The 70537-nt window shown below is 46.4% G+C and overlaps 3 protein-coding genes across 18 annotated transcripts in view; all 3 read right to left on the bottom strand.

Moving 5' to 3' along the window:
- Nucleotides 1–6336: 6336 nt before the first annotated feature.
- Nucleotides 6337–13827, bottom strand: RAB29 (RAB29, member RAS oncogene family). Of its 12 annotated transcripts, none has more exons than XM_024237303.3 (6): nucleotides 13713–13827; nucleotides 13173–13425; nucleotides 10839–10910; nucleotides 9797–9978; nucleotides 9064–9185; nucleotides 6337–8784 (listed from the first exon to the last, which is right to left on the bottom strand). In XM_024237303.3, the coding sequence occupies exons 2-6, from the start codon at nucleotides 13294–13296 to the stop codon at nucleotides 8673–8675; spliced, it is 612 nt and encodes a 203-aa protein (XP_024093071.1). In that variant the 5' UTR covers nucleotides 13297–13425; nucleotides 13713–13827; the 3' UTR covers nucleotides 6337–8672.
- Nucleotides 13828–27391: 13564 nt separating this feature from the next.
- On the bottom strand, nucleotides 27392–52142 carry SLC41A1 (solute carrier family 41 member 1). Of its 5 annotated transcripts, none has more exons than XM_024234249.3 (11): nucleotides 51867–52142; nucleotides 48225–49242; nucleotides 39163–39270; nucleotides 37970–38041; nucleotides 37168–37312; nucleotides 36880–37026; nucleotides 36111–36258; nucleotides 35130–35209; nucleotides 33555–33689; nucleotides 33082–33230; nucleotides 27392–29996 (listed from the first exon to the last, which is right to left on the bottom strand). In XM_024234249.3, exons 2-11 carry the CDS (start codon nucleotides 48594–48596, stop codon nucleotides 29811–29813), a joined length of 1542 nt encoding a protein of 513 aa, XP_024090017.1. In that variant the 5' UTR covers nucleotides 48597–49242; nucleotides 51867–52142; the 3' UTR covers nucleotides 27392–29810.
- Nucleotides 52143–66238: 14096 nt separating this feature from the next.
- The window catches only part of PM20D1 (peptidase M20 domain containing 1), a 21956-nt gene continuing 17657 nt past the window's right edge, over nucleotides 66239–70537 (bottom strand). The window contains exons 12-13 of the mRNA XM_002809555.6: nucleotides 68493–68592; nucleotides 66239–66956 (exon numbers count right to left, since the gene is read on the bottom strand). Coding sequence (XP_002809601.2) covers nucleotides 66863–66956; nucleotides 68493–68592 — 194 coding nt within the window. The 3' untranslated portion in view covers nucleotides 66239–66862. The remainder of the gene's footprint in view (nucleotides 66957–68492; nucleotides 68593–70537) is intronic.

Genomic DNA, 70537 nt, shown 5'->3' with positions numbered 1-70537 from the left:
GTCTCAAACTCCTAGCTTCAGGCAATCCTCCCACCTCGGCCACCCAGGGTGCTGGGATTAGAAGTGTGAGTCATTATGCCCAGCCTAAAAATTCATATGTTAAAATCTATTTCCCAGCCAAGCATGGTGGCTCACGCACGTAATCCCTACACTTTGGGAGGCCGAGGCGGGTGGATCACTTGAGGTCAAGCGTTCGAGACCAGCCTAGCCAACATAGTGAAACCCTGTCTCTCCTAAAAATACAAAAATTAGCCAGGCATGGTGGCGGGTGCCTGTAATCCCAGCTACTCAGGAGGCTGAGGCAGGAGAATCGCTTGAACCCGGGAGATGGAGGTTGCAGTGAGCCAAGATTGCACCACTACACTCCAGCCTGGGCAATATGAGTGAAACTCCGTCTCAAAAAAAAAAAAAAAAAAAAAATCTATTTCCCAATGTGTTGGTAGTAGGAGATGGGGCTTTTGGGAGGTGACTAGGTCATGAAGGTGGCAGTCTCCTGACTGGGATTACTGCCCTTATGAAAGACGGCATGGGGAACTTGTTTTGCCCCTTCTGCCATGTGAGGAAGCAGCAAGAAGGTGCCACTTACGAAGAGGAGGGCCCTCACCAGACACCAAATTTGCTGGCACCTTGATCTTGGATATTCAGCCTCCAGAATTGTGAGCAATACATTTCCGTTGTTTATAGATTACCCAAATCTAAGGCATTTTGTTATAGCAGCCTAAACAAAGAGAACGCTACAGTCCTCCTGCCAGCTCCAGCTATAATGAATATCCACTATTCTCCGCATTTCCTGTAATCTTCCATTTGGCAAGCTCTTACCCAGCTTGAGCACCCTCTCCTTTACAAGGCTTTCCTTGACCTCATCCTCGCCCTCCATCACTGCAAGAAGTAAAGACTTGGCGCTCTCTGCACTGAGACACAATTCTTTTTACATGTCCACCTGCTTTCTGGACTGCCCTTCCTAGACAGGAACGTTCTTTTCCCCAGCCCTGCATCCTACATACCTAATGAAGTACCTGGCACATGGTAGGTACATCGCTATTGCTTAAATTAATGACCTAAACAATCTGCCAATAATCTAAGCTTATTTCCCACTGCTCTAAACATAAACCCTGGGTTCTACTGGCTACTTCCCAAACCTGCATAAGAATTCTAAACTTCTTTTGCCCCAACCTGAAATTCTATCTCACCTCTTGATTTTTATCCATCTTAAATGCTACTTCAAAAACTCTTTCTTGACCTCCTTCTTCTTTGGACTTCAGTGGCATAGGCCTTTATATCCCCTACAACTCCTCCTGTAATCATGGATGCATAAAAGGTGTGTAATAAAAAATACTCTGTTTAGGCTAGGTGCAGTGGCTCATGTCTGTAATCCCAACATTTTGGGATGCTGAAGTGAGAGGATTGTTTGAGGCTAGGGGTTTGAGACCAGCATGGGCAACAAAGCAAGCCCCTGTCACTACTAAAAAAAAAATAAAAAAGTTTTGTTTAAATATGAATACAATTATATGAAAAAATATTTGCATAAAAGTTGATTGAAGGCAAATTTATTGAAATGTAAATAGAGGTTTTGTTTGGGTTGCTGGGCCCTAGGAGGTTTGGATTTTCCTTCCCCCCACCGGGAGTTTCACTCTTGTTGCCCAGGCTGGAGTGCAATGGTGCAATCTGGCTCATTGCAACCTCCGCCTCCCAGGTTCAAGCAATTCTCCTGCCTCAGTCCCCAGTAGCTGGGATTACAGGCCTGCGCCACCACGCCTGGCTAATTTTGTATTTTTAGTAGAGATGGGTTTCTCCATGTTGGTTGGGCTGGTCTCGAACTCCTGACCTCAGGTAATCTGCCCGCCTCGGCCTCCCAACGTGCTGGGATTACAGGCGTGAGCCACCGTGCCCGGCCCATTTTATTTAACGAGTAGGTTTTTCATCTTTCGTTATAAAAGTATTGGAAAATTTGTATACCCTTTAATACATTACTGTTTCCACCACATTGAAAACTTGTTAAATGGAAAAACTTCAAGGAGGCAGTGGAGTATAGTAAAGGGCCCAGTTTCTGGAGCAACACCACTTAAGGTTTAAAAAAAAAAATCACAGTTTGCCACTTGCTGGCTGTTTCGTCTTTGAGCAAAGCCTTAATTTTTTGTTCCTCAGTTTCCTCACATATTTAACTCATAGGGTCATTGTGAAAATAAAAATAATCCATGTGAAGTACTTAGGTGAGTACTTGGTTTATACCAAACACTCCGATTAACATTAGCTATTGGCCACAACAGTTGAAGCTGGAATGGCTGTCAAAAATCTCTGCACTTGCAAACAAAAAGCTGATATTCAAAATCAAATGACAGTCACTGAGGTGACATATCTTAGTAAGTGGAACTTGTCAATTAAACAGCTTGGGATATGTCTGCACTGCATGCTATTCTAACTGCACCTAATTTGGCCCCACATTTAATTACATGCATGTCTCTATTTCACACATGAACATGTTCTCAAAAGATATCTAACACAAACCAAGAGTTTCAAACCCCAAAGGGCTCAGTTCTGTTTCTCTAAATGTCTGGGCTTATTTTCTAAAATAGGTTTTTCAGGCCAAATGTTTCCCAGAAACCTAAATGACAGAATGGAGACAGAGAATGAGAAGACTTGCAGTTATGCCTTGGCTGTATTACAAATTCAACCAGCTGCCTTTCAGTCAAATTTCAAGACATTTGTTCCCTGAAACACAGAATGGGAAGAATTGCTTACTTTCTTATTTCAAAGACAGTGTAAGAGGCATATACAACTCACAGATCTGAGGGAAGAATTCCATATAAAATAAATCATAAAATATCTCTTTCCTCTTCCTATCTGCTTTATTCCCACTAACATATAGTTCTTAATCAGATGAACTTTAACTTGATTGCAAATTAAATTAGACTACAAAAAAAAAGGAATCAAAACAGTACCCATCATGATGTGATGGTTAATTTTATGTGTCAACTTGACTGGACCACAGGGCGCCCAGATACTTGGCCAGACATTATTTTGGGTGTTTCTGTGAGGGTGTTTTGGATGAGATTAACATTTAAATTGGCAGACTGAGTAAAGCAGATTGCTCTTCCCAATGTAGGTGGGCCTCATCCAATCAGTTGAAGGCCTCAGTAGAACAAAATACTACCTTCCCCCAAGTAAAAGAGAATTCTCCTTCCTGACAGGCTTTGAACTGGAACATTGACTCTTCCAGCCCACTAGACATCAGCTCTGCAGATTTTTTTTTTTTTTTTTAAGACAGTGTCTCACTCTGTCACCCAGGCTGGAGTGCAGTGGCATGATTTTGGCTCACTGCAACCTCCGCCTCCCACATTCAAGTGATTCTCCTGCCTCAGCCTGCCAAGTAGCTGGGACTACAGGTGCCCACCACCATGCCTGGCTAATTTTTGTATTTTCTAGTAGAGATGGGGTTTCGTCATGTTGGCCAGGCTTATCTTGAACTCCCAACCTCAAAGGATCCGCTCGCCTCAGCCTCCCAAAGTGTTGGGACTACAGGCGTGAGCCACTGCATCCAGCCAAGCTCTGCAGATTTTGGATTTGCCAGCCTCCATAATTGTGTAAGCCAATTCCTTATAATAAACACACATATATTTATATATCTATATCTCCCTATATGTTTATTTCTATATATCTTTTACTTATAATATTTACCGATCTCTCTTATTGGTTCTGTTTCCCTGGAGAACTCTAATATAGAACAATAAATACCATTATACCAAAACTGCAGCTAAAACTTCAGAGAATTCAGGTCATGCTGGAAAACTAAAGGCAGGCAGGGTTTTTCTAACAACAAAGGTCATATATTCTGACTATATCCTGAAGTCTCTGGTATTTATGGCAGAATAAAATAAATATGTAGAAATATGGTGAAACCCTGTCTCTACAAAAAATACAAAAATCAGCTGGGCACGGGGGCATGAGCCTGTAGTCCCAGCTACTCATGAGGCCGAGGTGGGAAGGTTGGAGGATTGCTTGAGTCTAGGAGGTTGAGGCTGTAGCAAGCAGAGATCGCACCACTACACTCCAGCCTGGGCAACAGAGTGAGACTCTATCTCCAAAAAAAAAAAAAACCAAAAAACAAAACAAAAAAAACTCAGACATAATGCAAGGCTGGGTGTGCGGTAGCTCATGCCTCCTATAATCCCAGCACTGTGGGAGGTAGAGGCGGGCTGATCACCTGAGCTCAGGAGTTCAAGACCAGCCTGGGCAACATGGTGAAACCCTGTCTTTATAAAAATACAAAAATTGGCCAGGTGTGGTGGCATGCGTGTATAGTCCCAGCTACTCGAGGCTGAGGTGGGAGGATGGCTTGCATCTAGGAGGTCAAGGCTGCAGTAAGCTGAGATTGTGCCACTGCAGTCCAGCTTCAGTGATAGAGTGAGACCCTGTCTCAAAACAAACAAAAACCAACTCTCTCTCTCTATATATATATCATATATATAATTATATGTGGAATTCTTTCCAGAACACCTCATTTTCTAGTGACTTCCTGCCTATTCTAACCTGCAGCTTTGGGGGTTATTTGGCCTTAACAGATGAGTCACTCACACAGCTGAGGAAATCTTCCTATACACAGTGAACCAAGAAGGGTGGAGGGGAGGGCTGGGTGCAGTGGCTCATGCCTGTAATCCCAGCACTTCAGGAGGCTGAGGCAGGTGGATCACGAGGTCAAAGATCAAGACCATCCTGGCCCACATGGTGAAACCACGTCTCTACTAAAAATACAAAAATTAGCTGGGCGTGGTGGCGGGCGCCTGTAGTCCCAGCTACTCAGCAGGCTGAGGCAGGAGAATCGCTTGAACATGGGAGGCGGAGGTTGCAGTGAGCTGAGATCATGCCACTGTACTCCAGCCTGGTGACAGAGTGAGACTCCGTCTCAAACAAACAAACAAACAAAAAGAAGGGTGGAGGGGAAAAGTGCATTGAGTTTTGTTTCCTTGGGCAATCTGGTTACTGGATCTTACAGAATTCCATGGAAATTTTTACATCCTCTAACCATGGCCTTAGCCACTGCCTACGAAAGTATCAGCCAAGAAAGGCCTCACGTTAGATGAGATAGTATCCTGAGGACCGAAGAGAGACCACCTACAGAAAAAGTTAAATCTGGAGATAACAGGAAACAGTGAGGGACCCTAGCTGGAGAAAGTGAATTAGGGAAACATCTTGGGGTAATTCTGGCGCAATAGTAGTGATAAGGCAGCAAACCATTCTTTACTGCTAAAGGGCCTTCCCTGACCTACAATCTCCTCTGCCCCACTTATTTGGTCACTCAGCTAAGTGACCAAATTTCTTCTGTTCAAAGAAGAAAGCCAGGGCAGACACTACCCTACAGCTGTGTTTTCAGCCCTCCCTTAGGGTTTCTGAGAACACTCTTGGGGAACTATGTTTTCTTTTTGGCCAAAAGCCACCTGAGTGGTTGGAGAGGCATCTTGTCTCAAATATAGGACCTCCTCTAGGGAGGGGCTACGATATCTACATTCCAAACAATTTGGACACTACGTCTTTTGAACGCACCAAAGAGGTAGCATCCGAATGATAAGACCTAATTATTTTTAGTAGCATCACATTTCCATTCATGTAAATATTTTATTTTTCCTAATCATAATTGCTTTTCTTTTATGGATAGGGGCACGAAGAGGAATTAGTTATATTTCAGTTCCTTCTTTAATTAGTTTCAGGCCTATAATGTTCACCAGTTGGGAGAGAATATCCAGAAGGGCTGGCTGGCTGGCCAGCCTCTAGCAATGCTTGAAAAGGCAGGTGAATCCTGAGTCAGCAAATGGGAAAAGAAAGCACATTCAGTTTTTCAAAAAGTTCACATTTCCAAGTAGTATTTGGCCTGTTACATCAAGTACTGAATTGGTACTAGGCAGATGGATCTAAGCAATTGGTATTAGCAAGTTAACAGGTAAACAATAATATTTATCTTCATTTTAAAATAAGGTATTTAACCACATTTCTCACTTGTAAGTGGGAGGTAAACATTGGACACATACATAAAGATGGGAACAACAGACACTGGGGACTCCCAAAAGTGGGGAGAGAGGGAGTAAGGGTTGAAAAACTGCCTACTGGGTGCTATGTTCACTACTTGGGAGACACGCTAAGCAGAAACCCAAGTTTTAGCATCACAAAATATATCCATGTAACAAACTTGCACACGTACCCCTTGAATCGAAAATTTAGAAAAAGGTATTTAAAAAATAAAAAGCTATTTAAAAAATAAAGTCTCCATTTCCGCAATTCTCTTGAGCTATCAGTATAAAACAGCACTTTGACAAACTCACATTAAAGGCCAATAACTAACATGAATACAAGACTTAGTTCTCATTTATTTGTGATTTTGCAGGTGTTCAAACCAATGAATGAAAATCAATTATCTCTTCATATCAATGAAATTTGCTATTCCACTATTATCTTCAGAATCACAGTGATCAAACCCTACCTGAAAGTGGTAATACAAAAGAGAACTATTAATACAAGGTTTCAGAAGACTGTGCAAGTTAAAATAATTGGCATTAAAAAAACACACAACAAACCACCGAAGGTTTGGCCCCTTTTCTCTCTCTGATATGTGGCCTCTGATCTCTTAGGGCAGTGGTTTTCAACGTCTGTGCAGCAGAATCACCTGAAAAGCTAACAGAGCATATAGAAACCGAGGATTTGTATTTGTATTTAAATGTAAATACAAAAGGTCTGGGTCTCTGTATCTTTACAAAGTTCTCCAGCAATGGTTTCCAAACCAGGCTGATCACAATCACCAGGGAAGCTTTGAAAACAACAACACATTCCTAGGCTTCATCCCTAGAAATTCTGATTCAGTAGGTTTGAGGTCGGGACCCAAAAATCTTTTTCTTTTTGAGATGGAGTTTCACTCTTGTTGCCCAGGCTGGAGTACAATGGTGCCATCTCAGCTCACTGCAACCTCTAACTCCCGGGTTCAAGTGATTCTCCTGCCTCAGCCTCCCAAGTAGCTGGGATTACAGGTACCCACTACCACGCCCAGCTTATTTTTCGTATTTTTAGTACAGATGGGGTTTCAGTATGTTGGCCAGGTTGATCTTGAACTCCTGACCTCAGGCGATCCACCTGCCTCAGCCTCCCAAAGTGCTGGGATTACAGGTGTGAGCCACCGCGCCTGGCTCAGGACCCAAAAATCTTAAAACATTTTTAAAAATTTTAGCAAACTTCCCAGGTATTCCTGACCAGCCAGATTTGGGAACCACTGACTTAGGACACTTATTTAAGGTCTATCAAAGAACTTCAGGCCTCTGAGTTTAGTAAGAATATCGCTAACTTTGGGTAGGTTATAAATCACCATCCTAGAGATAATTTAACAAATGGTCTAGTAGTGATTTGATACTAAAAAGCCCTGCCCAATTTAGTACTTAAATTACCTAATGATTTTCTGTCTATCTACTTTCCTCCCCCAGGCTAGGGCCTGCACGTAATATGTTTCCTATGACTAAGTGCCTACATGCTCACAAAGTTGCCCCAGTGGAGGTTGTTAACTTCTCTCTTTTCTTCTTCCATTCAGATTCCCAAAGCTGTGAGGAGCAGACCTATTTTGAAGCATCACAGCCAACTGATGTCACTTGCAGTATTATGCATTAAGACATCAACCCAGAAACCTGCAAATGGGAGACACTAGGCAATCCTATCATGAGGATTAAGCTCTTTGTGGAAGAAAATGCTTTCATTGCATGAGATAGGTAGTTTAAAAATGACTATTCTTTTTTCTTTTTTTTTGAGATGGAGTCTTGCTCTGTCACCCAGGCTGAAGTTCAGTGGCAACCTCTGAACTTCACTGCAACCTCTGCCTCCCAGTCTCAAGCGATTCTCCCACCTCAGTCTCCAGAGTAGCTGGGATTACAGACATGTGCCATCACGCCCGGCTAATTTTTGTGCTTTTAGTAGAGACGGGGTTTTGCCATGCTGGCCAGGTTGGTCTTGAATTCCTGGCCTCATGTGATCCGCCCGGCTTGGCCTCCCCAAGTGCTGGGATTACAGGCATGAGCCACCATGCCCGGCCAAAAAACTTGACTACTCTTGATGCCAAGACAAGAGAAACTTAATTATGACTTTAGAAGTTTCAAAAATACAGTGACTTCTGGGTCACTTCTAGTAGCCAAAAATCCATAGATGCCCAGACCTCCTCCTTCTGCATTCCAGAATCAGATGTTTACATTCCAAGACAGAAAGAATCTGAAACAATGGCCTACAAGAAATTTGGGAAATGACATTTGATCTCATTTTCCTCTCAATTGGAAGTCATGATATCAATGACTATCAAATGGAAAAATAAGCTCAGAAGTAGGTGAGAATTATGATCTCTAAAATGCAGGTGCTGATTTCTAATCCTTCTCACAAAATTCCGGATCACAAATTGAGGGTTGATGAGATGATCTTACACCGAAGGCACTACTAACTGGCACTAACTTGAGCCGGCAACATGTCAAAGGCTAATCCAGGAGATGCAGAAATGCACATGGGTTCCAGGTGTCTTTTCTAAGTGACAATGGGCCTCCTTACTGGACAGTAGTCAGGAGATAATTCAAATGTACTTAATAAAATTGTCAGGTGGGCAACCAAAGGAAAGAGACTTAAAAGACCTCCCAGAACTGGGATGGAAAATAAGCTAAACACTATTAGCAGCAGGACCAGCTGGAGGACTTGGTTTGTAGATTGATGTAGTCCCCTTGGGTGGACAAAGACATGATATCTTCTGTGGAATTTCTCATCATCTTTTCAATGAGGACTCTAAAAGACAAAAAATAAGCCTGAGAAGCTTATTTTGGAGGAAAAGCAGAAATGGCAGATGTAGTCTGACTTATCATCGGAGAGTATCTGGTAAAGCCAGAAGGTTTAAATGTCCCTTTGTCCCCAGTTATCTCAGGAAAGATAGTATCCCTGACCTTTAGGGGCTGGCATTCCAATGGCTCAGTCTGTCATTGTTGGCTCAGAAATAAGAAAAGAGGGTCCACAGGGCCACAGTGGAAGATGGATACATCTGCATGCCTATCAGCATGAGCTACTTACCTCATAGCCTCATTAATATTTTTGTTCTCCTTGACTGATGTTTCTGTCCAACCTGTGAAACCATTCTCTTTACTGAACCGGTCAATCTGGTCCCGACTCACTGCCCAAGGGGACAGATCACACTGGCAAAGAGAAAAAATAAAAGGCAGTATCATAAACTTCCTGCAAATAAGAATATGGCTCAGATAGTGTGGATTTTAAACATTTTTCCACCAATGGATAAGAACACCAGCATCAGAAATCTACAATCAACATTCTTCCCAAAAAAAGACTCACCCTCGGCTGGGCGCGGTGGCTCGCGCCTGTAATCCCAGCACTTTGGGAGGCCGAGGCAGGCGGATCATGAGGTCGAGAGAGCGAGACCATCCTGGCTAACACAATGAAACCCAATCTCCACTAAAAATACAAAAAAATTAGCCGGGTTTGGTGGCGGGCACCTGTAGTCCCAGCTACTTGGGAAGAGGCTGAGGCAGGAGAATGGCGTGAACCCGGGAGGCAGAGCTGGCAGAGAGCCGAGATCGCGCCACTGCACTCCAGCCTGGGCAACAGAGCGAGACTCCGTCTCAAAAAAAAAAAAAAAAGAAAGTCTCACCCTCAACATCCTTTGAAAGGAGGTAGAGATGATTTTGCCAACTTAAGAAGGGGAAATGGATGCCCAGAATCAGAGAGCATTTTACTTCCTTTCTAACCACAGATAGAGGCTCGGGACCATTTTCTGAGATTGGCCACATACCTTGTTGGCCAAGAGCAGGCAGGGCACCGGCTCTCCATTGGGTAGTGTGAGCTTGCTGTCTAGGTCCTGTTTCCACCTCTGGCTGTTGCTGAAGGTAGTGGCATTGGTAACGTCAAACATAATAACACAGGCAGAGGCGTCCCGATAATACAGTCGTGTCATAGAGGTGAAGCGCTCCTGCCCTGGGGAGAAAGGGAAGAGTTCTCAAGAAGGTGACCCAAGAGCCAGCCTCTGCATCCTCTCTAACACCTCAGACTCTCCTTGTAGAAGAGGGCAGTAAGCATATGTGTCAGAGGGAGCCACTCACTTTCCCCCTCTGACTCTTGGTTTTCTATCCCATAAAGGGATAATGAAGCCCAATTATTTCCAAGGTAGACTCCACACCCAGATTGCTCCAGTCCAAATCCCTGCTCTGCTGCATACTATTTGACTTTGGGCAAATCAAGCTCTCAGTGCTTCAGATTTCTCATTTGTAAAGTGAAGATAAAAGCAGTAGCTTTTTTTTTTTGAAACAGAGTTTCCTGCACTCCTGTTGCCCAGGCTGGAGTGCAATGGTGCCATCTAGGCTCACTGCAACCTCGGCCTCCCAGGTTCAAGCAATTCTCCAAAAGCAGTAGCTTTTATGATAGGGTTGGTGTGAGGATTAATGAGGCAGTGAATTTAAAATACTTAGAAGAATGCTTGGCACATAGTAAGGATTCACTATTTTTACTGTATCTATTTTCTGGGGATCTTGTTTTTCACCAAGGTCGGCCTTAAACCTAGAAAAAGCACCCTCCCCTGCTGTGGGAGTGTCCACCTATAGTCTGGACAATCCACCACCTTGCCAGCCCCTCCATCCACATAGAGACTGCTCCAGATCTATTCAGGGCAAAACATCTACAAAAGCTCTGCACCTATTCAGCTCATGTGTCCTCAGAGCAGCTCAGTCATTCCAGCTTCAGAAAAACAATTTCTGGCTTTGCTGCCCCATTTTTTTCTCAGAGGTTTCTAGTTAAATCAAAATTTCTTTCCTTGTTCCTATCTAGCCCTCCCACTTTACCTGCAATATCCCACAGCTGAAGCCGCACTATCTCGTAGTCAGACCACTGGAGAACCTTCAGAGCAAAATCCACTGAAAATATATGTACATTATACTTTAATAAAATTTCACTGTAAAACATTAATAGGGATAAACTCAAATCAAATAGGTAGTGAAACCCTATGGACACACAACTCCAATCCCATATGTTTATCTTTAAGCCCTCAATTCACTGAGATGAGTCCACACACATGTATTTAGTGTGAGATGGATGATTCATACTCACTCTCCAAGGGGTTTCCAGCTTTTACTCTACTGTCAAGCTCATTTATTTGCTACTGTTTGTCTCCAAGACTGGGGGTGGGAGTAACTATGAAAACAACTCTCATTCTCAGGTTAAACAGTTTCTGGGAGATTTAGGGGGTTTTCTCAGGGAAGGGGTGATGGGGGAGAAGGGGGAAATGAGACAAATGTGGTTGCTTTTGTATCTTCCACATTCAATTTCACTGTTGGTTTCTAATCAAATTGTATTATGAAAAGAACACACCCTGGGGAACTCTACATCCACCAAAAGGTTGCAGGTATTATCTTGGGCAAGAATGGAATAAATGGAAAAGGTCCCAGAGGAGTCCCAAGAAGAAGACACTGCGTGGATGTTGCTGAAAAGTCCCGCTGGAATCTACCACCAAGTCTGCAGGTGCTGAGACTCCTTAAGGCTGAGTAAGTATTCCATGGGGAAAAGCTTTTGTTTAAGGAGAGAAACAGAGTAATTTCTGAGGTTTGGAAATATTATCTTTCATGTCTGTGACAGGAATCAAAGCTAAGGGAAATTTAAACTAAACACTGAAAAAAAAATTAGCCAATTATATTCTTTGCTAAAGGAAAACTACAGCAATTGTTATAATTAACTATTAATAGCAGGCCACTTTTAACCCAAATCCGTGAAATAGGGACCCTTATATTATTTAGGAGTGGGAGGGCAGAGCGGTCAGGATAGAGTGTCTGAAACTTTGAACCTTTCATTTTGCCAGACTTAAATTTTTTGTTCCTTTGTTTTTGAAACAGGGTCTCACTCTGTTGCCCAGGCTACAGTGCAGTGAGTGGTGCGAACGGGGCTCACTTAAGCCTCGACCTCCCAAGTTCAAGCAATCCTCTCGTCTCAGTTTCCCAAGTAGCTGGGACCACGGCTACTTTTTTCTTTAATTTTTGTAGAGGTTGGGGGGGGGGGGTCTTGCCATGTTTCCATGGCTGGTCTCGAACTCCTGGGCTCAAACAATCCTCCTACCTCAGCCTCCTAAAGTGCTGGGATTGCAAGTATGAACCACCGTACTGGGCCCTACTGGGGGTTCTTAAGGAGAATGTTTTAATTGCAATATAAATGTTTGTTAATTTATTTTTAAACTTCCATATGAACAGGAGCACACATTTTCAATTTTTCCATTGGTACGAGTTTCCCGCCTTAAAACAAGTTCTTTTAACAGAGAGAAATAAAATTTTAAGTTACTCTCCCGCATCACCAGCTCTTCCTAGCTAAATACCTTTTAATTAACAATAAGGCATTTTTGCCTGTGAAAAAACAGTTGAGTCCAAAGGCCACACCCGGGAAAGAAATGAATGAACTCGGTGTCCCCTTCCTCCCTACCTTCTCCAGTTTGAGGAAAAAAGTGGTGGGAAGATAGGTCAGAGAAGTGGTATATTTCATATTCTTGGAAGAATTCCTTGGTTACCTTTATTTAAGCAATCAACGGACAAAAACACAGCTCATCAGCCCTCATGGGCATCTGACTGCGTAGCCAAGGGGCTCGTTCGGGGATTTTGTGTCTTCCATCCCACCCACAGCCCCACAACAAAGCTAGAGTCCTTCAGACCAGTTCCGCTTCCTGCGTTCTCCCCCTGAAGCCAGGTTAAACACCTTGCGGTTCCTTCCTCAACAGAGGGGCTGGACTACAGCTCCAGCCAGTACCTAACCAGGAGGCCCCACAGAGGATCTCAGCTGCTTCTGCTGATTGGAGAGATTTGCCGGACAGCTGAAAGGCTGGAGACTTAAGTTCACAGTACGCCTGCAATAAACAGCAATTGCTCATCCTCATCCTCCCTTCCCTATTTCTCATCTTCACGTCTTTGCTCTTACCTTTCTCCTGGCAGTGGGCTCAGTTTGGGAAAATCTAACTGGGGAAACTCAAGAGAGGCGTGTAAACCAAACACCCGGCAATTACACCATCTAGGTTCCCAGACAGTACTTCCTGACCCGAAGAAGGACCCAGCAACCGACAGCAAATCCCCACCCCACTTGGGTCCCCAGCTCGAGTCCGCTGTCGGGGCCTCCTCCTCCCCCTCCCCCCAGAGACGTCTCACCTCCCACCGTGGACTTGTAGTGTTTGCTGAAGCTGTCCTGGGAATATCGCTGCACCAGCGACGTCTTGCCCACTGCGGCGTCCCCCACCACCAGCACTTTGAACAGGTGGTCGCGGCTGCCCATGGCTAGCGGGGTGTGCGTTTTAGGGAGGCGGGAATTGGGGGGGGGGGGCGGTGTCGCTTGTTTTAACCCCTTTGGCTCCGGACCCTCTTCAAACTGAAGTGAGGCATTCCCACCCACCGCCTGTCTGGGCTGCTCTGACGAGAAAGCAAAAAAGGAAACTTTGCACTCAACCTATACGCGCTTCCTCCCTGGGCGGCCGCAACCTGGGTGGGGCGCAGGGCGCGAGCTCCGAGCCCCCGGCTGTTCGCACCTTCCCCACCCCCTCCTGGCCTGACTGCCGAGAAACGGGACCAGGCGCCGCGGAACCTCACCCACCGGGACTTCCCCGGAGCGGCTCCAAGTCAGTGACTGAATCCCAGCCAGCTCATTACACCACTGGGGCCAGATGATGAGGACCCTCCCCTTGCAGCACAAACCAAATTGTGAGGAAGGAGCAGCCTGCACCTCGATTCCCTAGAAGCCGTCCCGCGCCTCTCTTTCCCCTTCCTCCGCAAGCGTCACGTGCAGGGTTGCCTGGAGCACTACATTTCCCAGCTTTCCTCGCGGTAAAGAGAACCAGCCGAGTGCGGAGGCTCACCCGCGAAGTCTCCTGGGAAATGTAGTGTATTCGTTTTTTTGTTTGAAGCAAACCTACACCAAGTTTCAAGGCTTCAAACTCCTTCGACAGTTCGGAATCTTATTTTGAAACAATTCTAGGTCAGTAAAGATCCCTTAAGAGGAGATTTGTGCAACGTGATCTCACTGGCCTGAATCCATCCCCGGATAGTTTTCTCCTGTCTTTAAAGGTTTAACGGAGTTAAGATTGAAACTTATTTCATTAGTAAAAGCCCAAGCCTCATCCATCATGCTCCAAGTGAAGTCCATTTCCTATTCCTTCAAATAGATAGACAAGCCCAGGACTTTGTGAAATGATTCATATTTTCTGTATGAACTTGCCCAATACCAGGCAAGTTCAGGAAAACTTGACCCAAGAGACCATTCTTTGGAAAAAACCTATGCCAAATTTACAGCATTTAATATCCAGCAATAACAATAAAGACAGACAGAAAACAAGAGACAGTTCTCCATTCATACTTCTACAATGCCTATTCTAACCATACTACTCATGTATCACTTGAGCTAGAAGCTAATTGAAATACACTGGGAATCCTTCTCTATTTGTTGTGGCTGTTGTTAATAGATAATCATAAAACTAGTGTTTGGCAAATAATTTTAATTTCTCAGCCTGTAACTTTACTGACCTACCTGTCATTTAGATAGAAGTTGGCAGGACATGAGCTCAATGGCAAGCAAAGAGAGCTCCATTTTCTATACTTTTTCTAGGAATAGAGAAAGAGAACAAATGGGGCCATGGGAAAACAGCCCAGGACCAGACACTATGAAATCTAGGTCTCTTGATAGAGAGGCTATCACTTATGTTTTGTGGCAAAAGAACATCAGCATGGTTTACAATATATTTTGCCTAGAATGTTTGTTACCCAGGTACAGGAGGTTAGGCCAAGCTACTCATCTTTAAGGATCCAGTTTTCTCTGTTCCTATTCGTTTTGACATAGTTGACCACTTCTTGACATTTGTTTCCCTTATGCCTTCTATGACACTGTTCTTTCTTTGTCATCCCCCTACTTCTCCGATGATTATCTTTTTCTTTCAGGTTTCTCTCCATCCCATTTCCTGCTAAGTATTTGCTAAGGCTCGATTCTTGGTCTCTGAGTCAATCATTCTATAAACTCTTTAGTGAATTGTCCTTGGTGTCAAAGATCTATCTTCACTTTATTTGTTCTTTATCTCTGATCAGTGATATTCTGCCAAGACCAGCTCTGTCGTGGAGATCCTAACCCAGTGGTGCTAGAGGAATTAAAGACACACACACAGAAATATAGAGGTGTGAAGCGGGAAATCAGGGGTCTCACAGCCTTCAGAGCTGAGAGCCCCGAACAGAGATTTACCCACATATTTATTAACAGCAAGCCAGTCATTAGCATTGTTTCTATAGATATTAAATTAACTAAAAGTATCCCTTATGGGAAACGAAGGGATGGGCCGAATTAAAGGAATAGGTTGGGCTAGTTAACTGCAGCAGGAGTATGTCCTTAAGGCACATATCGCTCATGCTATTGTTTGTGGCTTAAGAATGCCTTTAAGTGGTTTTCCACCCTGGACGGGCCAAGTGTTCCTTGCCCTGATTCCTGTAAACCTACAACCTTCCAGCGTGGATGTTAGGGCCATTATGAACATGTTACAGTGCCGCAGAGATTTTGTTTATGGCCAGTTTTGGGGCCAGTTTATGGCCAGATTTTGGAGGGCCTGCTCTCAACATGTCCCTCTTCTCTGATTTGCAAATTGATAAATGCAAAGGCAGCTTTGTCACGGTGAGCTACTTCTCGCAGGAGTCAGGATCCACATCTGCAGACTATACAAAGACAAACAACACAGATTAAAAGCACAATCATCATTGAAATCACAGAGCTTCCAAGTGTTTTTATCCATTTTCAGCTCCTTTAAGCACTCCAGTTCCTGGCATTAAGGTCAGGTGTGCCTGGGATGCTTTAAATATTTGTTCTTTTAATTTTAAATCCTTATGTTAAGCTCCTAGAGCGGGCCATATCATTTGAGGTTGAGATGCCACTATACCTCCATGGTTCCAGATAATAGGAACTCTTGCCATACTTCTTATTATATCTACCATCTGACCGTTTTGTTCAGACCAGCTGAACATAGTGTGGCCCTGGCACGCAGACTGAGAGGTGCAATTCAAGCTAAACATCCCCTTAGAGGACCAATTAATAATGATTCCATAGGAATCGTTGTGCAGCATCTCTGCCTGTTCTGCAATGCAATCTTCCTAAACAAGTACGTTCATTTTTTCTAACTGGGTCCAATCCTGTTTACAAATAGGTTTTTGAGGGCAGTATGCTTCAATTATAGGAGCAGATTTATTATGGTAAATACTGAGATCAGAAAGCATGTGTAACTGTGTCATAAAGTGATTGCATCTAGGCATTATTGCCAGCCAAGATTGATAAATATACCCAATAAGTATAATTGTTCTCTGTGTCAGCCCTTATTGAAGCAATACTCACGGAACTGGTGATAACCGCTATCATAGCTATCATTAACACTTTATTTGTTCTTTATCTCTGATCAGTGATATTCAGCTGCCCAAAAGGTGCCTCCACTTGGATGTCCTGTCACATCCTTCCTCTTACTACATTGCCACAAAAATAGCTCCTTTTCTCAGCTTCCCTATTTATGTCACTGGTCTCATCATTTCTTGCCTCCGTGTAGACTTCAGATTCTGAGCATTATTATTTCCTTTACACATGTCCCTTTATACCTATTTATTTATTTGTTTATTTATTTATTGAGATGGAGTCTCATTCTGTTGCCCAGGCTGGAGTACATTGGCATGATCTTGGCTCAGTGCAACCTCTGCTTCCTGGGCTCAAGTAACTCTTGTGCCTCAGCCTCCTGCGTAGCTGGGACTACAGGTGTGTGCCAGCAAGCCTGGCTAATTTTTGTATTTTTTGTAGAGACAGGGTTTTACCATGTTGACCAGGCTGGTCTTGAACTCCTGACCTCAAGTGATCTACCCACCTCAGCCTCCCAAAGTGCTGGGATTACAGGCATGAGCTGCCGCACCTGGTCTATACCCTTTTAAAAAAAGTCAGTTATCATGTCTGATTGATTGTTTCTTCAGTAAATGGTTTCTCCCACTCATCCTCTCTGCTTCATATTCAGTAATACTTTCCTTTTTTTTTTTTTTTCTCCAACTTCTATTTTAGGTTCAAGGGGTACATGTGCAGGTTTGTTACACGAGTAAACTGCATGTTGTGAGAGTTTGGCATACAGATAATTTTGTCACCCAGGTAATCAACAAGTAACACTTTCCTAGTTCAGGCTTTCACCATCTCACACCTGGATTACTGCAGTAACCTGTTTATTGGTCTCCCTGAATTTATTTTCTTTTTAACTCACCCTCTACAACTGGACAGGATGGTTTTCCTAAAACACCATTGTTTATTCTTCCTTATCTACCAACTGTCTTTCAAAAAAAAGGCTGACTTCCCTGAAGCTGGTGTCCAAAGCTTTCTATGCACCTGCCCAAGCCTACCTAACCAATTTTATCTCACCCGACTTCAAATGGGAGTTTCCTCCTTCCAACAAGGTGAGGTTCCTTATGCTCTTTTAAAGCCCAATGTCATCTTTGATTTTCTATTTTTGTCCAGGTTGCATCACCTTTCAGAATACTCTTCAGGTTTCTTTCTACACATCTAAATCTTACTTAAATATTATTAAGAAAATCAAAAGGAAGAGAAACTATATTATTCACTAAGTGGGAGTGGATTGTCTTAAAGGTCACTGTAAGTTCTAAAATTTTAGTGTGCATAAGAATCACCTACCTGGGGTACTTGTTAAATACCAACATTTTGATTCTGTAGGGCTACGGGAGGACCCAGGTTAATCTGCATTTTTAACAAGTACCCATGTGATTCCTACGCCAGATTCCACTTTGAGAAATGGTACTTTGAGAAATGGTGCTTCAAGGCCTGACTTAAATATCTACTTATTTATAAACATTTCCCTTATTATTGCAGCCTTTATTGGTCACCTGTAGCATTTATTTATTTATTTTTTTAATTTAATTTTTATTTTTCTTTCAGACAGAGTCTCGCTCTGTCAGCCAGGCTGGAGTGCAGTGGTGCGATCTCGGCTCACTGCAAGCTCTGCCTCCCAGGTTCATGCCATTCTCCTGCCTCAGCCTCCCGAGTAGCTGGGACTACAGGCGCCCGCCACCAGGCCCGGCTAATTTTTTTTGTATTTTTTAGTAGAGACGGGGTTTCACTGTGTTAGCCAGGATGGTCTCAATCTCCTGACCTTGTGATCCGCCCACCTCGGCCTCTCAAAGTGCTGGGATTACAGGCATGAGCCACCACGCCCGGCCTATTCTTTTTTTTTTTTTTTTTTTTTTTGAGAGGGAGTCTCGCTCTCATCACCCAGGCTGGAGTGCAATGGTGCTATCTTGGTTCACTGCAACCTCCGCCTCCCGGGTTCAAGTGATTCTCCTACCTCAACCTCCCAAGTAGCTGAGATTACAGGCACGTGCCACTACACCTGGCTTAGTTCTGTATTTTTAGTAGAGACAGGGTTTCACCATGTTGGCCAAGCTGGTCTCGAACTCCTGATCTTGTCATCTGCCTGCCTTGGCCTCCCAAAGTGCTGGGATTATAGGTGTGAGCCACTGTACCCGGCCTGTAGCATTTATATTCTATTTGCACTTTGGTCACTTAACTACGTGACCAATTTATAACTATTTAACTTATATAAAGCAACCAGCGTGTCTCGAAGAAAACAGAAAAAAGTAAATTTTTCCTTCAAAATTTTGACTTTGCTCCTGATCATCTGTGAAAGGAACTACTCTTAGCTTCCAAAATCGGAAAGGTCGGGAGTTAAGATTTAAGAAGGAAGATTAGCAAATTTCTGGTACTCTCTGAAAGTCACAGTTCTCAAAGTAGTAATCATTTCTTTGATGGGGATGAGAAGTGTTTTTCTTTCTCTCTTCTCTTTTCTTTTTTCTTTTCTCTTTCTTTCTTTCTTTCTTTCTTTCTTTCTTTCTTTCTTTCTTTCTCTCTTTCTCTCTTTCTCTCTTTCTCTCTTTCTCTCTTTCTTTTCTTGAGACACAGTCTCGCTCTGCTGCCCAGGCTGGAGTGCAGTGGCACGATCTCAACTCACTGCAACCTCCACCTTCTGGGTTTAAGCGATTCTCCTGCCTCAGCCTCCCAAGTAGCTTGGATTACAGGTGGCTGCCACCATGCCCAGCTAATTTTTTTGTACTTTTAGTAGAGATGGGGTTTCACCATGTTGGCCAGGCTGGTCTTGAACTCCTGACCTCAAGTGATCCCCCTGCCTTAGCCTCCCAAAGTGCTGGGATTACAGGAATGAGCCACTGTGCCTGGGTGAAAGGTGTATTTCTTCAACACTAAATTGCAGTTCTGATCTCAGTTTTTAAGAGAGACGGTTATAAATAAGAGAAAGAGAACACACATTCAAGGTGCCAAACAATTGATTTGCACATATAGTGGCCCTTGAACCACTCAGGGGTTAGGAGCGCCTACCTACCCTCCAGTCTTAAATTCATGTGTGACTTTTGACTCCCGGAGAATTAACTACTAATAGCCTACTGTTGATTGGGAGTCTTACCAATAACATAAACAGCCAATTAACACATATTTTGTATGTTATATGTATCATATACTATATTCTTACAATAAAGTAAGTTAGAGAAAATAAAATGTATTAAGAAAATCATAAGGAAGAGAAAATATATTTACTATTCATTAAGTGGAAGTGGTTCATCATAAAGGTCTTCATCCTTGGCATTTTCATGTTGAATAGACCGAGGAGGAGGGGAAGAAAGGGGAGGGTTTGGTCTTGCTGTCTCAGGGGTGGCAGAAGAGGAAGAAAAGCCCTGTGTAAGCAGATCTGTGCAGTTCCAACTCGTGTTGTTCAAGGGTCAGCTGGTATATGTTTGGAACATATAGTTTGGAAGCTGGGGAAAGGGGTCAGCCTTGCTCTGTAACTTTCACACTTCCTGTATGTGTCTGCCTTTCTCTTTTCTACTTTTTGCTTTCCACTTTTTATTTTGAAAAATTTCAAACCCATAGAAAAGTTAACAGTACAATGCATACTAATATGTCCTTCATTGGGATTTACCAATTACTAACATTTTGCCATATCTGCTTTGTCTCTTTGTGTGTGTGTTGAACTGTTTGAAAGTAAGTAGCAGACACTTCAAGCTTAAATATTTCAACATGCAGCTCCTAATAATAAAATTATCCTACAAAGCCAAAATACCATTATCTTTTTTTTTTTTTTTTTTTTTAAAGACAGAGTCTCATTCTGACATCCAGGCTGGAGTGCAGTGAGTGCAGTGGCACCATCCTGGCTCACTGCAACCTCTGCCTTCTGAGTTTAAGTAATTCTTCTGCCTTAGTCTCCCAAGCAGCTGGGACTACAGGTGCACGCTACCACACCGAGCTATTTTTAATAGAGATGGGTTTTGCCATGTTGGCAAGGCTGGTCTCGAATTCCTGGCCTCAAGTGATTTGCCTGCCTCAGCCTCCCAAAGTGCTGGGATTACAGGAGTGAGCCACCTCACCCAGCCCAAAATACCATTGTCACATCTATGAAAATTAACCTTAATCCAATAATATCATCTAACAAACAGTTTACATTTACATCTCTCTGTAGCTCCCCAATATTTTTTTCTCATTTTCTCCTCACCTCTCATCCAGAATACAATGAAGTTTCACGCATGGAATTTGGTTATTCTATTTCTTTAGTCTCTTTCAATCTTAGGAGCATGCTGTGTCCAATACAGGATCCAGTAGCCATGTGTGGTTATTTACATTTAAATTATATAAAATCAGCTGGGCTTGGTGGCTCCTGCCTGCAATCTCAGCTACTCAGGAGGCTGAGGCAGAAGGATGGCTTGAGGTCAGGAGTTCAAGACCAGCCTGGGCAACATAGCGAGATCCCATCTCTAAGCAAATTTTTTAAATTAATTAATTAAAATAGATAAATGTAAAGACCAGCTCATCTGTTTTCTAGCCACACTTCAAGTGCTTAGCAGCCATATTTGGCTAGCAGTTACTATATTGAACAGCACAGACATAAACTAGTTTCATCATCACAGAAAGGTCTGTTGGACAGTACTGTCTATAACAATCCCTTGCCTTTTTTTTTTTTTGACTTTCTTCTTAGAGTCCATGCCAGTTGTCTTACAGAAAGTCTAATATCCTGGATTGTCTGTTTGTTTCCTCAAGATTTGATTTAAGAAACATTTTGGGCAAAAGCCCCACACAGAGGATGTGGTGTGCATCTTAGTATGTTGCTGATGTCAGGTAGCTATTGGTGATGCCTACACTATGAATTCAATGAACACTTGTTGAAGAAATGATCTGGTGCCAGGCAATCTCCTAAGGACTTGGGAGCTTGACTTCAAATAGGAGAGAGACAGCTTATATAACCTCCAGAGCCTCCAACATTGTCCTAGGAGCAGAGTGGAAAAATGCTTTGTAACATGAAGGGAAGACTGAAGTGACATAGCAAATGGCCTAGCAGCAGCACAGAGGAGAGGGTGAGGTCAAGAGGCTACAGCTGTTCCTCAGCCCCAACCCCCAGACTCACTTCGATGATCATAATTTTTGGCTATTGCTTTGGGGAGGGGCAGGCAGCTTGGTGAAATGCCTGTGACCCAGCTAAGCATTCAGCCGGAAGACTTCGCAGCAAGGTGCCCAAGGAAACCCTCGGGACAGAGAGTCTGGCAAGTTCAAAGGGCAGCCTGCCAATCATTTCTCTGCTGGCATGTGCCAAGGATCTAGGCCAGATTTGGGCCTGGGAGTATCTAGGGAAAACATCAAACTATAGTTTTCACTGCCTTGGTTGTCACATTTGCCTCCTTCTGTGACTTCCCTCCTTCCACCCCAAATAAAGGCCAGGGAAAGAAGACAGGAAAAAAGTGAAAACTAAAGAGAAAATTGTGCTTTAAAGAACTGGTTGTGTGGTTCCCAACTGTCAATATGGCACAGGAAAGTCTCATCTGTGAAACAAAATAAAGTTCCCTTCCAACACGGACATGACTGTTCTAATTTCCTATGTTATTTCAACTCTCTAGGAGGTGAGAAAAGCAGAAATTATTGCACCCATAGGCCATCCTTAGTTATCCACTGATAACCTGCCCCTCCTTGCCAAGAACTTGGAAGTAGCATTGTCCTCCCACCCCTCTCAGAGATAAACTGTGAAATCCACATGTAATGAGAGGTGCCCAGGCAGGAGGTGACATTGACCCAAAGTATAAACACACCTAAAGAAGGAATGCACTGATCCAAAGAAAGTTCTCAGAGGCAAAGAAAGGAGACTCTGCAAGAATTCTGGCTTCACTTCTTTGGGCTCTGTCTGGCAGAGGGACCAGAGTCTTACGAGAATATCTGGCCCTCTGTCAGGTATCCCTATTGTGCAGACTCATGCAGCCAAATATAACAAGGCCTGGCGCCTGCTGGACTTTTGAGTTTTTAAAACTAACTTCTCTATTAGGATTCCTGACTTTCCAGGTACTTTCTGATCATCTGCCTTCCCATGTGGCTTGCTTCCAGGAGTGAATGTGCTGGTCAGGCTGACGTGTCCGTCCAGTCCACCGACCAGCTGGCATCTGGTCTTACGCACAGGCCTCTAGGGGTGTGTGGGTCTGTCAGCCTCCTTGAGTGGGATGACGTCTGAATGGGACTAGGTTTCTGAGCCTCTGAGGATGAAGCTGGACTCAGGGTCATAGTTGGCTTAGCTTAGCTGTGTAATAGTCTTCGCCCAGTGGAAACCTAGCTGTGAAACGGGCTGGTCCTCCTCACTGCTCGGCGTTGTCCAACTTCAGCTGCACCCATGTCACAGATGGATAAAACCCAGCATCGGCTGGGCATGGTGGCTCACGCCTGTAATCCCAACACTTTGGGAGGCCAAGGCGGGCGGATCACCTGAGGTCGGGAGTTCGAGACCAGCCTGACCAACATGGAGAAACCCCGTCTCTACTAAGAATACAAAAAAATTAGCCAGGCGTGGTGGAGGATGCCTGTAATCCCAGCTACTCAGGAGGCTGAGGCAGGAGAATTGCTTGAACTTGGGAGGTGGAGGTTGCGGTAAGCCGAGATCACACCATTGCACTCCAGCTCGGCCACAGAGCAAGACTCCATCTCAAAAACAAAAACAAAAACAAAAAAACCCAGCATTGCTCCAGGGCTATCCACTTCTTCATTCACCAGTTCCTTCATATTATTACCACCACTAATTCAACCCACATTTTATCATCATCATCATCAAAGCTTCTATTTATCGAATCTTCTGTGTGCCTAACAACCCCACAGAGAGGGCATTATTGTTCCATTTTGGGGACCAAAAGAGGCTAATTATGGCCACAAGCTGAGAGAGCTGGGATCCAACTCTACTACTATGCTATGTCTGTCTACCTCTAATTACAACTATTTTAAAAAATTAAGCTGGGTGTGGGGATGAGGGAGGCTTCCCAGAAGAGTACAGCATCCTCAGCGTGTTTTCTGAGTTTCCTCTTTCCAAAGGTGGAAAACAGGACCCCTACTTACTGAAGTATTAAAAAAAAAAAAAAAAAAAGAATCTGCCCTGATTGGCGAAGGCAGCCTGGCAATTGTGTCTGGTTGGAGAAGCAGGAGAAATTCTAGGTAAGCCGTGGGTCATCCCGAGGATTCTGGCAGCCAGCTGTGACCTCATGCAGAAAAAAGATAACCTAGATGTTAAGCTAAGCGAGAGATATAGAATGTAGAAGCATGAGTAGAAGCATGAGTGGGCACATGATGGACTATTCTGGCTCCACAGGATGGGAGTTATGAGGGCGAGAGATCAGTGGCCTTGTTCTTGGCTTGGAAGTGGGTCCCCTAAGAGCACTTCTGGCCATGGTGACATCTTCCCCCGCTACCTTCTTGAGCCTGTGTTGAAGGGTGGTTTGGTGTGTGGCCTGCCTATCAGGAGATTGTAGTTAATATTCTGTCTTTGACACCTGGGGCAGGTCTTAAAGTTAACCTCTTAAAGCTTTAGTCTCTCTTTCCATGGACCTCGAATTCCTAAAAACCACATACTTTATTTCTGAGTAATTTGTGAAGTAGTTAACAATTTAGGTAATATGATTGAAAGTTATGCGCATGACAGTCTGTGGCCGAGTAAAAGTCAGATAAACATGTGGGTGTCCCAAGAAGGCCGCAATTTGGGGCTCTTCTAATATGCAATGTTCTCTATACAACTGTTCAACATTTTTTTCATTTAACATTTGAATATAATACAAAATATTTATGTTCAAAACAAGGACTGTATATCACATAAATATGACTGAATAGGACATAACTTTTTTTTTTTTTTTTTTGAGATGGAGTCTCACTCTGTCGCCCAGGCTGGAGTGCAGTGGCACGATCTCAGCTCACTGCAAGCTCCGCCTCCCGGATTCATGCCATTCTCCTGCCTCAGCCTCCTGAGTAGCTGGGACTACAGGCGCCCACCACCACACCAGGCTAATTTTTTTTATTTTTTATTTTTAGTAGAGATGGGGTTTCAGCGTGTTAACCAGGATGGTCTCGATCTCCTGACCTCATGATCCGCCCGCCTCGGCCTCCCAAAGTGTTGGGATTACAGGTGTGAGCCACCGCACCCAGCCAGGACATGACATTTAAACTTATTTGGATGTGTTTTTCATTTAACTTAAAAAAATCACCAATGACTAGATAATATTAGTCATTCATACTTAACTAAACACAAATATGACCACAAAGTCTTTGAAATTATTTTTAAACATTCTTTTTTGGTTGGCCAAGCTGTCTTCACTTTGCTGCAATTTCTTTTTTTTTTTACTTGAGTTATTGAGATTTTTGTTTTTTTGAAAAGAGAGTCTCTCCAAATTGCCCAGGCTAGACTTGAACTCCTGAGCTCAACTGATCCTCCTGCCTCAGCCTCCTGGGTAGATGGGACTATAAGCTCATACCACCATGCCTGGCTGTAGAGTTTTTTTTTGGTCTTGTTTTTAATCATTCAAGCCAGGCATTTTCATGGGTGCCATATTAAATGATTTCATATTTAGATAATGTAATAAAAATACAGTACAGTAAACAGCATTATACTATGCATTATGCGGTTTCTGAAGTTTAGCTAAAGGAGACAACTAAGTTCAGGAGACTGTCAGCTGACTGACCTCTGAATTGGTAGTGCTGCCTGTAATTATGTTACAAAAATACCATCAGAGATAGGCTGGTGCCTTGGAGGCAAGACATTAAATGTCCATTGGAAGATACTATTTCAGTAAACAATTAACATTTTGCAGTCATGTATAGTGTCTCATAAGCAAAACTGAGATAACAGGCACCCATTTTTCTGATCGTTTTAGCAATGTTTTATATTCCTATAAAGGGGCACCATGGCCAGCCATTTCATCTGGCTCCAGGCATAGAAGGCAGGTACGGGGCTAAGAAACCTGGGTGTGAATATATGACCTTGGGCAAGACATTTAACTTTTCTCTGAGCCTCAGTTTTTCTCTTGTAAAATAGCAATAATATCTATCTCATAGCATTATTAGAGATAACATTGATGTTACAAATGAGTCTATCACTTAAAAGTATATGTATAGTATACTATATAGTGAAACACTGTATAAATAATAATTAACAAGCAATTATCCTCTTTCCATTAACCTTTACTAGCCTTATTAACATTGCTTTGAAGAGTTAGTACTGGAGCACAGGCTGTGATAAAAGGCAGATTTTTGAGACTGGCAAATGTTCTGCACCCAGTATCTGCTCAATACTTTTGTGACATATCCCATGGGGGCACGTCCTGGGTGGGCAGTGGTTCCCGACACAGGCTTTGTAGTCAGAGATACCTCAGTGGGGCTGTGCTCTGACTCTGCCTTTCTGTATCTGCCATCTCAGAAAAACTGCTTTGTCACAAATACGTGCATCTCATAAAGGTTGTGCTATCAACATCTGCGCTCCCAACGCCAGTCATACAGAGCTATTTGCGGTTCCCAAAAGCATCAGGCTTACTTCCTTGCTCAGCTCCTTGTTCCCTTTGCAGGACGGCTCTTTCTCCTATTTTCTGCTAGGCTAATTCCTATTCTTCTCAGCTTCCTCCAGGATGTCCCTGACTCCCAAGCCTTGATTAGGTGCCCTTTTCATTGGCCCGCTCCCTTATCCACCCTGAATTTATCCCATGGCCAGCGTACTGACACGACCTAGTCACTGGCCTTCGTCCCTCCCCCACTGTAGTATTGATTAGAATTTTTGGGTTTAGTATATACCAGGCACGGAGCTTAGCGCTTTGTTTATTATCTCACTGAGGTCTCATAATGATCCTATGAAATAAGTATTAGTACTGATGAGGAAACTGAAGCTCAGAGAGGGTGAATTATTTGCCCAGGGTTATACAAATACAGGCAGAAGAGCTGGGATTTGAACCAAGGCCCATCTGACTCCAAACCCTTTGCAGTCAGTCTATTATGTTTCTAAGGGCTTACAAGGTGAACGGTGAAGACACACAGGAAATACTCAACAAATAAGAGCCATCATTATTTTGACCCAGATTGTAAGCCTCTGTAGGGAGGGAATCTTAACCCATAAATGCTTGGACCCATAGCACAATCCCCCAACAGAGGCTGAGTTAACACATGGAGACCAGAGTACAACCTCCTCGAGAGCAAGGACCCTGCATCTAGCTTCTTGAGTGTGTCCCCATGCACCAGTTTCTCAATAAATGCCTGTTGTGTTGTCTTTTTTTTTTTTTTTTTTGAGGCAGAGTTTTGCTCTTGTCACCCAGGCTGGAGTGCAATGGCATGATCTCAGCTCACTGCAGCCTCCACCTCCTGGGTTCAAGCGATTCTCTTGCCTCAGCCTCCCAAGTAGCTGGGATTACGGGCGCCCGCCACCATACCCAGCTAATTTTTGTAGAGACGGGGTTTCACCATGTTGGCCAGAATGGTCTCGAACTCCTGACCTCAGGTGATCCACCCCTCTCAGCCTCCCAAAGTGCTGGGATTACAGGCATGAGCCACTGTGTCTGGCGATGCTGTATTTTCTATCACACAATCTCTGCATTTTAGAGATGTTTCTTTTCTTTTTTTTTTTTTTGAGATGGAGTCTCGTTCTGTTGCCAGGCTGGAGTGCAGTGGCGCGATCTTGGCTCACTGCAACCTCCGCCTCCCGGGCTCAAGTGGTTCTCCTGCCTCAGCCTCCTGAGTAGCTGGGACTACATGCACCCGCCACCACACCTGGCTAATTTTTGTATTTTTAGTAGAGACGGGGTTTCATCATGTTGGCCAGGATTGTCTTGATCTCTTGAGCTTGTGATCCGCCCGCCTCGGCCTCCCAAAGTGCTGGGACTACAGGCGTGAGTCACTGCAGCCGGCTGAGATGTTTCATTTCTTGTCACACTTTGGCCCCTTTCTACTCCTAATTGAGGAGAGGGTAAGGCCTACAGAGCAGCCCAAGACAACAGTTGAAGCTGCTTTTTGATGAGACATACAGGAAACACCAACCATCTAAATAAACGTCCTCTTTATTTTACCAAATATAATTTATCAGTTAAGTTGACATTTGTCAATTCAGTTATAGTAACTATAAATAATTCTCTTAAGACACAGTTCTGTAACTTTTTAAGGATACGAGAGTAAACCAATATTGCTCCTTGCAGCCAGGCCAAAAGTACATGCAGTTGGTACAATTGGGGAAAAGAAATGAATCTTCCATGAAAGTCACCTTTGTTTTCTTTCCCTCTCACCCTACAGTCCTCCTCTGCTCACACACTCAGGGCCTGGGGCATGCCTATCTGTCTGCTTTTTAGGCAAAGGAGGTCGCTCCAGAGTCTTCTGGGACTGCCTGGCCAAATTCCAGAGATGAGGAAGGGGCGAGTGACTGGGGTAGGGGTGGCTGGAGACCATAGGGACACAGCCTTAGGGGCAGAGTTGGTTTTGGTGCCTGTACAAGAAGAATCTGTGTGTCAGTGTCTTTTGAGGTGGAGGAAAAGATGAAAAAAGTCCAGGGGGAGGAGGAAAAACAAGCCCAGGCTGGTGTTAATGAATTCTGTTGGACACAACTCCAACTGGAAAACCTCTAAAATTCCTTCCAATTCTACGGTTCTATGATTCCAGAAGGAGGCCTAGAGGTCTGGGTAGAAATGGAGGGAGAGAAACTATGGTCTCTGGAGGTCTAGGGCAGGTTCCTGGGATAAGGTGTGGTGTTGGTAGAAACAGGATCATTGCCTAAGCTTTCCCTTGGAGGTGGGCCCTTGAGGCTACAGATGGAAGGGTTTCTGTGGAAGCTTCTGAGAGAAGTTAGAAAAAGCCTACATCCAAATCCCCAGATCTGTACACGTGTGACTGCGGATGGAGGCTCCAGTTTTCTCCCAATTTTGTGCTAGGCAGAGAAAAGTAGAAGCAACCAGATGATGTCCACCCTGCTAGTTCTAAACCCTCTTTTGGGTGCTTGGTGAGGAGAGGTGAAAGGAAGGGAATGTGAGGAAGGGTCGTTTAGGGAAATAAATACTGGTTGAGCAATGGGAATGGTGGCTCTAGCTGTGGTCAGCACTGCAGAGTAGGGGTTTGGAAAGGAGAAAGAGGCAGAAGAATCTGGCTTGAAGTAGATGCAAATACTTACAACGAGGAAACTTTCTCTGCCAGATTGAAAGGGGCACATGGCCTTTGTAACCTGGAGAATGAGGTGAGGTTAGAGCTGTGTTTCCCTTACCACTGGCTTATCAGTGCCTGGCACAGTACCTAACACATAGTAGGCACTCAATAAATATTGCTCAAAGAATGTTTCAGACCATGCTTGTCTGCAGGAGAGCTCATGTTGCGGAGGCTGCATATTTGCTGAATAAGTGAATAAATGATTGGTGAATGTCTGTGGGCAGAAGCCAAGAAAGAGGAAAACTGACCTCTATGGCATGACAGAATGAGTAATTTTAGGAAGTGACAGGGTCCAAGGTGACCAAGTGATTATGTCCTCAGAAGAAATGGCAGCAATGAGACACCCGTGGTTGTCCTCAACCTCCAAACCATTCTCCACATACCCATGACCTGTCCCTAATCTCAAAACCCAACCTGGCAAGCTCTGGGGAAGGTAGTGCTTAGAGACAATTTGAGATGAAGGTTGAAGAGAGACAAAGAATCAGTCCTCTGGGCCCAAGGAGAATGTGGATTTTGGGGAACCTATAGGTGGACATGGGTCAACAGGGAGAAGAGTGCACTGTTCCATTTTTTCCTGGATATTACAATCAACTGGAAATGATCAGAGGGAGGGGTTGTTGATGTTGATCAGGCCATTGAACAAGAGGCATGTGCACAAATTGAAAAGTCAGTCCACCTTACTCTTTCTGCGAGTGGGAACACTTAGGTCCAGAGGGCAAGAGAACAGAGCGGGGATCATAGGGGCCTGGAGCAGCTGTCTCCTGTCCAGAGCTTTGAAGTTGGTCCACTTCTACAAAAGTATGTCTGTGTTTGGGAGTGTTACTTATTCTTCTGTCCCTCTGTTCAACCAAAACCAAAAATAAAACAAAACAGATAAAAAGAAAACAAAACCAAAAATCCAGAGCCCACTTACAAAGGGTTTCTCATTAGGGCCAAGACAGGTTGCTAAAGCCAAACCCCATATCCCCAGATTCCAGACAAAACTCCCCTGCCCCAGTCCACATCACCTGGAGGCACCCATCATGAAACTGCACTTGGTGATTGTCTCAAAAACCTACTTGTACTGCTTATCTCAGGCCATCTGTGTTTCCCGAATTCTTGCTATACAAACTTGGCTCAATGTATAAAAATTCCCATTGAAAATAATGAGAATTTGGTATCAAAGTGAAGTCCTAGAAAGAGGTGGGAGTGTGGGGTGGAGTAGGGACAGGGGAACAAAAGAAAAATTTCAAATAGAAAGTGCAGAGGGATGGGGAAAAGGTTGAGTGACCAAGCTAGTCCCCAACATCCGTGTCTCGGTCCCCTATGAGCCAGAGGACATGGAAGCTGAGTGCTAGGAGCCCAGTGCCAAGCAGGTCCCCCAGAGCAGTCAAGTATGGGATGGAGAAGTTGTCCGGGTCCAGGCCCCGGCCCCACATCCAGTGCACCATCCAGTCTGCGATGTACAGGAGAATCAGCACCTGGGGAGACAAAAGGGCGCAGCCTATAGCCATCCTCTCTCTCCAGGGGGAGCCAGAGGCCACACGATCAGACCCATTCAGTGCATCACAAGGCTTGGCTGGCCACAATCCTTACTTTTTAATCTTCCTCTTTCCACCCCAGCAACCTCTTTGTGTTCCTCCACCCCACAATTACCACCTTGAGCAGACAACAGGCACAATGAGAGCTCTTTAGAAAGGAAGATGCTGCTACGACCCAGGGTCACCCACATCAGCATTATATTCTGCTCCCAAGTTTACCAAACAAGGAGCTTCCTGACCTAAATCCTACTTGTTGCAGGAACTCAGCCCTCTTGCCTCTAACTCTGGGTCACCTCATTCTGGGGTCACTCCAATTCCTGCCATGTTGGCCTTTCCAGGAGCCTGGCAGGGGGCTGGCTGTTGGAGTCAGCTTTTCCTAAAGGGATGTCTTCTCTAGGCAGAGTGGTATGGCTTCCTCCTGACCCTTTTCATTCTGTTGTTGTGGCTTTTCACTCCATTTCCTTTCCATTGTTTGCGTTCGAAGAATGCAAGTTTATTTTAACATCAGTCCTAATAAAGTTGAATTGTGAATAAGTCACCTCAATATTAACATAAAGCAGACAATGCATACCAATTCAAAATACATTTGACATGATCTGCAGCTTTGATTTTATCTGTGCTCTTGCTTACCTTCTATTAATACAGATAATTAAGAATGACTCAGATCAGAATCTCGCTAGTGGGCCCAGGACCAGCAGCATCAACAACAGCTGGGTGCTTGTTAGAAATGCAGAATCTCTGGACCTCCTGAGTCAGAGTCCGCATTTAACAAGATTTACATGCGCTTTTAAGTTGGCGATGCCCTTGATCTAGAATACCACGGTGGGGCAGGCCTGAATCTCCTAGAATCTGCACAGTGCCTGACATTTGGGCTCCCTAAATGACTGCATCTGCGTGAGAATGAAACAGATTCTGACAGTCAAGCTCCAATACAGTCAGTCATCTGGGAGGTTTTACCCTTGACTATACTTTGTAAATACTGTGGTATGAAAATTCTGCCCTAAGGGATCCAGATGCGGGAACCATAACCCTTAAGGGATCCAGAAGCCGGAACTGATATCTATTTTTAGGCAGTCTTGGGTGCTCTCCTGTCCTCTCTCTTTTTTTTAAATTTTAGGCTCTGCCTGAGAGAATCCTGCCCTCTCTCCAAGGAAGCCAGAGGTGACTCTCCACACTCTCCCTTGCCCTGCACATAGCTGTCTTGTGCTACCACGGCCTTGGCCCCCCCTGCCCTCCATAACTTCACACCCTTTCCAGCAGCTGCAGAAGGGTCCAATAAACAGCATGGCCAGGAGGCCTTTGGGCCATGCCCTAGGAAGGGAATGGTAGCAGCTGTCCTCACATTCCAGCTTCTTGAGCAGGCCCCAGGACACACAGCTGGGAGGAGGTGGCAAAGGGATCAATAAGAGCCTTTACAGGGGATCAAGTGTCATGCTCTGGCCCTCCACAGATCTAGAGAGGAGAGCAGAGGCAAGAGTGTCTCCAGGGTATTCATCATGGATGATGGCACCGAGGCTCATCCTTTCCAATCCAGGCCAAGGGATGAGCTGAAAACCTCCACCACAGACCCTTGGCATATCCACCCCCACCTTCTCACCACGTGCTGCACTGGAACCCACTAGCAATGGAATGTGGCGGCTTGGCTAACTGCTGCAGAGCAACAGCATATGGCTGATTCTCAGCCCCGCCCCTGCCAAGATGTCCGAACACAACCTGTCTAAAGCTGGGGGTGAGGGGGCTGGAGGGATAGGTGTTAATCAATACAGGACTGGTGAAATAAAATTATGGTCTGTGTATCACAGAATATGATGGAGCTGTAAGAAAATCAGGGTGTTGTTCTCTTTATGTATTGATATGGAATGATCTCAAAGATAAGCTTAAGTGAAAAATGCAGGGTGCAGACAGTGTGTACAGTATACCACATGTGTGTAAAAAAGAGGAAGGAAATAAGAAAAATAGACGTTTACTTTTATAAATATAGAATAGGTTTGAAGGACACACAAGAAAGGGATAACACTGATGGTCTGTGAAGAAGAGAACCAGATGGCTGTGAAGAAGAGGACAGAAAAGAAGACTTTTCACTGAGGTTTCACTATGACCCTTAAAACATTTTTGAACTATGTGACTGTTCAAAAATCAAACCTATAAAAATTTAAAATGTAATAATAAGGGTGGACCTAGCTGTAAAGGGTTAGCATAAGGGAGCCTTGTGGTGATGAAACAGCTTTCTGTATTTTGGTTATAGTAGTGGTCACACAAATCTCCACTTGTGATAAAAACTGCATAGAACACACACACACACACACACACACACACGAGTGCATGTAAAACTGGTGCAATCTGAATAAGCACTGCGGATTGTATCAATGCTAATTTCCTGATTTTGATACTGTCCTAAAGTTATGCAAAATGTTATTTTCCCATGGAGGGAAATTGGGTAATGGTATATGGGATTTCTGAATCTTTTTTTGAGAACTTCTTACAAATCTGTAATGATTTCAAAATAAAAAGCTTTTACAATGTAATAATACAAGAAGGGAGAAAGTGTCATGGTATTATGGAATGGCAAGCCTACACAGGATCCGACAGATTATCTAGTGCAGTGGTTTTGACAGTTTTTCAAGCTATGAGACGCTTTATGAAAATGAATTTCTTGAGAAAGCTCAACATGCAAAACAGAGCCACGTGGAGCTCTGTGGCCAGTGGGGTTGGCATGCAAACCCTACACGCTCAGCATCCTACAACCACCTGCATGAAAACTACCACCCCTGGTCCATTCCTCTCAATTTACAAATGTATCGCTGAGGATCAGAGTAGTAAAAGAACAGGGTCAAAGTCACACAGCATGTTGGTGACTCTACTGGAACTACCATCTGTTCTCCTGCACCCTTGTCTGGTGTTTATCAGCTGCCCTGACACAGAGAAAGAGGAGGTTGAGTGTCTAAGAGGCCAAGTCTGGCTTCCTCTCCCATCCCTGCAGGGCATCCTGGCTCCTTCCCATGCCCCTGCTCCTGCCACTTTGTACCTGGAGCAGTGCAGCTGTCATATAGAAGATGATGAAGATGAGTGTGAGGGTGGTGTGCCCGCCCTGCATACAGCTGATGGTGTAGAGGAACACCAGGTGTCCTGGGACCACGAGGAGGAAGAGGACCCGGGCTGAGCGAGAATTCACATCTGGAATTGGGGAAAAGAGGGTGTAAAGAGGAGGGGAGGAGAAGACCTGGCCCCAGAAGGCCTTTCAAAGTCAGGAGGGACGGCACCATACCCCAGGGCAACAGACAGATGAATGTCTCTACTTCTGCATCCTGTGGTCTCCAACCCCTAGGGTGCTCCAGGAAAAGACAGCCCTCCTGCCTGGGCTCTGCCCTTCAGAACAGCTGGCACAGCCCAGCAGAGAAGGAGAACCTGTGGATCTGGGCCCCAGCTGTCTCTTAAGTGGAGCTCACTGACAGTAGGCCCACTCCCCCCAGGGCTGGAAGGCTGGGAATCTGCCGTTACCAGGGCTGAAGAAGGTGGTGCAAGGACTGGGACAGCGGCGAGGAGCTTGCTCAGAGTTCTCTCCGGGCATTCCATTCATGTGCAGGAAGGTGGAGATGCGGCTGGCCTGCACTGCCACCAGATTGCCCCCAACACCTGCAGAGACACATACAGGCTTGGACACAGACAGAGGTCAGGGCGAGGAGTGGGAACAAAATGATCTTCTCACTCTTTGTCTTTTATCTATAGAGGCACTGTCCTCTGCCTTAATTTAGGGTCTATGTGGGCATCACCCATTCACCAGTCCCCAAAAGAAGAGTAAGGCACTAAGAAGGAAGACAAAGACCCCTGCTTCCAGGGCATTTTCCAGCCTCCCCCAACCTCCCCTCGATGGAGATGCAGCAGTTCCATGTTCCCCTGGCAAAGCTATGACAGTGCTGGAAAGGATACATGCAGATCTGCAGACTCAGACAGCCTGACTTCTCCACCAGTAGAGCATGGGCACCTGCCTTCCTACACAGCTGAGGGGATGAAGCCCTGCCTTGCCTCACCCCCTCTCCAATGCTCTGAGCAGACCCAGGCATCCTATGGTCATATGCTGATTCTGGTAACCAGTTTCAAGATCAGGTTTGAGCTCCAAACTCTGGAATCTGGTATCTCCGCCAGGACCTGTGCTGATTTCTCTGTTGCCCTCACATCCCAACCTGGTCCCTGCTCTTCTCAGCCTTGCTCTGAGCTCTGGGAGACTGGTCTCCACGGACTGCATCACCCAGTCTCCCTTGCTGGCTGCTTCCACTGTGTTTGTTCAGTGGGAGGCAACAGCAGGCAACCAGAGGGCAGGTGGAGAGAGAGATCAGGTATTTCTTTCCCAATCCCTCCCTGCTTTTCAGCATTGGCTTCCCCATGTTGAGGGCAAAGACAGAGCTTTCACTGGACTCCTATAATGCTATTCCCTCGTTACTATGGTTTGAATATAGTTTGTCCCCATCAAAACTCATGTTGTGGCTTGGTCCCCAAATGTGGTGGTGGGAGGTGGTGCCTTTAAGAGTGAATAGGTTATTAAGACGGATTAATGTCTTTCTTGGGAAAGGTATAGTTCCCACGAGAGTGGGTTGTCATAAAGCGAGGTTTGCCTCTCTTGTTTTGCCCATTTTGCACATGCCCAGTTTTCCTTCTGTTTCTCCATTTGGATGTTTGGATGCAGCATGAGGCCCTCACTAGAAGCAGCTGCCCAATCTTGAACTTCCCAGCTTCCAGAACTGTGAGCTAAATAAACCTTTTTTCGTTATAAATTAGCCAGTTTCAATTATTCTGTTCTAGCAACAGATAATGGACTAAGATACTCCCCTTGACCCTTTAGGAGTAGAGGCTTCCCATTGCTGCTAATCTCTGGGTGCCTCAACATCCCTTATCTGTCCTTTTACTCTGCTCCCACCTCTGTAAGCAGTCCCTTCATTAAGGTCTTGAATCATCTGAGCTAGATTCTCTTGTCTGCTGGAACCCTGACTGATACAGAAACCAACCCCTTAAGTCCTCTTCTCCTGTCCCTTTCCTTCCCCCAGCCCTGCCCTCTGACAGCTGATGCCCAGACCTCACCATTAATCACAGGCGTGAAGACAGCCATTCCCGCAAAGTTGGGGTCTGAGACAGTCTTGTCCAAGATGAGGCCTCCCACACTATAGAGACATAAAGACAAAATGACACAAAGACCACTGAAGGGTTCTGCCTTAGTCTCTGGGATGAGAGGTCCAGGCCCACCTATCCTTGGAGATGAAGGGAAGCACCATGGCTCTCAGGAGTTCCTCATCGTCCAGTCTTTGCCTCCCTTGACAGGATTAGGTGCTGCTCATAACATTCTGACCGGGCACAGTGACTCCAGAACAAGTTGGTGGTACTGGGTCAGGCAACCACCTCCTGTACCTGCCCTCTAAGTTGGCTGGAGGAGCAGCCTGCAGGACTATCTGCCTCTGAGGACCTCTGTTGTTCTGCCCACTCAGCATTTACTTCCCTTTCTGGTGATAGCACTGGGCTCCTCCTCAGGGAACCGCCTCTCTCAAGCTCAGTGACTGCGGCTCAGGTGACAATGCCTGAGTGATAGGTAGGCTCCAGGTCCATCCAATCAGAGGACTGCAGCCCCAAGGCCACGCTGACTGGTTTGGAGATAACCATGTCACCAGATGAGAAGCAGTGGAACTCTATTCTGGGACGTTGTGGAACTGTTGGGGGAAAGAATCTCTCTTCCCACTGGAATTGGTAGGAGTAAGAAAAGCATAAACCTGGGCTGTAGGCCATGACAGAGAAGAGCAGAGCTGAGAGTCACAGAGTACTGAGGCCCTGATCTTAGGTAGGTCCCTGAATTCAGCTGTGCCTTTTTGGTTCTCCAGGCCAATACGTTCTGCCTTGGAATGAAACCCAGTTCAGATGGTTTCTGTCATTTTCAACAGAAGGACATGTGACTGATACACTAATGAACACATTTCTAGGGTCTGACCCCCACCCCCTCTCTCCAGGGTTTAAAAAGAAGTCTGTGGCAGGGTGGGAGTGGGGTAGGAGTGGATACTCAGGGCCCCAGCCTACCTGCTGATGGCCATGGCAATGATAACAGGCTCCCAGCCCGAGTACAACACCTCCCTTGTGGCTGGACTTCGTCGGGCCAGCACCACCCAGACAGGCAGCAGGGCCACAAAGAAAGCACACACCAGTGGATAGATGTATCGCCAGTGATCTGAGAGGGCAGAGGTCAGAAGGAGATAAGCACTGTGTTTCCCTACCCCAAGTTTCTCCCTGGCTCAGCCTGAAAACGTCCCAACAGATCAATAGCAAGACTACACTAAATGCCAGTAAACACATTACCCCATTTGATCTTCACTGGCAGCTCAGGAGGTAGGTGGGACCAGGCTTTTCCATTTTATGGATGAGGAAACCAAGGGAGAGAGCTAGCCAGGCACTGAACCAATTAGGGACAGCGACCAGAGGACAGAGACTCTAGGTCTCTTGACTGGATCCCAGAAATCACCATCTCCCACCCGCTTCTTCATTTTGCAAGCAGATCCCAGCCTCTGGTTCCTTTCCTTTACCCTTTCCACCTCATCCCTCCCACAGAAGTAAGAATCTGCAGGACCACATAGGAATATACTTCTGATACTTTTCCCCTGCCCCTGATGCCTGCTTGAATTTGAGATCAGTACTTAGCTTCACATCTCTAAGATCAGGAATTGTTATTACAACCTGTGTTCAAACCAAATAGTTTAAGAACACAGAAGAAACTCCTGCACATTTGCAAACTACTACCATCTCTCCCAACCCCACCCAGGACTCCACCCGAGCCACACTCTTGGTGGCTCACTCAGTTCCAGGTAGAGTCCCCAGCTGATGCCTGAGAGCAGCGCCAAGGTGATGAGGTCGCCCAGGCTGGCAGCAATGGGTGTGGCCACGTTGTCTGGGTTGATCCCAATCTTGCGAGAGCCAATGATGACTCCAATCATGATCATACCTGGTGAGGAGGTGGGAGGAGGGGCAGGCAGGGTGAGAAGAGATAAAGGAGTCTTAACAAACAAAAAGAGAGAGTGGAAGTGCCAGATGCAGTGTTCTCTGGGGCAGCACTCCTTACTCCTCTATGCCCTCCCTTCCTTACCCAGTACCAGGGAGGCAATGAAGGCTGTGGCCACGCTGCTAGCACAGAGCAGGAAGGCGTGCGGAATACTGAAGTGGCCATCAGGGATCCAGCCAAAGACGACGGCTGCAATGGACGCCAGGAAGCCCACCACCGTGGCCTGCACCTGGGGACAGGAGTGGTAACTTGGAAAGCCCTGAGAGCAGTGGGCTTCCTAAGCTGAGGTCATAAGCATCTGGGCAGACCTCTTCCTGGCTGGCAGTAGCCCCAGGAGGCAGGCTGGACTGCATGGTCCAGCCCTCCCAGGCTGGAAGGATGTCTTTATTTATTTAGGTTCACACCAGACACTAGTACTGGGCAGTGCACTCTGCAGGAGCCCAGAACATGTTACTGGCTGAATGAGTGTGCCTCTGGGGATGGGAGTGAGGTTCAACAGAGCCGGAGCCTTCCGCCCAGAGTCAAGGCCTGGGCCTCAAGGGGGAAGGCTCCCAGTCTGAACCTGTGTGGTCTCATGGGGAGATGGGACTGCAGTGGCACAGGACATCTCAGCACTCCTGAGTCTGCTCATATTGCCAGGATCTGCTGGGACTCAAAGGCACCTGCACCACCAAGAACTGAGAACCAGAATGGGTGATGCTGGGCCCTCCTCATCTTGGGCATTTTCCTGGGTAACCTAGTTACCTCCTAGAGCTACTCTGGGGGAAGCCAGCTCAGTGGGATACTGGAGATTCACTCAGGAGCCTGCTGGGGCTGACCTAAGCCTTTCAGAGATTCCTGACTAAGGGGAAGCTTAGCCCACCCTCTCTGGTCCCTGCCTTCTTACCTGGATGAGGGCCATGTTCCCAGTGATCATCCGCCAGAGCTCCTTGGGTGTGTCCATGTGTCCAATGTTGGCCTGGGAAAGGGAGGGCAAGGGACTGAAGCTCCAGGCTGGAAAAGGCCTGAAGCTCCATCCATTAGGCTCCTGCCTAGATCATGAGGCAGTACATGTGGCCTAAGACTCTGAGAGCAGGACCTGACAGTCCTGGAAAGGTGAAGCAGGATCAGGGAAACTGAGGAGAGAGGGAAGGAGCTAAAGCTGAGCTCCTGCAGCTGGGTGGGGGGTGGGAAGGGGGTCCCCTAGGCAGTCGCCTCTCTTCCTCTCAGGACACCAGCTGAGCAGAGGCAAATTCTATCCTTTGCCCTGCTTATCTGGGCAGCCCATTCCTGCATGGGTCAGAACAACCCAGTCCCTGACTCTGAAGCCAGACTGCTATCCCAGGGAAGGAAAGGTCAGCTGCTGGTGCAGGACTGAGGCTCCAAGAGTATTTGGGAAGGAGTGGGTGGCATGGGCCAGAAGTCGGGTATGGCAAGTCAGGGTGGGTTAAGTTGGATGCCACTTCTGTCTGTCACCTTCTCTAGACTCTTGGCCATGCAGGGACATCCCTGGCCTCCTGAGTTTTATCATCTCCCACCTCCAGCCCAGGGCCCTGTATCTGTTCAGGCCCGGAATCGTCATGGCTCACAACTGCGGGAGGTAGGAATGATGAGCAGCTCCTCTCTGTCTGTTCCCTTAAAGAAGAGCAAGCTGCCATGGGTAAAGGGAATGGGATGGCCGGGGGGCTGGGGGTGCTGGGAGGGCCTGGCTCTGCTCCCGCCCAGCTGCAAAGCAGGGCTGGAGATCAGAGGAGGCCCCCATCTGTGCGGGTGGAGGAACCAGCATGATGCCTGCCTGTCAAAGCTGCACAAACAGTCACGAGGTGGTTGAAAGGTAGGGGGTGGGGCAGGAGTCCAGGGGTGGCTGGGACATCCAGAAACCAAGCTTGGGAACCACTTTGGGCAGGGAGCCCCTGCCCAGGAGCAGGACACCCAGCCTGGGATCTCCCTACACCTGCCCAGCCAGGCCCTCCCTTCCCACCCCAGCCCCACACTCCAGGCCTGGGCAGTGGAGAAGGGCTAGTAGCCCTCTCCCAGTCTCTGGCTCTGTGCTGCCCAGAGTCCTCTCTGTGCCCCACTCCTCCCAGCCAGGACACTCACTGCAGTGGAGAGCCTTGATGCCAGGGTCATTTCCAGGTTCCCTTTGAGCCCCAGCAGCGCAGGCACTAGGATGAAGACCTCTGTCACCTTCTGGAAGACTTCCCAGTGCTAAGAGGTGAAAACAGAACCCAGGAATTTCAGTGCCCCAAAGGGCGGGCACTGAGGTTCACAGGTACTCTGAGATCAGGGTCTTGAGGAGGAAATAGAATCAGCAGGGAGTGAGCACGCCAGCCACCTTTCCTCCAAGAACCCTGGAACCAAACCAAGCCCATGATTCTTCAAACAACACAACCCCCCTTCCTGCCACCCAGAACCAGGGAGATGGAGAGGGTCTCTGCTGGTTGGGAGACTCTCAGTCTGGCCCTACCTTCTCTGCTTTCCTGGAGGTGGCTGGGGAATGGTAATGGGGACCCACACAGCTGAGCTGCCCTGGGCTGCCTGACACCCCAGAAATCCTTTGCAATACCCCCTCAAATTGCAATCCCTGGCCGCTTTGCCTTCAGTCCAGTTTCTCTGTTGTCTCAGCTGTGAAGAGTTGGGCTCCACAGGGCTGGGGCCGAGGCTGGGGAGATTAGAGAGTTTGTTTGGTTTCTATCTCCAAGGGCTTTGGGCCTCAGCCACAGCAACTCTCCTTCTGAACAGGCTCTGAATTAAGACTGTGGCCCCCAAACCTCTGAATGCTGGCCTGCAAGAGGCTTTTTATTTCTCTGTGCACTGCCTTACCCCACACACCTTCCTCAATCTCTCAGCTAGGAGAAGCAAGTGTACTCCTGTAGGAAGAGCCCTGGACCAGGAGTCAGGAGACCTGAGTTCTAGTCCCAAGACAATCAATCCTGGCTCTCCTACCAATGTCTTTGGTTAACATCTATTAAGAACTGATTATGTGCTAGGCTAAGTGCTCTCCATGTATTTTCTCTTTTAATCATCTTAACAACCCAATAAGGTAGGGGCTATTTTTATTCTCATTTTGTGAATAAGGAAACTGGGGTTCAGACAGTATTCTACTAGTTAGTGCTAAGAGGATTGCAGGAACCAGGACTAGCTATTTGAAAGCGACTTTACTTGCAATTGAAACTGAGGACTTGCAAAAAAAGGTTAGGATTGTGTCTCCCTCCCTGGCCCTAACAGGGTAGGTGGTTTCTTTTATTTGTTTTAAGAATGGAAAGTCTCCAGGTTTGGAGAGGGAGGAGGAGGCCAGAGGCCAGGTGGATATATATGGGTTGGTCTGGGTATCATGGCTGGGAGGCCAAGCACTATGTTAGGCAAGGGCACTGGACCAAGAGCCTTGGGTCTCCTACAGGAGACAGCAGGGATGGCCCCCTACTTATCTCCCCAATACGCCTCCTCACGTAGACCAGCTGGACACCTTAGACAAGTTACAAGGGCCTCAAGCTCTAGAAAAATGTTCAATTCAGGGACCAGATCAGATGGTCTTTCAAGGCAATTCCAACACCCACACTCTGTCGTTAAAGATGAGCAGTGGCCAAGCGCAGTGACTCACGCCTATAATCCCAGCACTTTGGGAGGCTGAGGCGGGCAGATCACCTGAGGCCGGCAGATCACCTGAGGCCAGGAGTTTGAGACCAGCCTGACCAACATGGAGAAACCCCGTCTCTACTAAAAATACAAAAATTAGCTGGCCGTGGTGGCACATGCCTGTAATCCCAAGCTACTCGGGAGGCTGAGGCAGGAGAATCGCTTGAACCCAAGAGGTGGAGGTTGCAGTGAGCCAAGATCGCACCACTGCACTCCAGCCTGGGCAATAAGAGTGAAACTCCATCTCAAAAATAAAATAAAATAAAATAAAATAGATAAAATAAAGTTGAGCAATACTGTAGACTAGTAAGAGATCACCTCACACCCATTAGGATGGTTACTATTTAAAAACCCAGAAAATAATCAGTGTTAGCAAGGATGTAGAGTTTGGGTTGGGCATAGTGGCTCATGCTTATAATCCCAGCACTTTGGGAGGCCAAGGCAAGTGGATCACTTGAGGTCAGGAGTTGGAGACCAGCCTGGCAAACATGGTGAAACCCTGTTTCTACTAAAAATACAAAAATTAGCCCGGAATGGTGGCGCACACCTGTAATCCCAGCTACTGGGGAGGCAGAGGCAGAAGAATTGCTTGAACCTGGGAGGCAGAGGTTGCAGTGAGCCGAGACAGTGCCACTGCACTCCAGCCTGGGTGACAGAGCAAGACTCCGTCTCAAGAAAAAAAAAAAAGCATGTGGAGATTGGAACCCTTGTGCACTCTTGGTGGGACTATAAAATGGTGCAGCTGCTATGAAAAACAGTACGGTGGTTCCTCAAAAAATTAAGAATAAAACTACCACATGATGCAGCAATCCTACTTCTGGATATCTATCCAAAAGAATAGAAATCAAGGTCTTGAAGATATATTAGTATGCCCATGTTCATAGTAGCACTATATGCAATAACCAAGAGGTGGAAGCACCCCAAATGTCCATCAAGGAATGAATGGATAAACAAAATATGCAAAGTGTGGTACATACATACCATGGAATATTTCTCAGCCTTAAAAAGGGAGGAAATCCTGTCATATGCCATAACATGGATGAACTTTGAGGACATTACTCTAGTCATAAAAAACACTGTATGATTCTACTTATCTGAGGTATCCAAAGTAGTCAAATTCTTTTTTTTTTTTTTCTTGAGACACGGTCTCACTCTGTGGCCCAGGCTGGAGTGCAGTGGCACAATCATGGCTTCGGGCTGTAGCCATCCTCCCATCTCAGTCTCTCGGGTAGTTGGGACTACAGGCATGCACCACCACACCTGGCTAATTTTTGTATTTTTTGTAGAGACAGGGGTTTCATTATATTGCCCAGGCTGGTCTCGAACTTCTGGGCTCAAAGGATCCTCTCGCCTCGACCTCCCAAAGTGTTGGGACTACAGGTATGAGGCACCATGCCCAGCCTAAGTAGTCAAATTCATAGAGGCAGAAAGAAGAATGGTGGAAACAAGGGGCTGGGGGAGCAGGGAAAAGAGTGAGTGTTTAATAGGTACAGAGCTTCAGCTGGGGAAGATGAGGAGTTCTGGAGATCTGTTGTACAATGAGGTGAATATACTTAGTACTATTGAACAGCACACTTAAAAAAGGGTTACGATGGTAAATTTTATCTTATGCATTTTTTACCACAATAACCAAAAAGATAAGCAAGGCTATCAGAAGGGGTGGGGCTAGGGCTTGAGACCAGGAGAGGCTGGGCGCTGGGTGGCCCTATAAGGCAAGAACCTCTCTTTTCTTGTCGGAGCTCTCTCTGTGTGAATGGGGTGGGAGGCCTCACACGACCCTGGGGAAGGGCTCATTTCACTGGGGCTGGAGCATACGCTTGCCTGAGCTCCTGGTCTGGCCAAGACCTGGGACTCTCCTTAGGGAAGCCCCACTGTAGAGACTAACAATGGGGAAGAGACTGCCCCGCATCTCAACAACAGTTACTGGGCTTCCAGGCAGCCACCGGATGAGCCAGCCCCCTCCAAACACTGAAGGGAGGTGAATCCCTTCCCACCCTAAGACCCCCCAGAGAGAGGGCAGCCCCAGTGAGCCCCATCTGCCCTGGAGCAACTTGGGGAGTGTTACTCTTGGACACGGCTGGTACATACCACTGAGGCTCCAGCTCCCTGCAGTCCAGCCTTGCTCTGCTTTGCCTCCTGCTTCCTCCCAAACCAGCTCCAGAGAGGGGAAAAATTCCCCTCTTCTCCCCTCCCTTGTGGGCTTTCAAAGCTCCTCTCAGAGCACAGCCTCAGAGCTCATCTTCACCCCAAAACACCAGCTCCACCCTGCTTCCAAGCTGCCAGCTCCATGAAAATCTCACTTCTGCAGGTAGGTGTATGTAATGTATATGTACTCGTAGAAAGAAAAAGCCCAGAAGAAGACTCCACATGTATGCAAGCAATGTTTTCTAAGCTGTTTGTAATGAATATTGCTTGCTTTTATTATTATTTAAGAAAAAATGTATAAAGCTCAGCTAAGTTCCTCCGGTTGCTACCATAAGCACCCCCAAATCTCCCAGCACAATGTACCCTCTCCTTATAGCTACAGGAGGACCTATAAAGTACGGAGTTTTAGGAGCAGTGGGTTGAGAGACAGACAGGCAAGGAGAGGGAGCAGTCACAGTAACAGCCCCTATGCAAAAGTCTTCCCGACTCTTACAGAATATAGCCTGGAACCTCACACGACCTGACTCCAGGCCAGCAAAGCCCCGAGTTGGCACTTGGGTCAGAGAAGCCAATTCCTACACATATACTTTCTTCACCCACAAACCCTCTCAAAGCTGCAGCTCAGGCAGAAAGCCTCTGACACATGGGCACACATAGGACTCTGGGAAGAGATGCTGGAGGCTGGAGATGTGGAACCAGCCCAGGAATCAAGGTGGCCCTGAGGTTAGGAGTAGGCAGGATGTGGCAGGGGCAGACAGTGAGTAGCTCTTCTTCTTCCTTTGGCCAAATTCAGCCCCATCCTGTTCATCCAGGCTGGGAGTATCTGCCCCTGAAGTCACACCCGTCTGCCAAGCAGCCACCCACGCCTTCCTGCTCTGATGGGGATGAAAAAGGGCACGTTCCAGGAAGTGCTGCCCTGCTTGGAGGTGAGGGGAGCATCTAGATTTTAACTGCTTCTCAGAAATGCAGCCCCTCATCTCTTTCCTTCTCTAACCTTGGGGTGAGGGGCTCATGGATCCCTGGTATTCTGCAGGTGAGGGAAGAGACTGCCTCCCCCATAGCCAAAACGAATCCTGAGGCACAGCAATCACCTTAAGTCTCGGTCCTCAGTGGTCCTGCCAGTACCTCTTCCTTGCCCTTCCAATGCGCCTCTTCCAACCCTCACCTACTCCAATCCAAGCTCATACACTGACCCCGACCTGCCTTCAAGGGTTCTGGTCTGAGCCACCTCAGGAGGGTAGCAGCAGGGAAGAAAGTCAGAGCCAGGAATCAAGACATTAAGAAGACTCAAATTCCCAGATACAAGCTTTAGGCTCCAGGCTGTGGGAGAATCTGGGCTCCTGTGGGAGAAGCTGGGCTGGAGCTGATCTTTTAGGGTAAGGACTGGGTCAGATGAGATTACAGTAACCCCAGGCTTCACCTGTCTGAGGCTTTTCCAAGAGGCATCCTCTAGGTGTCCAGGAAAGGGCCTTAGGGCAACACCTGGATATACGGTGCGGTACAAAGCAGGAGCAAAGCAAATGGGTCCCTGACAGCAGGCAGGGGACAGAGATGGGAAAAGCAGAAGGTGTGGTCAAGTGAAGCAGATATGAGTGTCCCGCCCAGGGATGCTGTGGCCACAGGAGCAGGCCAGGCACAGGAGGAATACTTCCTTCCCACTCCACTTCCCCAAGGCCACGCTTGCCATGCACTTTCATCGCTGCAGACTTCTGTATACACAGCAGGGTCTACTTTGTTCGAGATCCTTAGCAGGTGAGTAGTGAGTTAAAATAAGGACCTGTCTTAACCTAGCTGGGAATTAAAGTGCAGATGGGCACACTACTTCCTGTCAACCCATCCCTCACAAAGGCTGATAGGTAAAGGGAGTGAGACATCTGGAGCAGCCTAGGACCAAACTGGGCAGATGGACACAAGGCTCCTGCAGGGATGAGGCTCCCATATCCCAATCCCTTCAGAAGCCAACACCAGGCCCCAGCCTGCTTCCCTTCCAGATGCTGCAGGAACTTTCAGCCATGGTTGGGAAGTTAGAGCAGATGGAGGTCCATTTATCCTTTTCCTACTTTGGGCCAGCACCAGCCCCTTATTTCACTGCAGATGCTGCTGTGCACATTTACGGGAGGGCAGATAAGAGGAGGCAGAAATGAGCCTTCTAGGAAGGGAGTGGGTTTTCTTTTTCTTTTAAATTAAAATTAAAATTTAACTTTTTTTTTTTTTTTGCATCGCGTTGGTGAAAAAGAAACCAAGTTTTCTACAGCAGCAAGGAAAGATGGGGGCCCTGGACCAAGGAGACATCTGAACCAGGGCCAACACGGACTCCTGCTCAGTTGCTCCAAGATGCTGGGGACACTCCATAGCCAGCTTCTCCAGATGGCCCCAGGGTCTCGGGGCACTTTCAGATACTCTTACTGAAGTCCATCTTAGCTCATGAAGGGGTGATATAGGTGTGAATCCTTAGAAACCGTCCTGCTCTTCCTGAATCTGAGATTGTCAGTCCCCCTTTCACTCCCGTGGATGTGGAATAACAATCTCCCTGTGGTCCCACGTCTTGGTCCCTCTGCACTCACCCCCTCCTGCCATCTCACTGTTGCAGGGCCTGCTCCAGCCCAGCTGTAGCAGGAAGGCTGGGGGAGGAGGACATGGACAAACCTGCCATTGTCATCCACACCAAGTGGACCCTAGCTCTGGTGTGAGCCAAGGTGCCACACTGAGAGCAGCTCCAAAGATTCCCTACCTAGGCCTCTCAATGTCTCCAGCTCATGGGCCTGGAGTGGGGGTGGGGCAACACATCAGAAGCTTTGGAATCTAAGTGTGTGGGATGGGTAGGGGTGTGGTGTGTATGTGGGGGTCCCTCCCTACCCCATCTAAGAACTTTTATTCTTGCTCACTTCAGAAGATAACGCTAATTAATCCAGATTCTAGTCCACCCAGTTCTTCAAGGAAAGACAAAGAAAATAGGCTCCTCCTAGAGTCTTTTTTTTTTTTTTGAGACAGCGTTTGGCTCTGTCGCTGAGGCTGGAGTGCAACGGTACAATCATAGCTCATTGCGACTTCAAACTCCTGGGCTCAAGTGATCATTCCTATCTCAGCCTCTCAAAGTGCTGGAATTACAACAGAATGCCACCATGCCTAATTTTTTTTTTTTTTTTTTTTGGTAGAGACAAGCTCTCACTTTGTTGCCCAGGCTGGTCTTGAATGCCTGGCTTCAAGCGATCCTCCTGCCTCAGCCTCCAAAAGTGCTGGGATTACAGGCATAAGCCACCATGCCCAGCCAGAGTTTTTTTTTTTTGAGTTGGAGTCTCGCTCTGTCACCCAGGCTGGAGAGCAGTGCCACGATCTTGGCTCACTGCAGCCTCCACTTCTCGGGCTCAAATGATTCTCTTGCCTCAGCTTCCAAGTAGCTGGGACTACAGGTGCCTGCCACCATGCCCAGCTAATTTTTTGTATTTTTAGTAGAGACGGGGTTTCACCATGTTGGACAGACTGGTCTCAAACTCCTGACCTCAGGTGATCCGCCTGTCTTGGCCTCCCAAAGTGCTAGGATTACAGATGTGAGCCACTGAGCTCGGCCCCCTCTCGGAGTTTTTAACCAACTGGTGAACCATGGCCATGGTGAAGGCCACAGGAGTTAGTGGTGTGGGCTCTAGGGTCAGATGACCAGGGACAAGTTACCTAATCCCTCTAAACTACAGGTTCCCTACCTACAAAATGGAGATGATTATGGATCCTACCTCATGGGCCTACCGAAGAGCCCCCCAAATGCTTCCCTACTACCATTATTATTATCCAGAAAATATGAAAACCCTCTTCAGTTCACCTCTGGACCCTGGCTCTGCACTCCTTTGTAGGTATCAAACCAGAATGCAACAACTTCAAGAATGAGAACTGAGGCCACAGGAAAGGAATAGAAGAGGTGGAGAAAAATATTACCCTGTTCTCTTTCTCCTCTTCCTACTATCCCAGCCCCGGCCCTAGCGGGAGAAGCAGCCACTAAGGGGAGGAACTCAAAGCTCCCGCCTGGCTTCCCAACCTCCATGTAGGAACAATCTTCAAGATAACAGGTTTGGGGAAAGGGAGGCAGTGCAAGGCACTCTGGCATGACTTAAACACCATTCTCACGAGCAACCAAAGGTGCAGGGTTCCCCTGAAGGGCTCAAGTCAAAGTACTCCATGTGCACACACTATTAAGAACCAACTACCTTCAGTCTCCTGGGACACAGGCATGGTGAGACCTACCAGCAGGACTCTATATCACTATGGTCTGTAGGGTCGGCTTGGCACAGGGAAGGTGATGCCAAGCTTCGTGTCCTTCTGGGAGATATCACGATCAGGGAACACTGGGGGTCCCATAAAGCAAAGGCCAGATCTCCTCCTGCCTTGGTATTAATATTTCTCTGAGTACCTAGGACAGAGGCCAGCACTCAGCAGGAATTTGATACACATTGCTGAATTACTTAGATAAACCCAGCACCTTCAAAAAGTTTGGTGTGCCACACTGTGCCTAAAAAACTTTTATCTAAAAACAAAACTTTATTTCTTGGACCTGGAGGTTATTCATAAGTCCTGACTCACAATAAATTAACGTGGCACATCTCTGGCTGTTAGCTTCCATGTCCCACCGACTCTCATCCTTCATTCTACCCAATGTCCTCAAAAAGAATCCTCTTTGCCTGGGGCAGGTTCAGAATGACAGGTGAGGAGCAAAGAGGAGAGACAGTTCTGCCCAGGCCTAGTTACATTTTGTCCCCATTTACATCAGATAATTAGCACTTTTGGGTCTTGTTACACCAAATCTCCAAATCATGCATCAGACAGCAAGTGCCCACCCCCACCCCACAAGGGGATTATGCCAAGGTTACAGGAAGATAAGCAACACAAAATGCCTTCAAGAGCCTTCCTACTTAATTTGAGACCCTCTTGGCAGCTGAACAAATTCCTGCCCAGTAGGGGGATGGAGGAGAGGCTTGAAACTGAGCTTTCTACTATGGGTATCCTTGAAACCCCAAATGCAGGGGAGAAAAGGCATAAAGAGGAGACCCTTGTAAATGTCTCCTACTGAGCTCGGCTTGGCAGGAATGCTTGGGAGAGATGGCAAGCAACGACCTTGTTGCATCTCTCCTCTCCCAAGCCTAAGCTCGGGAGCCAATTCTGTTTCTATTTAGCAATACTGCCCTGATCACCTCCCCAGGGCTACTCGGTTTCCTTGAGGCTTCTGTAGAAAGGAACTAGACCAAGAAGAAACCGAGGACATGATCCAAAGGGAAACAGTATTCTAGGAAACAGCAGCCACTTCTGACAGGGAGGTAGAGAGGAAGTTCCAAGTTTCCCAGCAGGCAAAGGTGGCCCTGGGCTCACAGTCAAGGGTTGCCCTACTCAGGTCCTACCTGCACAATGTCCAACACCATGCCGGCAGCCACGGTCCCAAAGCCTGCCAGGAGGAATGGAAACAGTACTTGCAGCCCGATGGAAAAGGAGGTCTCCTTGAGTGGGGAAGGTGGCGCAGGGCCACGGTCTGTGCTGACGTCGTCACTTTCGTTGCTCTGGCTCCCGTTCTCCAGCAGGGCGTCCTCCTCCCGAACCCCCTTGGCGTTGGCCCGAGACTCAATCACCACCTCTACCCCAGCCCCATCAGGCCCCAGGAACTCTGAGGTCCCAGCCAAGGGCTCTCTCCCTGGGCCATCTGAAGAGCAGGGAGAGGCAGAAGGGCCAGTCCCGTTCAGTTGGTGGACGTCCTTCGGCTCTGGCTTAGAGGACATGACAGGCAGGGAGGAGGGGAAGGGAGAACTTTCCTCTCTTCTTTTTGCTTTCTCTCTCCTTCTCTAACTTGGGAAAGAACTTAGTCTTGGGGTGAACCCAGGCTTGGGCGCCGTGGGACCTCTTCCCACGGCTCTCCACTCCTACCAGGCACTGCAAAAACTGATCCACCAACAGGCAGCCCCATCAAGCACTGAAGCCGCAAGCTGGGGAGAAACAAGAAATTCCTCACCGGACAGCCACTAGGGGTGCAGGTGCCTGACTCCAACCCACCAGCTCTGTGCTTGAAGAAAATGTATCTGTCCTCTTATCTTCTTTGGTTCTCAGCGGCAGGCTCCTCAGAGCAGGGGGCATCCGGAGTAGAAGAGCTCAACCAAAGTCTGGGGTGCCCTCTGAAGTTGCCCCTCTTCCGTAAAAAGCAGCTTGAGTTCAAATCTTTCAGAACACAGTGCCAGCCTGGGGCTGCGGCTCCCTCCCGCTCCTTTGGCTGGGCTCCGTCAGCTTCCCACAGCTCCTCAGGCTCTGCTGGTCCCAGCGCAGCGTCTGCCGTCTTTCCTTTCTCTTCCAGAAACTTCCTCTCTTCCTGGGAAGAGCTAATACCTCTTCAAATCCCTGGTCCTTAAAGTCACGAGAATCAGTGTGGAACACCTTATGTGGGAAGGAGATAAAAGAAAAAGAACATTACGCTATAGCAAAGAACAGCTTGTACTGGGAGAATTTCCCCTCAACGCAGTTAGAAGTTCGTCATGTAGTTACAGAGTTTGCTATTTGTCTCCCTTTTTCCGCAAAAATTACTCAGTCCTGCACTGCTCCATCTGGAGGCTCAGCACGAGCTATCCCTGCCATCCTCCCCACCAGCAACCCTCCTGGGGGATCACCACCGTGGTCACCAGCAACGAGATGTGACCAGCCTGGGATTGGGAAGATGCTGTGCAGGAGCCCTCTGCACTGTTTCCTCAGCAACTGGGGGTGGGTAGGTATGTCCTCAGCAAGACCCCTTCTTGAATGCCCATTAAGAACCCTGCATTATTTAAGTGGGGTTCAGTTACAAATTCAGTCACAAACTCCCTGCCACACAGCCACCCCTGTATAAAGTGACTGCTTATCATCACAAGACAGCAACAGAAAGACAGCCACACAGGGCAAAGAAACAGGGAGAAACTGATTGCTGAGTGAAGTCCCCCAGACCCCAGATCGCTCTAGCTTCTGAGAAAACAAAACAAAGCTAGGAGGACTCCCTGGGCAGTGGGGCAAGCCTGCCAGACCAAGGCCAAGAGCCAGAGGCCTACCCACTCCTGCCCTTGAGAGTCAACAGTGTTACAAAGAGCTCAGACAGCTGACTCGGATCCAGGCCTCTGTCTCTCCCCCTCTCCCCCTGCTCTTGGCCCTGTGAGCTTGTCAGATAGGACAAGGGAGTTATCTCAGTTAGAAGGGACAGAGCATAAAACGATTGCTTATTACCCACGCATTTCAGTTAATTAGGCTCCTCCTGTTCCCCAGGGTTACTGAGAGTTGGATATAGTGGAATTCTTAGAAACAAAAACAAAAAAACAAAAGTAAGCAATAAAAAAAAAAAAACCCAAAACAAAAACCAAAGCACCGTAAGCCAATATGCACTTGCTCCAAATGCATCTCTTTAACTGTAATGGCTCCACTTCTCTTTGCCTAAAGGAATCCCCAGGCTTCCTAATTCCTCATGGACTCCCATCCTATTCCATTTCACCAGAAGAGCTCTTATTCGTAAAAAATAAATTTAAAGAGAGTTCCACCAGGTAAGAGGAACAGGTCCTTAAGTATTCCAAACACACACAATTAGTCAAGTTCAGTTTAGGAAAGGAGGTATCAAACCCCAGGAACTGGCCCAGGAGAACTGTTTCCTCTATCAATTCAGGCACCCACCAGGACTCCCTTTTCCAATCTCCTTAAACACAGTACTGTGGTTCTTTCAAACTCCCTCACCAGAGATCCAGGAGGAAACCTCTGAGTCCAGTGCCCCTATGCCAGAAAAGTTTCTGAGTCCGCTAAAAGCTGACACCCCCGCCTCCCTCCTGTGTTCCTGGCAGGCCACTGAACCTGAGAGGGGGCTCCCAGGAGGGGAAGCCAGTCCTCCCTCACCACTCCCCTTGTAAAGAGACTTCAGACAGGCCTAAGGCCCTGGGACGAAAGAAGCAAAAGTGAACCAGGACGCCCTATCCCCTCCTCCCAGGCGGGGACAAAAAAGACCCATTTTGGTATCCCCAACCCCGAGGAGGGAGAGAAAGTAACTGGGTGGCCTCCTCAGTCTCTCCACCACTCAGATTCAGCAAATGCGCTGCGCGCCAGGACTCCCGCCCTCCACCACCCCCTCCCCGCCCCAGGACCCCACAGGACCCCACAGGACTGACCTGCCCCTTGCTTGGGAGGAAGGGGGGAGCCTGGCCAGTGGCAGCGTGGCCCGTGGTCTCGGGGGGTGCAGGGCACCCCCTCTTCTCATCACTCCTCCTCGGCAGTCCTCCTTGGCCCCCGGCGTGCCCTCCCACACCCCCAGCCAAGGCGAGCGTCCAGCCGCTACACCCGGCTCGCTACATTTCGCTTCTGCGTTACAGCGAGGCCGCCGCTCCGCTTCCACGCGGGGGAGGTGGCCGGGGAGGGCAGGATATATCGCTTCGGGCCCGGCGGGGGGGCACCCGGACGGGGGACCGGGGGGGCGAGCTCACGCGCCCCCAGTCGCTTCTTGCCCGCGGACTTGGGCCCAGCTGGTTGGCTGCCGGTGGCAAACGTGATCTGGGGCAGACTGGGTGGCACCCCCCCTCCATCAAAAATAGATTCTCGGATGGACAACAGCAGCAGCCAATCAGGAACTGGGGAGGGGGCGGGATCAACCTCGGCCCGGCCCCCTTCCTTCGCTTCGTGCCCAGGAGGCGGGACGCCGGGGAAACGCAGTAGGAGGAGTGACGGGAACCGGGAGCCGGCTCTACGCGCCTGGAGCGCGCGGGTCCCAGCGCCCATCGGCCTGGGGTCCGAGGGGCCCGCTGCCCGGGCTCACTGCGTGGTGCTACCGCCCCTGGGCCCGCTGCGCCGCGTCGGAGCCCCAGCAGACTTTGAGAGGCTTGTGCGACAGTGCGCGTCCTCTCCTGCCTCTGGATGTTTCCTTGGAGCTTCTGGCCTTCGGGAAGACCGGTAAACGTCCCTGTGGAGCCAGCCAGCCAGCCAGCCACCTCTGACCCCCGGGCTCAAGCAGCCAGCCGCGTGCTCCCTCCTCCCGCTTGGTACCCGGACAGAACAGTCCCTACCGTGCTCTTGGACACAGCTCCTCTCCCGCCGGCTCGTCATTCTGGGCTCCTTCCAGATTCCGCGTTCCTTGAGCAATGGCTCACCCCTGCCGAATCCGGCCTTAAAAAACTCCCAGCCTTGAAAGGGGTGGAGACTGGCTGGCGGGAGCGAAAGGAGGTCACACTCATGGCTGGGGTCGCACACGCATCACCTGAGGTCGGAGGGGAGGGGAGCCTCACTTCCTCTGACCCACTGAGCCTGGTGGCAGCGTGCGGAGAGATGTCACCATCCCGGACTAAATGAAATCCAACTTTCCCTGACGCACCTTGTGGGATCAAAGAGGGGTGTTCCCATGCTCACCTTTCGCCACTTCCTCCCTGGGGTATCTCCACCTCTCCAACACAAGCTCAATGCCAGTTCTCTTTGGGATGTTTTTGTGCAGGGGGTGTGACCTCCCTCATAAAGGAACCCCCACTCCCAAGTTTTCCTCTCTTGTCAGTGGAACCTGTGACCAACGGTTCCTTCCTGTCCTTTTCCTCCCTGAAAGTAGCCCGGGGGCATTCGAACATGGCTCTAGACCCCTGAATAGGGTTTGGAGCAGAGATGTGCCTGGGGAGAGGAGAACGCAGTGCTGTGTATGAAGCTTTGGGCACGTGCACACAAGAGCACACACAGCAACCTGATCAGGTCATTCCTTTTGATAAGGATGACAGATACACATACCAAACCCTGTTCCCCTCACCCACCCCAAATCAGTACCCCCAGGATGATTCCAGATCAGCTCTGGAGCATTTGCATCAAGGGCCTGCAGACTCACAGGACATACTAGAGCAAAATATCAGTGTCTCAGACCCCAGTTTTGGCCTCAAATACTGGGTTTTTCTGCCAGGAGAAGTAGCTGCTAGTCTAGGAAATGCTGGGACTTGTCCAAAAAGATGAGGTTTGTCAATACGGGGTGTGGGGTTGGATGGGGAATTAAGGCTGATGTATCTGGAGGAACTTTGATTGGGCTGGAGGCAACTTCTGCCCTGTTCTATTCAACAGTTCCCTCCCCTCCACTATCCCATTTAATCTGGCCACAGCTCAGCTACCTGTGTATAAAATCTTGATCTCTCTCCTATTTCCTTTCTACCTTCCATGTTTTTACTTACTTGAAAACAGTTCCCCTCTCCTGTGTGTATTTTTTTTTTAATTGAAATATACCAGGCATTTAGGAAAGGAACACAAAACCTAAGTGTACAGGTCAACAAATGATGACACAGTGAACATCCTCATATGACCACCATCCAGATCTAGAATGAGAGCATTACTGGCATCCCAGATACCCTCCTTCTATCCGCTCCTGGTGACTATGCCACACTCCTTCTCAAAAGTAACGTTTATCTAACACTACAGGTTAGTTTTGTTTACTTCTGAACTTTATATACATGGAACCATTCAGTAGGTATTATTTTGTGTCTGGCTTCTCTCACTCAATACTATGTTTGTGAAACTCATCCAAAACATTGTGGTAGCAGTAGCTTATTTGTTTTCATTGCCGTACAGTGTGCCATTAAATAAATATACCACAATTTATCTGTTATTCTGTTGATGGAAGTTTTGGTTGTTCCTACTTTGGGGTTATTATGAATAAGGCTGCAATAACGTTTTTGTTCATGTCCTTTGGTACACTTATGTTCATATTTATACTAGATCTATACCTAGGAATAGAATTACTGGGTCATAAAAGGATATGCATATTTTTAGCTTTAGCAAATGCGACTAAACAATTTTTCAAAGTGCTCATATTAATTTACACTCCTGCCAGCAGCATCTTAGTGTTCCAGTTGCTCTATATTCTCATTAACACTTGATATTGTCAATCTAGAAAAATTAAAAAATTTAGCCATTCTGGTGGGGGTATAGTGATACTGTAGTTTAAATTTGCCTTGTTCTGATAACCAATGAAGTTGACCACCTTTCCATGCATTTATTTGACTCTTGGATATCTGTTCAAGTATTATGTCAATTTTCTATTATTCTATTCTTTCTGTCTTACTACTTTTTTTTTTTTTTTTTTTGAAATGGCACCTCACTCTGTTGCCCAGGCTGGAACCTCTTGGGTTCAAGTGATTCTCCTGCCTCAGTCTCCCGAGTAGCTGGAACTACAGGCACATACCACCATGACCGGCTAATTTTTGTATTTTTGATAGAGACAAGGTTTCACCATGTTGGCCAGGCTGGTCTCTAACTCCTGACCTCAAGTGGTCCGCCCGCCTTGGCCTCCCAAAGTGCTGGGATTATAGGTGTGAACCACTGAGCCCGGCCCTGTCTTACCACTTTGTAGGAGTTCTTTATGAATATCAGATATGAGTCGTTTGTTGGTTATAGGTATTGCAAATATTTCTATGAGTAAATAAATACAAAAGCCCTTGGTTGTGGTGTCCTCTGAAGTGTCAGGGCCACTGGAACAAGAATATAATCTCTATATCTATTTTGATCACTAGTGTAAACCCAGCTCCTGGCACATAGTAGGTACTTAATAAATATGTTGAATGAATGATGGATGAGGTGGATAAGACTGATGTAGGTACTTTGCTCTGTATTGTGCTGATCCCTAGAGTCAAACACCAAGAGGACCTGGGGGAAGCAGATTTCCTCTGGCTTAGCCAGCTGTGACCTTAGGAAGAGGAAGACATCCTGGCCCTTCTCTACTGAAAGAGCAGAAATAGCTACAGTATGTGAAATGACGAGCACAGATGTAGGGAGCGGAGGTCACAGATGAAAAGACAGGAACTACCAGCAAGTAGCAGGCAAGCCAGATACTTCAGAAGGAGAGACTCAGTTGGGGGTATCAAAAAGATAGTGAGGGTCTCTGAGCATCACTGTGGACCTTTGTATGACAAGAACCTCCAAAGGTCATGTGGACTCTCTCTTGCCTCAAGACATGCCCAATCTTAGAGCTTGTTAGCCAAGAGAGCTCTTCCACACCTGGAAACACATTTCTTTCTCCAAAGGAGGTCCCCTGAAACTTTGGTTGGAGGGTCTTATTCCTATCCCCCATTGGGCAACTCTTTTTTTTTTAAATCAGCTTTAACTTCCTCACGGCCTGTAATGTCCATCCTGAATATGGAAGACCACCAAATCAGCCTCTTCTCCATGCACTATTTTCATAGGCCTGTTGCATTCTACAGCGTTTTTCTCTCGCTGTGTTTCTCTCCAGCATCCTTGACCAGCTCTGGTCAAGAGTCTCACTGATTCCTGTTACTCTGGGAGACAGAAATTTCCTCTTTCAGCACCCTAACAAACTCACAGCATCCCCTCCTCATGTCCTTCAGAATATAATGCGGCATTTAACTAGAAGCTAGTAGTAGCACCCCAAATTTTTATATACACTGAGCTTGGGGACGCCATCTAGTTGGAGAGAGGCTGGGTGACTTGTCATGAAATATCATTTGTATAGCAAGCACAGTGTTTTCACTTAGAATATGAGCATATGTTGGGTGTGGGGTGGGAAAGAGTGTTGTGGCAAAAGGAATTGTTGATCACTCCACAGGCAGGGGCCTGTGGAGGAGCCTGTGTGGGAAGGTCCTCTGTGGGGCAGCATTCTTCAGTCTTGCTTGGCACTTGTCCTAATATGTGGTTAATTTAGCCTCTATCCTGAGGTTCTCTTAGCCCCATGGCCTTCCTTCTGGGCCAAGTACTGTCTAGCAGTGGCTTCTCCATAGACTACCTGAATACTCATCTTGAGACATCATAAAATTCCAGAGCCCCATAGATCCTGGACCCCCTAACCAGTATGGCTAGTCATAAGACTAGCCTGACATGGCTGGAAACTTTTCTGTCTTTTGTTCTGTGGGGGAGGGTGCCCCCTCCCATTTTTCCCCTTGCTGTGACCCCTCCACTGCTCCCTCCCTCCCAGAGGTCAACTTCTTTCCTGCTGCCCAGAGCTGAGGTGACATCCCCTTCCGGCTTCATTCAGTTTTAGGAGGATGTAGTGATGGGGGTGGGATAGGGAAGTGTGGCCATCTGTGCTCAGCACTGTCATCATTCCCTTTGCTTCTCTATAACTGAGCTCCCTTTCCCCAAAGACCCCTGGATACCCACCCTGGGATTCCCTTAGGCAGGATGGTTCCAATTATTTGGAGCTGCAGCTCTGAATTTACTGAGTATAGCTGGGAAGCCTTGACAGCAAACAAAATGGTCTGGTGAACTATAACTGGGGATAGAAAAGCAATCTTTGAGAGGCAGTGCTGCAGAGTGGAATATGCCACAGCTTTGTAATCACATGGATTTGAATCCATGAATGGCTCCGCCATTCATTAGGTACGTGACCTTGGGCCATGTCTATCAAATGGAGACATAATTCCCTTTCTGCAACGTATGTTCCATGGTGAGCTGTTCTATGCAAACCTACCCCCAAGGTCTGAGAAAGCTCAGAGGCCAAAGAGGCTGACAAATCTTGTTTCTTGAAAGAAGCATTTAATAGGGACTTGCGAACAGAAGCCCTGTCTATATCTCGGACAGCAGTAAGACCAGGGCTTGAATACCTTATAAGGAAGGAATACCTATACCTTACAGGGAAGGAATGTGTAGGACAATTGTAGCGAAAGGCGAGAATGCTATGTGAAGCTCCCTAAGGGCAGGATTTATGGTCAGTTGTTTTAACCTAAGAGCAGGATTTATGATAACTACATGGTCTTACCAAGGAATAGTAGATAAAATAGAAATCTTAGAGGCATTTCCGGAACTGGGGTTAATCAGAAGTCGACATGGTGGATTAGCATCCAAGATGGGGTTGCATTAGCCTTCACAGATGATGAGAGGATTAGGATAATATAGCATTTGGAACATTCCCTGCACACAGTAGGACTGTTAAGATTTCACCAAAGAGAAACAGTCAATAAACAGGGATTAGGCATTTGGAACGGGCAGCTCAGGCTCTCTCTGGGCCTCACGTGAAATTTTAGACTTCCCAGGGTGTGAGGGCATGCCTACCTGGAAAGGGTTAATGATTGACAGTCTCTTACATAGATGCAGGTGGGAGCTTATAGGAGCAGCATCCCCACAGTGGGTCACAAGCCAAAGATGAGCAAACTTTATCTTGCAAGAGCCAGGATACAAAAAGACTGTATCTTGCAAACCACATTACCTAGTTTCAAACTGCCCTCTGTGTTTACTGCCTACTGCTCTAGGATTATCCTCTAGACCAGGGTTTCCTAAACTGGCCTAGTCATAGGAATCACCTGTTGGGAACTTCTTTTAAAATATAGATTTCCAGGCCTCTTTCCTGGAAATTCTGTTTCCAAACGTCTAGTGCTGGGCCAGGAAACCTACCCTTTTAAATAAGTGCCCCAGGTGACTCCCACGATCCTACTGGGTTGGGAAACTGCCCCAGTCTGGTGGTTCTCAGTCCTGGCTGCATATTAGAATCTCCTGGGGAGCTTTAACAAAAATATACCTTTGTCACAGGAGGAAACACTGTGACAAAGGTATATTTTGTCACAGGAAGGCAAGGCTCAGGATGTCTTCAAAGACATGGAGGTGCTTTGATTGAATCTGACTGTGTGGGTTTATATGCAAACTCATTTAATCCTAGTAATTACCCTAGGAGGTAGGCTGTTGCAATATATCAGGTGGAAAATGAGGTCAGTGGGTTGGAGAATGGTAAATAGATTAAAAAGTTATTTAGGTTAGTTGTTAGAGAATTGCAAATCAAAACCACAATAGGATACCACTTCATATCCAGTAGGTTGGCCATAAAAAAAAAAAAGAGAAAATAACAGAAAATGACAAGTGTTGGTGAGAGTGTGGAGAAATTGGAACCTTGTCCACTTGCTGGTGAGAATATAATGTGGTGCAGCTGCTATAGGAAACAGTTTGATATTTCTTCAGAAGGTTAAACACAGAATTACCATATCACTGAGCAATTTCATTCCTAAGTATATGCCTAAAAGAATTGGAAATGGGAAAGAATTATTCCAATTAGAGAGAACAGAGTGAAATGGCAGGCAGGCAAGGGAGAATCTGGCATTTTCAAGGAACAGCAGGTTCTTCAACATGTGGTTGGATGCATGTAGGACGTGTAAAATGAAAGATGAAATGGTAGGCTTTGGTGATAATGTTACACAGCTGAAGGCTTCTTTGACATGAACTTATTGTTTTATGCTTGATCACAAGGTCCTTGAACACAGAGACTTTATATTTTAAAATTTATATTAATTTCGAAATGGCTTATATTTTAAAATTTCTGTGATGTTTGCTGACACCTTGTAATTTACACATCTGGGCCTTCTTTCTCTGTCAGACCGTTACATATGGAGTCTCATTCACTTGCATAGTGTCCATTTATGATGCTCTGTTCATGATGCCCACATCTTTGTCTTAGACTTCTTTTCTGAGCTCTGAACTTGGATGTCTCAGCACTTCCAACTTGTGATATCCAAAATGCGCTAGTTATCTCCCAGATGTATGTTTCTTATTCTGTCTTCTCTATCCCAGAAAAGAGGATTCCCCCTCCCATTTGTTTGTCAGCCATCTGGGAGTCATTCTTGATCCTTCGTCTACTTCCTCGCCTCCTCGCCCACCACCCATCAATCACCATTTGCCATCCATCGACTCTACCTCCTAAGTAACTTTTTTTTTTGATTTCTTTATTTTTTGAGGCAAAATTCACATAACATAAATTTAACCATTTTAAAATGTACAATTCATTGGTGTTTATTATATTGACAGTGTTGAACAACCATCACCTCTGTCTAGTTTTAAGACATTTTCATCACCCCAAACAAAAATCCTGTATCCATTAGCAGTCAGTACCCACTCTCCCCTTCCCTCCCTGGTTAGTCAACCACTAGTCAGTTTTTGTCTCTATAGATTTCCCTGTTTTGGATATGTCATATACATGGAACCATGCAATATGTAACTTTCTGCGAATGGGTTCTTTTACTTAACATAATTTTGTTGTTGTTGTTGTTTTATTTTTTGCCCTCAAATATTCTTCTATCCAAATGTTTTCAAAGTTCAACCACATTGTAGCATAGATCAATACTTCATTCCTTTTTATGGATAAATAATATTCCACTGTATGGATACAACACATTTTGTTTATCCATTCATCCACGGATAGACATTTGGGTTGTTTTCACCTTTTTTGATTGTGAATAGTCCTCTGTGAACATTCATATATAAGCTTCATTTGAATATCTTTTGCTTTAATTTCTTTTGACCATATACCATTGCTGGGTGATATGGCAATTCTGTTTAACTTTTTTTTTTTTTTTTTTTTTGAGATGGAGTTTCACTCTTGTTGCCCAAGCTGGAGTGCAATGGCGCGATCTCGGCTCACTGCAACCTCTGCCTCCTGGGTTCAAGTAATTCTCCTGCCTCAGCCTCCTGGGAGTAGCTGGGATTACAGGCACGCACCACCATGCCTGGCTAATTTTTTGTATTTTTAGTAGAGACAGGGTTTCACCATGTTAGCAAGGCTGGCCTCCAACTCCTGACCTCAGGTGATTTGCCCACCTTGGCCTCCCAAAGTGCTGGGATTACAGGTGTGAGCCACTGCGCCTGGCCTTTTTTTTTTTTTTTAACCTAGGTTGGACTTGAACTCTTGAGCTCAAGCTATCCTCCTGCCTCAGCCTCTCAAGTAGCCAGGACAACAGGTACACACTACTGTGCCCAGCCTTTGTTTAATTTTTTGAAGAAACACTAAACTGCTTTTGATAGCTCCTGCACCATTTTACATTCCCACCAGCAAGGTACAAGGGTTCTAGTTTCTCCACATCCTCACCAACATTTATTATTTTGCGTTTTTGGATTATGGCCAACCTAGTGGATGTGAAGTGGTATCCCACTGTGATTTTGATTTGCATTTCCCAAATGACTAACCTAAGTAACCTTCTAATTTGCCTACTTCGTAGGGTAATTATTAGGATTAAATGATCATTATATATATATATATATATGCACACACATATAACTTAGAACAGTGCCTGGCATATAATAAATAATGTATAAGTATTAAAAAGAAAGTAGGAAAAGGAACAAAAGAACAGAAGGAAAGAAGGACCTCTTAGCTATACTTTATTTCCTATTGTCCTAAGTCAAAGCCCACAATTCCAGTCCTAATTTACAAGGCCCCAACTGGACTTCTTTCTTTTCTTTTTTTTTCTTTTCTTTTCTTTAGCCAGAGTTTCACTCTTGTTGCCCAGGCTGGAGTGCAATGGCGCAATCTCGGCTCATCGCAACCTCCGCCTCCCGGGTAAAAGCGATTCTCCTGCCTCAGCCTCCTGAGTAGCTGGGATTACAGGCATGTGCCACCACGCCCGGCTAATTTTGTATGTTTAGTAGAGATGGGGTTTCTCCATGTTGGTCAGGCTGGTCTTCAACTCCCGACCTCAGGTGATCCCCTGCCTTGGCCTCCCAAAGTGCTGGGATTACAGGCGTGAGCCACTGTGCCCGGCCAACTCCTTTCATTTCATGAAGGTTTCAGGCTCTCATTTGCCTTATAGTCTTTGCCTACTGTATTCCCTGTCTGGCACAATTCTCTCCCTTGTCCCCCAACTCTTTGCCTAGCTAACTCACTGTTTTTTTGTTTGTTTGTTTTGTTTTTAAATTAAAGAGTTTTTTTGAGGTATAATATGCAATAAACAGCACAGATTTAACGTGTACAATTTGATGTTTTGACATATGTATACATCAGTAAAACATCACTACAATCAAGATAAAGAGTATATCCATGACCCCCTGTGTTTCTTCCTGCTTCTTTTAATCTTTCTCTCTCAACCCATGTGTTAGGCCACCTGCCATCTGTCACTACAGATGTTTTTCATTTCTAGAATTTCATATGAATGGAATCATGTAGTACATATCTTTTCTGTCTGATTTCTCTCATTCAGCATACTTATTCTGAGATTTATCCATGTTATGTGTATCCACAGGCTGTTCCTTTCTGCTGTTGAGTAGTGTTCCATCATATGGATGCACCTGTTTGTTTATTCATTCACCTGTTGATGGACATTTCAGTTGTTTCCAGTTTGGGGCTATTACAAATAAGGCTGCTATATGCAATGTGTGCAAGCCTTTTTAGGGGTATATATTTTCATTTCTTTTTGTTTTTCAAGTTTTGTTTTAGACTCAGGGGTACCTGTGCAGGTTTGTTAACTGGGTATACTGTGTGATGCTGACGTTTGAGGTATGAATGATCTTGTTACCCAGGTACTGAGCATAGTACTCAACAGTTAGTTTTTCAACCTTGTTCCCCTTTCCTTGCTCCCCTCCAACAGTCCCCAGTGTCTATTGTTGCCATCTTTATGTCCATGACTACCCAAACTTATAAGTGAGCACATGTGCTATTTGGTTTTCTGTTCCTGTGTTAACTTGCTTAGGACAATGGCCTCTGGCTGCATCCATGTTGCTACAAAGGACACGATTTTGTTTTTTTTTTATGGCTGCATAATATTACATGGTGTACATGTACATTTTCTTTATCCAAACCACCATTGATGTGCACCTAGGTTGATTCCATGTCTTTGCTATTGTGAATGGTGCTGTGATGAACATGTGAGTGCACCTGTCTTTTTGGCAGAATGATTTGTTTTCTTTTGGATGTATATCCAGTAGTGGGATTGCTGGGTCAAATGGTAGTTCTGTTTTAAGTTCTTTGAGAAATCTCCAAACTGCTTTCCGCAGTGGCTGAACTAATTTACATTCCCACCAAGAATGTGTAAGTGTTCCCTTCTCTGCAGCCTCGTCAACATCTGTTGTTTTTTGACTTTTTAATAACTGCCATTCTGATTGGTGTGCGATGGTATCACACTGTGGTTTTGATTTGCATTTCTCTGATGATTAGTGATGTGCAGCATTTTTTTCATAAGTTTGTTGGCTGCTTGTATGTCTTCTTTTGAGGAGTGTCTGTTCATGTCTTTTGCACATTTTTTAATGGGGTTATTTGTTTTTTGCTTATTCAATTGTTTCAGTTCCTTATAGATTCTGAATATTAGACCTTTGTTGGATGCAAAGTTTGCAAATATTTTTTCCCATTCTGTGCTTTGCCTAGCTAACTCTTACTCAACCTTGAAGTCTCAGCTTCAGTCATGACTTCCTTACCAGAGGCTTTCCTGATTTTCCAGACCAGGCACCATGTGGTATATAAAATAACACCTTATCTCTCAGACCCAGGCAAGAAAGCCCCCTGCCCCGAACTTAATGCTTTAGAAGGCATCATATAATACAACCACAAAGGAAATAAATCCATTAAAAACACAGAGATGCCTCTGTCCCTTGGGATTCTGTGCTCAGCACTGGCACAGAACAACCAGTAACACTGAACACACATTACTAAGTCTAATACAGTTCAGGCTCCGGGGGTCACTTCTTTATATATCTTGTTCTGTCTTATTTATTTAAGTTGATAGATAAACATTGTATGCATTTATTGTGTACATGATGTTTTGAAATATGTATACATTAAAAATATGGAGTGCTTCACAAATTTTTGTGTTATCGTTGTGCAATTGTGTTGTTTTAATTGGAAATTTGTATTGTTCCAATTTTAGTATATGTGCTACCTAAGCAAACACACTCTATGTCTTTAAAAAAAAAAAGGTAACTGTGTCAGGATGCCTGAAGGTTTGTGGGTTGTATCAGTGTGAACTTTGGAGGCCACCGTGGTTTTGGAGTTTAGGCAGGAATTGAGCCGTCAAAGTGCTTAGCTAAGAGAAAAGAAAATTAACTTGTCAAATCCTTCCTCTTAGGTAGCATGGCTGTAGTGGATTCCTTTTTTCTGAGACAGAGTCTTGCTCTATTGCCCAGGCTGGGGTGCAGTGGTGCGATCTCAGCACACTGCGCATTGCATACTGCTTGAACCTCTGCCTCCCTGGTTCAAGCAATTCTCGTGCCTCAGTCTCCTGAGTAACTGGGATTACAGGCCCATGCCACCACACCCAGCTAATTTTTGTATTTTTAGTAGAGACGGGGTTTCACCATGTTGGTCAGGCTGGTCTCAAACTCCTGACCTCAAGTGATTCACCCGCTTCAACCTCCCAAAGTGCTGGGATTACAAGCGTGAGCCACTGCGCCCTGTCTGTAGTGGATTTTTTTTTTTTTTTTTTGACACGGAGTCTCGCTCTGTCGCCCAGGCTGGAGTGCGGTGGTCATCTCGGCTCACTGCAACCTCTGCCTCCTGGGTTCAAGCGATTCTCCTGCCTCAGCCTCCCAAGTAGCTGGAATTACAGGCGCCTGCCACCAAGCCCAGCTAATTTTTGTATTTTTAGTAGAGACAGGGTCTCACCGTGTTGGCGAGGCTGGTCTCAAACTCTGACCACGGGTGATCCAACTGCCTCAGCCTCCCAAAGTGCTGGGATTATAGGCGTGAGCCACCGCGCTCGGCTGTGTAGTGAATTCTTGCATGACATATTATCTACCAGTAGTGCTGAGTGTCCATTTTCTTGCTCTGTTTTATGTTCCAATTTCTGGTTCTGGAGGCACCCATGAATTAGTGTAGTGTTTGCAACATTGCACGTGAGTGCTAAGGAACATTTTGTAGTAATAAATAATTTATATTATTCTTAAATTTTTATATTTGTACCTCTAGATACAACATGTTAAACACGATACTGATCCTTTTTATTGATATTAGCTGGACACTGAATGCTAGAGTTGCAAGTAGGTTTGTTTTTATAAAAATATTTAATTAGGCCAGGTGCAGTGGCTAACACCTGTAATCCCAGCACTTTGGGAGGCCCAAAGTGGGAGGATCACTTGAGCCCAGGAGTTTGAGACCAGTCTTAGCAACACAGTGAGACCCTATCTCTACAAAAAAATAGAAAAAAAAATAGCCAGGTGTGGTGACGTGCACCTGTGGTCCTAGCTATTCAGGAGGCTGAAGTGGGAGGATCTCTTAAGCCTGGGAAGTTGAGGCTGCAGTGAGTCATGATCTTGCCACTGCACTCCATCCTGAGTGACAGGGCAAGACCCCCTCTCAAGAAACAACAACAACAACAACAACAAAAACCAACCTTCTTTGATTGGATTTGAATTTTCAAAAAAAAAATTTAATGAAATGTTCAGCTCTCAAGTAGGAATTTTGTCTCCTATTATCTCCCTTGGACAAAAGGAATACTGGGTTTAGGATGGCCATGTTTTTAGCAACCCGGATTCACAATCAAGGGATTCCAGCCAAACTTTCTTTTCCCATTCTCTTTGCTTATGAATATTTTGTCTTCCTTCTCGCCTTAGGTAGTGAGGTGTAAAAAGCTTGAGCTAAGTCCTTGATAGGGGTGTAGGATGTACCTGTGATTATCTGTTGGAGCTCTTTCATTGGGGGATTTGGGAAGTGGTCTAGATGGATGGGGATGGGGTGGCGGAAAGTCACCGATTTGTTGCCTCATCCCATCCAGAGTCTTTTCTTTTGTTTTTTGAGATGATGGTCTCACTGTATCGCTCAGGCTAGTCTCGAACTCCTGCCCTCAAGCGATCCTCCTGCCTCCACCTCCCAAAGTGCTGGGATTACAGGCGAGAGCTACTGCGCCAAGCCCCAGCCAGTCTTGAGGCTGCTGTTGTTCCAGCCAGGCTGGGGACTTTGAATTGCTCTCTTGAGAAGCCTTCAGGGCCCACTGGGCTGTAATTCGTGCGTTCTCAGAGCCAGGATTTGTAGCAGTTCACTCTCATGGGCTTCCTACCCCCTCTGGAGCTTTTTTTCTACAGCTGGAAGAGGGTAGTGAGACTAGAGGAGGAGAGGGTCTGCTGTTCACTCTTCTCCCAGTTTCTCTATGATCATTAGAGACCTGGTTGTTCCCAAACTCAGAGAAAAGGGAAAAAAGCTGAACCCAGAAGCTGGGGGTGGGGCTGGAAAGAAATGCTGGCAGACAGCGGGAGAGGTGTGAATAGGGAGAGTTCAGCCAGAGGAATACAGAGAGCTAGAGCTAAGAACCAAGTCCAACGGTAGAATAGCCTTTGTCCTTGACATCTCTCTGGGTCAGAATGAATGAGCCACACACCACAGGTTCTTGGGGCAGGCAGCACGGTGCAATTGAAGAAGTATTGGACTTGGGGATTTTTGACCTGCATTTCAATTCTGGGGCTGCCCCTTAAGAACGCTGTCAAATGGCTTCTCTGAATCTCAGTTTCAGTACTTTTAGCACAGGCTTTGGATTCAGATAGACTCAGCTCCTGGCACCTGCATGACCTTGGACAAATTACTCAACCTAAGAGACTCAGTTGCCTCATCTGTAAAATGAACAGTAACACCTTAGAGTTGTTGCGATGAGTAAATAAGATAATTGATGGGAAGTAGATTCTATTGGTTACGTAGGATTGCAGAATAACAGTGAGTTTGGAGCCAGGTGACATGGGCTTGAGCCAACTGCCTGCAGCTAGATGTGTAGCCTCTCTGAGAACCAGTTCCTCCCCTGTAAGAAGGAGTAACAATGCCTTCTTCGCAGGGTTCTTGTGGGGCTCTGCTGAGATAAGATGTATGAAAGCACTCTGTACAGCTCTGTAGAAATGTGAAGGATTATTTTTGTTTTTCAGCTCGCCCTCTAACAAAGGCTGAATAAGTACTGAATTGGCCAAAAAAGGGAGGGCAAAGGAAGGAATGTGAATCTTAGGGGGTGTAGCAAAAAAGCTGGAATAATCCCCACACTGTGTTTCCAACACTTTTCATGAAGCCTGAGCTCCAAGGAACAGTACACATCCAGGGAGGGAGGTGAGAAACTGGGGACTCGAGGGGGAAGGGGGTTATGAGGAGAGGGAAAAAGAGCCCACTGCTGTCAAAGCCCAGGAGGACATGGAAGGTCCTTGCCTGGTGAGGAAAAGAAGAGGGTGTCTCTCGAGTCCCAGCTCCTGCTGTGTCTTCCTCCGCGATCCAGACTCTCTTGTGATCCATAAAGCACAGCTTCCAGCTTTGAGCCAAGAAATGCTGCCTTCCAGTGCCCCCCACCTGGAAGCTACTGAGCAGATTCAAATATGCTCAGGGTTGGAGCCCAGAGCAAAAAGACAGGAATTCTGCTGTCCCCAGTAGAGGCTAGTTTGTGCCTCCTCATACCCCACCAGACAGGGCAGAGCCCCTCAAGCCAGCCTCCCCCTCCTCCTCCACTTTCCCTTGATCTGCCTGAACGAGAACACGATGCCAGGGCCACGGCCCTGCTGGTCCTGAGCTCCGAGAGCCCTTCCCTTGGGAGCTAAGCCCATCAGATGTGCCAGGGAAATGTTTCCACAGATTAGTGCCTCCTGTGGTGAGACAGTAGCAGCAGGTGTCAGGAACAGGGCAAGGAGGGAACAAAGCCCAGGGAGCCCTTGGGAGGAGCCCAAGGACAGAGGCTCTCTTTTCCAGTCTCTGGCCTCCAGAACCAGGAGGTTTGGGGTTCCTCCAAAGCCCCTGCCTTAGTTCCACCTCTCAGTGACCAGCTGGTGATGCACAATCACTTTATTTGACTGATTATGGTAGCAATTATGGTAGTATCACAGTTTGGGTAAGTCCAGGTCCAGAAGTAGAATAAATTGGAGAGTAAGGGAAGAGATGCAGGGGAGAGAGGAGAGATGAAGAGACAGCTCATGAGTCCAAGAAGAGAGGGGAATAAAAGGGGGAAGAAAGGTCTAGTAAGAAGAAATATATAAGCTCTGGAGAAAGCATCCCAGCAGGTGTGCCCTAAATTAAAGACTCCTATTAGGTAACACCTGGTTGAGATTTCTCAAATCTACATTTGTTAAGTCAAGCCTGGAAGGCGAAGCAGTGAAATAACCATCATAAGACAGATAAGGGACAAGAGGGCAGCAAATGCCAGTGGATCAAGGGATGCAGATGTAGGGAGGAAGGGAGAAGCCAGATTTCTGCTGGCTTTACCTTACCCCGGCCTTGTTCTTGGGTGAGTTTAAGAGTGAGTAAGACAGATGGGTAATGTTTTACAATGTGGTTTTGATCAAAAGTTTCATCAACACTAGCTTTCCCCCTTGGGTTAGTCCCATCCCGGGGTCGGGCATGCCTAACCCAGCAGGCCCCTTGACCTCACAGTTTGTGCAGGTGAGAAACTGGCTCCTAGTCTGTGTCAGCATTCTGAATCAACTCAAAGATGAATTTCACTTGGGTCTCATAGGCTTGGACTGAGATTTTCTCGTTGACTCCATGCATGCTGAGGAAAGTAAGGTGCATTTAGAGAAGGAGGGGAGGGCCAAGTACCACAGCACAAGTGTTATTACAGAGCACTTTCCTTACTTCCCTCACCAACCTGGAAACTACTGGCCCTCCAGGGCTAGGAAAGAGAGGGGCAAGGGAGGGGCCATCTGAGATTTCAGATGCACGTTGGTTGTTTCTCAGGGATCCATCCATACTCATGACAAAGAACAGTGCGGAATAAACTCCTGGGGAGTCCAAAATATTCTCCTGCTCTGAAATCCATTCAATAATTTGTCCTCCAGGAGAATTATCTTTTTTCTTGAGATAGGTTCTCACTCTGTAGCCCAGGCTAGAGTGCAGTGGTACAATCACAGCTCACTGCAGCCTCAACCTCCTGGGTTTCAGTGATCCTTCCACCTCAGCTCCTGAGTAGCTGGGACCACAGATGTGTGGCTAATTTTTTTATTTTTAAATTTTTTTTTGAAGAGATGGAGTCTCGTTATGTTGCCCAGGCTGGTCTCAAACTTCTGGGCTCAAGTGATCCTCCTGCCTCAGCCTTCCAAAGTATTGGGATTATAGGTGTGAGTCACCACACTTGGCCAAGAACTATCTTTCCAATTCTCTTTCTCTTAGGACAGAATGCCTAGCTAGACTATCTCTAAGCCAGGCCCCTACTCTCCCACTTACTAGGGCTAAGAGAGGGTAGGGAAGGCAACTGCCTAGGGTACCTACCCAGTTTTCTGTGGCACCTAGGAACTTTACTATCAGACCTCACATCCACCAACCTGCCTCCCCACAGTGAAACAAAACAGAGCAAAACAAAACAAACAACAACCAAACTACATATGTAATCTCAAAGATGAAAGGAAACAGAGTACCTATCCATCTCCTATTTAAAAAACAAAGACATGAAAGCTGTTCTTAAGCTCCTATTCAAATATTTTCTCTCTGTCTACAGAGGATTTAGGATGGGGAAATCAAGTCTGGATGTGATAAGTAGCAGAGAGGTAAATGGAAATCATCCTCCCAAACCCCAGGATTGAAAATGTGCTGAAGAACCCACAAAAATAGTAATTCACACAGAGCAGTTAAAATTGGTGCTCACATCTTGGATTTCCATAGTGCTTTCTTCTGAGAAGTCAAAACACGCATCCACCTTTGACCTCATATGTGTCTGCATTTCAGAAAATGCTGAGGAGTTTCCCCATTTTGTAAGTAGAGAAAACGGGGTCCAGAGGATAAGCCCTCTCCCAAAGAGAGGAAGAGCTAGGATTAGCACCCAAGGGTACCGATTCCACCAGGTTCTCCCCAATCACCCAATTATCTCCATCTTTGTAAAAGAGGGGCCAATTTCCATAAATTCTAGGGGGTGACAATGAGACTCTGGCAATAAGGACAGTAGATCTGTTAGGTTCTACAATGTCTCCATTTCATTTTGCCAAATCCTGGCTTTCCCCCTGATTCTGTGGACTGTCAGGAGCATGGGGTGAGAAAAGGACACGTGAAGTGTATTTCTTTTCTCCCACCTGCTGCTCAAACCTGTTCCACTCACCGTTTGATGTCTTCAGGATGTATGTAGACAGGGTAGAACCTGTAGATGCCGGTGGTGAGGTTTGTAAAGAATCGGCTGTCTGTGTTGGCAATAGAAGTAACTAGAGAGGGAAGATCAACAGGAAAGGGGCTTTACATGAGCAACCAAACCAACGAAGTGGCTGGGGTGTGGCCTGGCTGGAAAATCAGGACTACTGGATCACTACGGAGCAATGCCTGGGCTCTCCTGAAAGCCTATAGCTATCCTTACAAAAAGCACCATTTCAGCCAGGAACATGGAATCTCCTTCCAAGGGCATTGGTGAGACATCCCTTGGATGGACCATTCAAAGGATGTCTCACCAATGCCCTTGGAAGTGTCCTCTCCCCATGACGACCAGGGAGGCCAATATCTTCATTTCATACCCAAGGCCGTGGCCATTTGCTATTTAAGAAACCAGAATCTAGATAGCACTTCTTTATCACCTGACCTTTATTCTGTATCACTCTAGGTCAGGAATAAATACCCTCTGGGAGAACTTTACTACTATAAAATATAACCCTCTTGAATTGGAACAAAATTTCCTGTTATTCTCATCCTCTGAAGGATGACTCTGTCTTTCTAGAGTCAGACCTTAGGTCTGGAAAGTGCCAGGATACTCTTTTTCCAGTTTCCCACTCTCCTTAAGGTGGTAGCAGGTCACCTAGCAGAGGCTGGGACTTGTGCCCATAGGTGTGTTCTCTGGGAAAAGACACCCTGGAGGATCAATTCAAGTGTGTGTGGTGATTTGAGATGGTAATTTGTTTTTGTTCCATCTTCCACTCCTGGTTTCAAATGGACATCCAGGCCCTTCACAGTTCCTTGCTTTGTAGTTGATTTCTGCCTATCTTTTTTCTGCAAAAGCCTGGCCCCATTGGTGGATTACAGTAAGTGCTCCAGAAGAAAGAGAATAGAGTAGGTAGCCTTTGAGGGCCAAGAGAGGAGAATCTGGGACTGTGAGGGCCAGGTTCCTGGATGTTTGGAGGAATCTCTGATTAAACCAAGAGAAAAGAAAACTAGACACAGGCCTTAATATTAGAGCATTAATAATTGAGCAATATCATTATTATTGAGCAACGTCTGTCTTTTTTTTTTTTTTTTGACAGAGTCTTGCTCTGTCACCCAGGTTGGACTGCAGTGGGGCTGTCTCGGCTCACTGCAACCTCTGCCTCCTGGGTTCAAGCAATTCTCCTGCCTCATTCTCCCAAGTAGCTGGGACCACAGGCGTGAGCTACCATACCCAGCTAATTTTTGTATTTTTAGTAGAGACGAGGTTTCACCACATTGGACAGGCTGGTCTTGAACTCCTGACCTCGTGATCCACCCGTCTCTGCCTCCCAAAGTGCTGAGAATACAGGCGTGAGCCACCGCGCCCGGCCGAGCAATGCCTTAATATTAGAGCAATAACCATTGACCAGAGATTCTCAAACTATAGTTAGTCATCACCTTGTGTCAGAATCTCCTGGGGGTATTTGTGAAAAAGGCAAATTCTGGGGTCCCTTCCAGATTTGGTTAACCCAAATCTTTGCAGTGGATCCAGGTAATCTGCATTTTAATAGTTGCCTGGGGAGACCTCTTCCACTCTTAGATTGGAGAACCACTGTCTGCAAAGCATAGATTTGGATGGTGTGCTAGAAGGCTGCAGAAGGGGTACAGAGGGGTGCTGCTGGGATTGGTCTGGGCTGGGAAGCATAAATTAGGTTAAGGCAAATGTTATGGGCTGGGAGGCTTTTCTGAGCTGAGGATTCTGAGCTCTGCTGCTGAGCTGTTATCCTAGAATGGATCAGAACCAGACTCTGGGAAGATCTTGGCCCCTTCTGTGGCTCCTAGAGAGGAGGGAGTAGTCTAAGCCAATTCTCCCCTCTATGCCAGAGTGGCTGGCCTAGGTTAAGCAAGGACCCAGGCTTGACTGACCTAATTTATTGTTTCTGTTCCTTTCCTGTTTGCGTTCTCACTTCCACTCTGAAGGGAAAATACAGTTCTAGTTTCTTCAGGAGGGGAAGCAGCCAGCTGTTTACAGGCTGAACA

This window comes from Pongo abelii, chromosome 1, assembly GCF_028885655.2.
Source record: "Pongo abelii isolate AG06213 chromosome 1, NHGRI_mPonAbe1-v2.0_pri, whole genome shotgun sequence".
Lineage (NCBI taxonomy): Eukaryota > Metazoa > Chordata > Mammalia > Primates > Hominidae > Pongo > Pongo abelii.
The sequence above is the reverse complement of the archived record's forward strand: the minus strand, read 5'-3'. Positions and strand labels throughout refer to the sequence as shown.

Bases quoted from the DNA above. Each gene is read 5' to 3' on its own strand.
- RAB29 (XM_024237303.3), bottom strand. From the start codon at position 13,296: ATGGGCAGCCGCGACCACCTGTTCAAAGTGCTGGTGGTGGGGGACGCC. The intron at 9,186-9,796 runs GTATGTGGCCAA...TCTCTTTGCCAG, and splicing joins GCCTGCTCTTGGCCAACAAG to TGTGATCTGTCCCCTTGGGC. The intron at 8,785-9,063 runs GTAAGTAGCTCA...TTTGTCTTTTAG, and splicing joins AATATTAATGAGGCTATGAG to AGTCCTCATTGAAAAGATGA.
- SLC41A1 (XM_024234249.3), bottom strand. From the start codon at position 48,596: ATGTCCTCTAAGCCAGAGCCGAAGGACGTCCACCAACTGAACGGGACT. The intron at 38,042-39,162 runs GTGAGTGTCCTG...TCCCTTTCCCAG, and splicing joins CATCAAGGCTCTCCACTGCA to GCCAACATTGGACACATGGA. The intron at 33,690-35,129 runs GTGAGGTCTGGG...GTGTCTCTGCAG, and splicing joins CTTCACGCCTGTGATTAATG to GTGTTGGGGGCAATCTGGTG.